Consider the following 71567-nt stretch of genomic DNA (forward strand, 5'->3'; position numbering starts at 1 on the left):
ACTATGTCACCTAGGCTTTTTGAAGCCTTTTATAATTACTGAAACTGCCTGATTATAAAGATTATTGTACACAGTATTTCTGGACAGTTTGTGTGTGGGGGGATTGGGGGCATCCCTGGGCTCCACATTCTAGTTGTGTCTTAGGAACGTAAGCACATATGAACCAGGTGTGTTCATTTTCAAACCTAAGACTCAGGCACTATGGAGTAAAGGCATAAGACATCTCCAGGTTCCTGCTGATCAGGAAAAAGAAAAAGAAGGCTGGGGGAATCCTTAGGGTTGTGGTCTTGGTTAGAGAAAAGTGCCCAAGGACATTTGGGGACCATTTTGCCTTCGTGGGACTGTGAGACCCCAACTTAGAGCATTTCTCCCTGGAAGGTAAAGCCCCTAAATGTTCCCCAAGCTTGTTTTCCCTGGTCTTTAAAAATACAGCTAGAAAGAAGCTCTTTGTTCTCTATAGCCAGCAAAAGACCTTTTTGTTTCTATACTGTACAACCAGAGATGCCTGCCTTCCTGTGCCAAGGACATGGAGATAGACCCTGGAGAGGAGGCTGCAGCTCACTCCCCTCCTCACCAGAAAGGAGCTGTAGCCAACTCTCCTCCCAACTCCTCCCAATTCCTCAGCTAGCTGTTAAAAGCCCCCTACTGTTACCACTCGGGGGTCGAACTCCCCTGCCCTTGTCCTTAGCTAGCTGATAATAAAACCTCTTGCAGTTTGCATCAGGTGTGGTTTTCTCTCGGGACACTGGGGTGCTGGTCAGCTCATCCCGGGACTTGAGCAGAGAGGCCCAGCTTCGGGGGTCTTACAGGACCTTATTTAGATAACCTGCTATTTATGAGGAAATACGCTTGAAAAGCTTAGTTCCAAAGTCACCAAACTCAGACTTGTCAGTGGCTAGTAAAGTGGGCCACACAGACTGCTCAACAAAGAACAGAAAGCACGAAACTGCAAAGGACTAGTTTGATGGCAAGGAATGACAGTCAAAGGCATTAAGGGAAAAAAGATACCAGGCAAATCAAAGTCCCAAGGGTAGGTCTCAGTTCAGAGCTGCCTACAACATCCAGGCTATGTCCTCAAACATTTACTTGATGACATTGCAGTTCAGTGTCCTTACTAAAGAGGGTAGATTCTCTGAAGTGACCGAGGTTTTAATGTAGTATGTGCTGTTTTATACAACAGACAAGATTTGGTCATTGATACAATAGTGGTATGAAGGTTGCCAGGGTAACCAACTGATTTTTTTTTTTTTTTGGATTGGATTTGAGGCCTGCCTTACAGGAGGGGGAATTAACACTTGGTCAAAAGTCTGTGGTTTGGGATACCAAAAGACTCCAGTGGGAAATCTAGCAAACTGTCACCGTGCTAAATGGTCACATTGTGAAACTGCCTTCTGGGCAAGGGTGCTGTGAAATGCTGTCCTTTGGATATGATATGGCCCCTGCACTCATGAGCTCACTGCGTAAGACCAGTACAAGATGAAGCCGTCAGGATCATTGCATCCCATCAGGAAACACTAACTAGACTCAATGGATTTCAAAAGGAAGAAGAGGATGGGCAGGAAGCAAAGGGGATGTCTTGGTGTATGAGAGGGGATATGATTAAGATGCATCGTTTACATGTGTGAAACTATCATAGGATAAATAAAAGACAGCCTATTAAAATATAGTATTTATCAGCTTCATGTGGTGGAGCATGCCTTTAATCCCAGCACTTAGGAGGCAGACGATCTCTGTGAGTTTGAGACCACCCTGGTTTATAGAGTGAGTTCTAGGACAATCAGAACTATGTAGAGAGACCCAGCACTTGGGAGACAGAGGCAGGCAGATTTCTGAGTTGAGGCCAGCCTGGTCTACAAAGTGAGTTCCAGGACAGCCAGGACTACACAGAGAAACCCTGTCTCGAAAAACCAAAAACCAAACCAAACCAAAACACACACACAAACCAAAACAAAATCCAAAACCAAACCAAAACCCAAACAAAATAAAAACAACAAAACCAAAACAAACAAACAAACAAAAACCCCAGCCAACCAGCCAACCAAACACCTCCAAAATATATTATATATTATTTGATGCCAAAAATGTATAGTCAGGTTAAAGTTAGAATGTAGTTTTTCCTCTTTTGAGAAGGAAAACTGAAGTCTCTTTCATTCACTGTAGGGGACTGACATCATCTTCAGTCCAAAAGTAAAGGTCTGTGCCAACTTTTCTCTGTGGTTGCAGCCTTTACAGCCTTGTGTCTGCCTCACTAGATGCTGCCAGTGAACTTCTGTTACCCCACAGAGCAAGGACACAGAGAACAAACATAACCTGCAGGTGAGCCGTGCTTAATCATGCTTGCTTTGATAGGAGCTACAAAATGCTATGGTTATCTAAAGGGTAATTTAATGACTGCTAATCTCACTGAGTTGCTGTTGCCAGATGCTTGCCTTCATCTGTGGAGGAATAACAGGAAGAATTAAAATGAATATGATTGTATAACCCGGGTTAGGACTCGACTTTATCTGCCAGTTAAGGATGACTTGTGAGAATCATCATCGTGTTTCTTAAGCTTTCTGTGCCGTGATTTGCCTACCTGAGGAATATCTTCCCTGTGTGTCAAAGTTTTAACAAATGCAGGTCTTAAATGTGAAATTATTTCTGGGCACCTGGCTCAAACATTTGGGTACCTACTCTGGGGCAGGCACTGTTTAACAACCATAATGCACACATAAGCAATACATTGAGACATTTCAGTAGTGCGTACAATGTCTAATGGTAGAAACTTGCATTTCTGGCACATCAAACATCTATTCTTTCTGTTGGAAACATTCAGAATTATTCCTACTGGTTCATTTGAAATCTTCAATTATTTTTTGGCAAGCACTGGCACCTTACTGTGCAAAAGAACTTTAAAGATTGTTCTTTCTATGCATCTATACCCTGTTCCTCTAACTGCCCCACCTCCATCTTTACTCCGTCACTTCTCTACCTGCCCTTTGGAATGGGATATCCCCTACAAGCTCCAATTGGCACTGCTGTCTGGGGAGGTTTAGGAGGCGTGGCCTTGCTGCAGGAAGCAAGGAGTCATTGGAGAAGACTTTGAGAACTTAAAGACTCACATTTCTAGTTTGGTGGCTCACTCTGTGCTTTCAGTTTAAGCCCTGAATGCCTGAATGCCACGTGACTGTTATCCCTCTGGAACCAGAATCTCAAATAAAGCCTTCCTTCTGTCTGCTGCCTTGGTCTTAGTGTCTCATCACAGCAACAGAAAAGTAATTAAGACACTGTAGTATCCACTATTCTACCCTCTGTATTTATGATACCAAGATTTTTGGTGTCTGGTTTAACTGAGAATGTTCAGTGTTTGACTTCCTGTGCTAGATTTATTGTATCTAACATGAGCCTTAGGGGCTCGTTCATGTTGTAAAGGACAGAATTTTGTTTCTTTAATGACCGAATGATAGTCCATCGTGTATGTGGTGGCCCTCAATCCTGGCACTCAGAAAGCTGAGGAAGTGAGATCAGCTTAGGCTACACAGCAAGACTCTTGTCTCAAAAGGCCACATACATATATGTACATATATGTGTATGAGCACACATATTTGTATGCTATATATGTAGGCACATGAATTACAGTGTATATGTATATATGCCACCCCCCACCACCACACACAATGAATAAAGCAAGTGAATAAAGCAAGCTTTAACAAGTTCTAACAATTTCATTATACACACACACACACTCACACATTGGGCAGATGGAGCAAAGCTCCAACCACTTTATATACAAACTATAACATGTATTTGGTGGATGGAGCAAGCTTCAACAAGCAGGCTCCAACAACTTTATTTTTTCTCTTAGACTTTTTACACCATCTAATACAAACATTCTCCATGCAAGAAAAAAAGATTACCTTATAGTTATAAGTTACACTCTAAAAAACAATCACCATAAGAACATGTTCTTCAAAAACAGCTTAAAATCATTACACAAAAGGAGCTTACAACAGGATTATTAATGTATTCTTTTGAAACTCATAATTAAACATCTCCCATCTATCTTTCTCTCTATAAGTTCATCATAACCCTAAAGCAGTAATTCTTTTGTCATTGATTAACAAAGTTTAAGCAAGCCAGTCTATAGTAGCAAGTTTTTTCCCTATGTTTAGCTGACGACAATTTGTATTTAGTAAGAAACAGCTCACCATCTATCTTATGTCTTAGTTTTGAAGGCTTGTTCAGCTAAAATGACTAATAATATATTCTCTATTCTTATACTCATTATAGAATGATTTATTCTTTGTTCATAACCCCATATTTTCACGGTGCACACCAAAACCTGTGGCCACATCCTTAGATCACAAGCTCCAGGACTCAGAACCAAGCTGGGAATGGCTGTTTTCTTGGATCATTAGCTGTCGTAAGCCTGAGTTTCCCTTCCTAGTACAATTTCGTGCTTGCAACGCACGGATGCTCCCCGGGCTCCTACTCTTGATTCTAACTTTATTATATCTTCCTGGCAAAACCACCTAAACCCTCTCCTTAAACTTTCTATTACCTACTCTAACTTCCTAAAACTATTTAAATCAAATCAGGGATTCTCTAAAATCATTAGTTTCATCTAAACAATATTATTATTTTATGAAAGTTCATCTTCATACCGATCTGTAGGAAAGTTGCCCAATGGAGAGGCCTGTCTCCCAAGAGGCAACCACACCAGACTATAGGCAGTGAGGGTCTTCCCAGACCCACTCACACAACGTTAGCTATATGAGAAAGACAGCAATGGCAAACAGCAGCTAGAAGCAAGCCAGCGATGAAGCCCCTGGGGCTGTGCCTCTCCACTTACCCACTGCCATCCCTCCAGCATGGTGTCCTCCAATTCTACCTTTTGGCTATTGTTAGAAAATCAGCTGCAGTAAGCATGGAGGTGCAGATAGCTCTCTGAAACAGATACGCAGCAGGGGAACTGCTCCGTCATATTACTGTTCTAGTCCTAGATGTATGAGAAACTCGCCATTTTCACGATTGTGCTAATTGGTGTTCCCACCAATACTGAATGGGGAGTCCCTCTGCCTCCATGCACTTCCGGGACACATGGGGATTCTTGACAGTCTCTGGATCCCGCATCCTGTCTTCTTTCCTTCATGTGACGTTTTCTACCGTGTATGCAGGCTGAATTCCAAAAGCAAGCCTCCTCCATTCCATTTCTCTCTAGGTGACTCCTACTGGCTTGACCTGTTCAGCGTATCCACTCCTCATATCTGCCCTGCATCACGCGGACCATAAACCACCTCCTGCCCAAGCTTTTGTGATGGCCTCTGAACTGTCTCTCTGCTTCCACCCTGCCCTCTATAGATTCATTTCATGTAAGATCCAGAGTAAAACCTTCATGTTATCTCATGCGCAGACCTGGAATTTCCCAGCTACTTATTATTTTTTTCTTCTTAGCTGTGTTTTAAGTGCCAGATTCAATGTATCAGCAGTCTGCTTCCTTTAAAGCTAGATTCTTATCTTTCTCTGGATTACTTTAAATAAGAAGAAAATAGGAATGCTTTTGAATAAGTGGCGAGTGGTTGACTGTATTGCTTTAGCAGATTAGAACCTGGGGAGAAGGAAGTGAGACAGAGAGACCAGGTGCAAAATCACTCTAGAGAAGCCCTTGAAAGTCACACCTTCCTCTCAGGAGTTTGAGGAAGCCTTGCCACTGACAAGCTAGCCTACAGGGTCAGTCCAGCCCCACTATGCCATGCCCATGGCTTTGGTCGGCATCAATCACTTTCTTTCCAATTTTAATTTTATTCCTAGACGGAGGGAAGAAAGCGAGACCCAGTGTGTGTGATAACCCTGTGAGAGTCAATTCTTGCCTCCTACCACGTGGTTCCAGGGATGTAACTTAGGTCTTCAGGCATGAGCAGCAAGCATTTTTATTCTCTGAGTCATCTCAGGGGAGCTACATCAAATGACTAATTAAATCATGCTTAAGGCCAAAATAGCTTAACCTTAAATCGATAATCTTCTCTCATCCATGTTCTCAAAAAAAAAAAAAAAAAACCCAAAAAAACAAAAAAACCAAAAACCAAAAAACAAAAAACCTCTCAAACTTTGCTTCATATAGACAGTTCCTGAAACTGTTTTCTGTACTTAAGTGAAGACAAGAATGCAGTTACAAGTGAGTGGAAAGCACTTCAGGAGAACCAGAGTGCCTCCAGCTACAGCTTTAGCATTGTCTGTCTGGATTGTTAACTGAATTCTATTTCTCCAGTACAGGGGAAATCTGGCACACGATGGCAGTGTTGGTTAAATAACAACTGATACTCAAAACCAACCCTTGGTGAGCATTTCTGGTGACTTGGGGATTCAAGAGTATGGTCAGAAGTGCTGCCAGAGTTTTGATTTTGGGGGGCTCTCAACAAACCAGGTCCAGCCATTTGCCCCTCCCCCCCAATCAAATGGAAAAAACGACTAGTGAAAAAAGGAATGTATTCAATACAGCTCTATTGGAAAACGGGGGCAAGTTTGTTCAGTTCCACTGGTTAAGGGACAGATAACACACCATGTTCTTGTAAGAGCCCACTAGTAGTTCATATTATAAACAAGAAACTTCAAGTACCCACTGAGAACTGTTTTTTGTTTTGAGTTAATCTTTAACTCCAACGAAACTGATCACAGAGGGGTGCGATGACCTTGGTGTATCTGACACCTCCCCTCTTGATCTGGTTGTACCTCAGGTCTGGTTTTGTGTGTTCCTGGGGAGTCTGTATAACGGGACGGGTAAAGTCCCTTCGTCATTAGAGGACTACTTCTGCATAGTGGGGCCAGCCTTGGTCCTTCATAGGACAACGTGGCCATTAGTTATTAGTTATTGTTTTTATCACACATAGATGTTCTGTTTGAATGGCTACTCTTGGGATCTTGAGGGATGGCGGTAAGTTCTCTCACACTTTATTTTTAAGAAAAGGTTTAATGCACCTTAGGCGGGTTTCAAACTTGTGTAGCTGAGGCTGACAGTGAGCTTCCGATTCTCCTGCTGACACCTCCCCAGGGCTAGGATTACAGGTGCTCACCCTCATGCCCCCACCCGAGGCCTTGGTACATTCGAGGCAAGCATTCTGCTAACTGAGCATTGATCTTTATTATTTATTGACACCTTCCTGCTTTGCAGCCCAGGCTAGACTGAACTCACAAATTCTCCTGCCTCAGCCTCTCCAGTGCTGAGATTACAGGAATGTACCACCAGGGTCTTTTCTTTGAATGTATCTTGTCACTACACATTTTAAGAGATAAAGTTAATCTTATTTTGGTGTTTTTAGTCATACATGAAGAAAAAGGTTAGATAATATAAGACCTTGTAGTACCAGTTTTTAGGCATGTGCATCGTAACTGAAAACATGGAGAGCTGCTCAGGAATCGGACCCAAAGTTTAAAGGAGACAGATAAGAAATTAAGAGGGGTGAGGGGAGCGTGCCAAGTTTTGAGCCTGCTCTTAGCTACCCAAGCAACCCAAGTTAGGAGACAGAGCTTTTAGCAAAGGCAGCCTCTAGGTCCTAGTCGCAGAAGCACACTTAGACCAGTCTTCCGCACCTGCGCGCTAAGGAAGCGTGGGAAGGCGCGCGAGCTGCGCCCTCTGGCGGAGGCGCGCTGTACTTCGCGCGCGCGGGAGCGAAGGCGCGGGGCCTCTCGGGATGGCGGGCGGCTTGCCGCGCTTCCTGCAGGCGCTGCCGGCCGAACACGGGCCGGAGCCGGTGCGGACGCGGGTGCAGGAACAAGACTTACAGCAGTGGGGCTTAACTGGTGAGCGGGCCGGGGACGCCCGGGGGCGGCCGGGAGCCGGGAAGGCGCGCGGCAGCGCTGGCCTACGCGGGGACAGCGGGGGAGCCAGCAGCTTCCCAGCTGCTCTCGCTCCTCCCAGTCTCCGTTTCCCTGCCGACTGTGCATGCGCACTCACTTGTTGCGGCTCCCTAATGAACTCTCAAAGCTGCGCTGGAAGCTTTGCGCAGCAAAGTTTGTCCTGTCCTGTGCCTCTTGTGCTTTCGTGTTAAGCCCACTTGCCATTACGAGTGCCAAGGGAGGGTATCCCACATGTGTGGATCCCAGGTGTGTAGGCTCCAGATGTGTAGACCTCAGTTTGTAGGTTCCAGATGTAGAGACCGCAGGCGTGCGGACCCCAGTGGACCTGGAGCCACATCATCCTGCGGCGTTCTCTCTGTTCCACAACCCAAGACTCCTTTCCTTATGTGTCTGCTGGGAATGTAGTGCTGGTGTAACGGAAAGTCATAATGACTCACCAGTTGTCACCCCGTGGTCGTTATTTGTTGCTGTCGAGAGAGTAATGTGGGGTATGGGGAGCAGATAAGCAAAATAAATAGCAGCCCTAGGAGCCAGTTTCTTTACTAGCGGATACGAGCTTTTGAAAGTATAAGGAAGCGCTTGACTTATACGTGCCAAGTACCACCAAAAGGTGAGGGTTTGGAAAGGCAACAAAATGTGCCTTTCCGCCAGGCGGTGGCGCACCCTTTAACCCAGCGCTTGGAAGGCAGTGGCAGGTGGATCTCTGAGTTCAAGGTCAGCCTGCTCTATATAGCTAGTTCCATGACAGCCAGGGCTATGTAATAGAGAGACTCTTTCTTTAAAAAAAAAAAAAAAAAAAAAAGTTCCGTTAGCTTAGAGGAGGGGCAGATGATGATGAGGGCGAAGTGAAAGACAAGCAGTTCATATCAATATTTTCCATTTATATTCAACTTTAAAATGTTTATTTTTGAGATTATAGTTACACCTCCTCTTTACTTCTTCCAAACACTCTCATAAACCCTCCCCTTCTCTCCTTCAAATCCATGCCCCCCCCCCACTTAATCGTTATCGTATGCATATACCTATGTACATAAATACTCCTAGATATACTTGTTCAGCGTGTTTAGTGTCACTTGTATGTACGTTTCAGGGCTGACTGGTTGGCACTGGACAGCCAGTCGGTGTGCTCGTCCCTAGAGAGCTCGTCCACTTTTATTGCTCTTAGCTTCTCTTAGTTGCCTGTAGTTCTTTGTGTAGGATTGAGGCCTCAAGGGTTCCTCTCTGTTCATTTTGGCATGCTCACTGGTACTATCCACATGTGTGGGCAGTCATGTTGGTGACAGTGTAAACAAAGTGTCTGGTGTTACTTGGAGACACAATTTGACAGCAAAGTCTCCGACCTTGTTTTCTGTCCCCTCTTCCACAATACCATTAGGTGTGAATGTATCCACTGGGACTGAGTCCTACACTCTGCATTCTAATTGGTTGTGGCCTTCTCTATTGCTCTCCATCTCTGTCAAAGGAAAGTTTCCTTGATGAGGGGTGAGGGCTGCACTTACCTGTGGTTATAAGGACAAGTGTTAGTAGAAGGCAGCATTACAGCTCAGGGTTCTCTGACTCCTGTTTCTCAAGTCCATGGTGTTTCCACAATACGGACTTCACCTTCCACCTCTGGGCATGCAACCTAGGTCAATAGCAATGGACTGTCTATTTTGGGCATCTCCTGGACAGCCCCGACAGCACAGTACAGTTGTCCTTTCTGGTCACTAGAATAAATGCAGTATTCGGAGATGGCAATCCATTGAAAACCTTCTGGCCTTTCTTCCCCGTATGGGCTCATGAAATAATTTATGCCTACAGAAAAAGAAATTTTAGTTTACAGTCCTAACAACTCAAAAGAGGGCTTCTCATGTCTTCTATTTGGGTTTTTATTGGGTGGTCTTTGGCTCTGGGAGGGAGCATTGTCAGCCCAGATGAGAAGAGTTTGTTAAAGCTACGTATGTATATTTATACACAGATTTACATTAATATAGATTTGTCTTGGTTTTAGATAGGTGATAGTATGATTCTTTGTGGCTTTTTTAGATACCCGTACTGTTATTTTACCCTCCTTTTTCCTTCTGAGTAGTTAGCTAGGTTTCCAGTACAGGGCAGACATGTTTTCCCTCTTGTTGAGCCGGTCTTTTCCCTCCCTCCCAGGAGAGTGTCTCCCTCCCCTTTACCATTCTCCCTATCTGTTCCTGATTTAAATCTGGCTTTCTGGACTGGCCTTAGTGTATTAAGCATATCTTGATTGATGTTTGTCTGCCTATATGCTTGCCAGTGCCCTTGGGATTGATACTTTAAAGTATGCAGAAGGACCAGAACTGTATACAGATCAAATCCAGCTGCATGTAATGGTCCAGGAGGAGCCTATATGTGCAGGGGCATTCTTGATAAAAGAAAGTGAGCAGGCAAGAGGGTGCAGGTTTGAATGCATGGGCTAGATATGAAATGTAGATATTATCACAGCCAAATACTTATTACAGTTATGAATTTAATATTTTAGATTTATTATTTTATGTGTGAGTGTTTTGCCTGCCTGCATGTGTATGTATTACATGAGCTCCTGGCTCCTATGGAGGTCAGAAGAGGGTATTGGATTCTCTGGGACTAGAGTTACAGATAGTTATAAGCTTTCACGTGGTACTGGGAGTCTCGTGTCCCCTGCAAGAGTAACAAGTGTTCTTAACCCCTGAGCCAACTCTCCAACCCATAGCTGTGGATTCTTAAATCCTCATCATAGTATATCTAGAATACAGAGTGCAAAATGTATGTTTCTTTACACTGAGCAACACTGGTCATTTCTAATTTGAGAAATTAAAAATAGCTTTTTTTTAATGGTTTACCGACTGTTTATTTGGCTGTTAGTAATGGTGGAAACTTGTTATGTATCTTTGGCTTAGAAAGCACCTTCTGGCTTTTTTGGTTTGTGTGTTTGTTTGCCCTGTCACTTTGGTCCTTTGCCTGAGAGCGAAGCGCTGACCTGGACCCTAGAGGTTAGAAAACAGAATGCATTTCCCTGATCCCCGGGGTTCTGTTATGGCTTTGCTGTAGGAAAGGAAGCATGTTGTTTGGAGCAGGAGAGCCACAGCCAGTCTGGAGTGGAGGTGGATCTGTGCTTCCTGTTTTTCTCTTGGCCTTGTGGCTTTTACCTGTGGGCTTTGGCTAGGATGTGGAGCACCTGTGTTGGCGTGGATTAAGGTGGAAGGTATCAATTTCTAGAGCTGACTGTACAGTGGCCTGTTTGGTTTGTTTGTTTTTTGTTTTTCTGGATTCCTGTCCATGGAGGCGGACATGGTGGCCCAGTTCTGCAGTACTGACACAGGTGCTAACCTTGAGGCCATTCCACCAGTCTTTCCAACAACTTTACAGTGACCTAATTCTCTGTATTAAACTCTTTTTCTGCCTAAACTACTTATATCTCTGCATTTGACTCTTAAATGTTAGTGTTGTTATCTCTACTGATAATTTTTATTCATTTTTGAAAATTACACTTTTAGGGGCTGGGAAGATGGCCTGCAGATAGAGCAGGTACACCTTTGCAGAGGACCCAAGTTCTCCAAGCACAGACATGTAGCTCACCACTGCCTATCATTGCAGCTCCATGACATCTGATGTCCTCTTCTGGCCTCTGTGTGCATCTGCACTCAAGTGCACATAACCAGACACAGCCACACAGCACACATATAATTCAAAATAAATCTTTTTTTTTTTAAATAAGAAAATTAAACTTTTCTAATATAGCAGTCACAGATTCACAGGTAGTTACAGGAAGTAATATAGAGAGCTCTCTGTAGGCTCTATCCAGTTTCTCCCAGTGATACCAACTTGCAAAATAAGATGTCAGTTAGGAGTTGATATCTGTCTACACAGTCAAGATGGAGAACATTTCCAGTGCTGTAAGCCCCTCCCACCGTCGGGTTATTTTACCAGCATGCACCAGGTTGAGTCTTCTCCGCCTGAAGCATCCATCTCCCCATCCATACTCCTGAATTCCTGTTGGCATTCTGGCTTTCTAAATGCCCGGTAGCTTCCAGCTCGCAGGATATTGGGGTGTCTTTAGCCTACAGCTCTAGGTTCTTAACCCCCCCTCTTGCAAACCAGTTCTGTAAACCACATGGACAGATTAATCACAGCAGTGACTCCATTCTTGGTACCAATTTCCAGTGACAAAATATCAGACGAAAGTGATTTAAGGAGGGAAGTATTTATTCAGACGTGTGATGTGAGAAAAAGTCCATTGCAGGATGCTTGGTAGTTGGAGCAGGTTCCAGAGATGGCGGCAGGAGGAGGCAGCATGCGGTATTGTGGCACAGTTGAGCTTGGGTGAAAGGTGGAGCCAGGCTGGAACCCCGAGGTCTGCTCTCTAGGGCCTTTCTCCACTCCCCCCAGCTAAGCCCCACTCCCTAAAGCTTCCACCACCCACCCAAATTGTGTCTCTTGCTGTGGCCCAAGAGTTGATGTAAATGAGCTGGTGGAAGACATTTCACATCAAAGCTCTGTGAAATACTCCTTATGATGAAGTGTGGTCTGTCTGCATCTCTTCCTTAGCATGCACAGCTCGTGTGCTGCTTGCCAGTGAGCTGCTTCAGTAACCCTCGTTTCCAAGACGACCACATCCAGTTGTAGGGATGTGAATCTCTGTAAACTTTCTGTCAGGTGGATTAGGTGACAAAGACATAGGTGCTTTAGGAGTTTGAATGAGTGACAGATGGTAACCAAGTCTGCATACAGAGCATCAGCGAAGTGAGTACTATGGCTGTCCAGATCGGGAGCATGGGAGGTGAGGCCGCCACAGAACCTGAAGTTTGCTGGAATTTCTGTTCTTCAGACCGCTTCTGTTTTTTTATCTCCAGGGATTCGTCTCCGTTCTTACCAACTGGAAGGAGTCAATTGGCTAGTCCAGTGCTTTCATTGCCAGAATGGCTGCATCCTGGGAGATGAGATGGGCTTGGGGAAGACCTGCCAGGTATCTGCTGTGGAATGAGCAAGCTTACCCCCACACAGTGCACTGTTGTCGCTGCGTGCTCACTGCAGCAGTGTGTTTCTTACGAGGGTGTAAAATATGTAAAGTAGCATGTTAAAGGAGTCTCATCTCAGAGCTGTGTTCTCTAGTTTGAGTTTTTAAAATTGTACTATTGCCCTTGTTTGATCTGTTTTTTTTTTTGTTTGTTTGTTTTGAGGGGGCATTGTTTTTGTTTTGTTTTGTTTTGTTTTGTTTTTTAACGTGTTTGGGAGAAGTCACGCCTTAATTAGAGCAGCCAATGACCCTGGTCCAGGAATTTTCTCTATAAAAAATAATTTACCTGTCTTAGCATCAAGTTGATTATGACTTCCTTAGCAGTGTTTCCTGTGGTATTGTTGTAGCTTGTCAAAAGACCCTCCCCCACAAAGAGCACAGAGACCGCCAATGATGCAGAATGCATGAGGTTTTTACTTATCTGAAATGTTGGGAAACCCCGTCTCAGTCTCAGCATGCAGGCCGAAGGAGAGAGACCCAGAACAAAGAAAGAACACACTTTGTTTACCTTTGTAAGGGCCAGATGTAGGCACCAGGGTAGTTTGGCTTATTTTAATTGGTGTAGCCAAATAATCTTTGTAGACATTGGTTGGTTTGTATAGGGTGACTCTTATTTTGTTTGTCCTTGAGGTTTTTAGTGTGAGATGGGGCAGGGGAATTGTTAATCTTGTTTTTGGCTGTTAAAACTATGTTTCTATATTTGTTTAGTCAGCCAGCTTTTTATCTGGCTCTGTACTTGGCCTGCTAGGACAGTTTGGAAAGTCCTTTGGAAGGGGGAAGGTACTGGGTAGTCTTGAATTTATTTTGGATATTACAGTATCTGCTTGCTGGGTCTCTCAGGATAGCTCCGTGTGAATGTAATGCCTTGGGGTTTCTAAATTCACTAGCTAACTAATGGGGTTAAAGGAAGCAGTGTACAGCGTAGAGACCTGGAGAGTCTGGTTGTTAGCGCGATGTTAGGCAGGCAGAGTGCTGATGTAGACACTTCAGCCAGGACGGTGAGCAAAACTGCCTTGGGTTGACATGCCATTTGGGGTTTGGGTTGATAGACAGTCCAGTTACATCATACCACATGAGTTAATCACATGGGAGGGGGGAGGTCCTAATCTATAGAATATTAAAGTCAGGGTAGTCAGGATGCACAAGCAAGTGCCATGGTGATAGCATTTCACAGTCCTGACAGTCAGGGCTCTTCTCAGTCCCTTGAGAAGTGTGTGTATGTATTGGCATGCGTACACGCAAATGCACGTGTTCCAGTGAGAAATGTGATCAGAACTGATTTTCTCTTTTGTTCTAGACTATCGCTCTCCTCATTTACTTGGTGGGGAGACTGAATGATGAAGGGCCGTTTCTGGTTCTCTGTCCCTTGTCTGTTTTGAGCAACTGGAAAGAAGAGATGGAGAGGTACGGAGTGAGTCAGATGAACTTTTATTCTTTGCCTTGCTTAAGATAGCCTGGCTGGTGTAAAAAATATGATAAAATAATAGTGTCTTACACAGTTAAAAAGTTTATTCTAGAAAGATCCGAATTGAAGCAAGGTAGGTAGACACTGGGAATCCAGGATAGGAGGGTCCCGGTCTTATCACTTGTGTTTGGCAACTTAAAGGCCAGTGTTCATTTTTAATGAAGTTTATTGCCCTGAAGAAAGACCATCCTTTTCATACTGATGTAGGGAATGATTAATGTAAAAAAGGTTTCCTTTTAAAAGCCAACACAACGCCCTTAGACCTAACTCTAATGCCTAAACATTACATTAGGGCCTTGCCTGAGGCTTAGCCATGACCCTAGGCATGGTTTGGAGGCCCCAGGACTCTTTCTGGGTACCAGGCCTCTTAGGGTCTGTATGTGGCACTGTCATGAAGTGTGGCTTGCTTGGTAACTGTTCCCTAGGTCACTCTAACCTTTGCCCTGTCCACCTCTTTTCTTTGCTCCAGATTTGCTCCAGGTCTTTCCTGTGTGACATACACAGGTGACAAGGAAGAGAGAGCCCGCCTTCAGCAGGACCTAAGACAGGAGTCAGGTTTTCACGTGCTGCTGACGACCTATGAGGTAGCCCTCTGCTTCTCTACAAGACCTCCTTACCCAGGCCAAAGATGCGCTTAAAAGCACCGTGATTCTGTTTACACAGAGCATACTTTAAGGGGTCTGGAGGGAGGGAAGTGACCCTTCACCACATTTACAAAGAGTCTTTGCGACTGTAGAAGTGAAGGATCGTGGGGCTTTGTATTGGTTAGTTTCCTTCTCTGCCATCCCTGCTGCTTCATAGGGAGTGGTTTCAGAGGCAGCACTTGAGCTGCCTCTTGTCGGATGAACAGAAGTGGCGAGGGAAAGGGGCTCGTGTTTTGTAACTGGAGCTCGGGAGTGGGGGACACTTAGTGTCTAAGTTACAGTTTCCCTTGCTCTGATGACAGCAATACCAAAGGCAACACGGGGAGCCAGTAATATTCCATTACCGAGGGGAGTCAGGTCAGGAGGTCAAGGCTGGAGCTGCTGCAGAGGCCACAGGGCCGTGCTGCTCACTAGGTTCCTTCTTGTGGCTTGCTCAGCTTGCTTTCTTACAGAACCCAGGACCACCAGCCCGGGGGTGGCCCCACCCACAGTGAGCTAGGCACCCCATATCAATCATCCATAAAACACCTCACAGACTTGGCCACAGGCCACTCTGGTGGAGGCACTTTCTCAACTAACGTCCTCTCCTTCCAGTGACTCTGGCTTGGGTGAAGTTGACTCAAAGCTACAAAGCTACTTAGCTACAATCTCACTGTTAGTTCTTGTTAGATGAAGACCTGGGCCCTTGTAAGTGAGATCGTCCCCTTAGCCAGAGTCCTTTTTGTTTGGACTTAGAAAGGACACTCAGAGCTTTGTGTCTCACTAGGCAAGGAAAGGCAGAACTGATGTTATTAGATAGAGTCCCCGAGACAGGAGAGTAGCTTGTCAGCCCAGGAATTTCTCAGCACCAGCCTTTTTTTTTTTTTTTTTTTTAACTTGTCTTCCTTACTTTTTCAGATTTGCTTGAAAGATGCCTCATTTCTAAAATCGTGAGTAGATTACACCACCCCAGGACCTGTCGCATGAGCCATGAAAGTCACATGTTCCCTCCACACTCTGGAATTCTGCCCTCTCCCGCGTTTGTCTGATTTTGAAGTCTTGATGCCTAACATAGATTTTCTGGCTTCTGTTTAACGGTATCTTTTATTTAAGTGAGCATAGTATCTTTTCCATGAGAGGATTGTATGCTTTGCTCTGTTTTCCCTTTGTGTCTATTTTAATAGAGTTTTACTTGGAGGAGGGAGTCCTAGAGATTGAGGCCAGGGATTCCCCATGCTAGGCAAGAGTGCTGCTTGTGTGTCCTCAGCATCCCACCTCTTCTTTGTTTTCCAAGTGGTCCCTCTGCCTGCTCGCCTGCCCTCCCCTACCATGTGTGTCTGGGTCTGTGTGCTTGCCTGTGTGTGTGAGCTGATTCTCTGTCTTCCACTGTTTTGTGGCAGGGTCTCTTCTTTCTGCCACTGTGCAGCACACTCCAGACTAGCTGTCCCTTGAGTTTCTGTCTGATTCTCGTCTCTCTGTGTCCCATTTTGCTGTAGGTGTGTTGGGACCCCAGATGCACTACCACATCCATCTTTTTTACTTGGGTTGCACAGACCTACCTTAGCCACCAGGCTTGCACGTGAAGAACTTTTACCTGCTGAGCCAGCTCCCTGACCCCTTTAATGGTCTCTCACTGGAAAGGAGCTATAAGAATGCTCAGCAGTGCCAGGAAACTTAGTCTGAGAGCAAACCTACAAAGACAGAGTCCTGTTAGGAGTGAGAAATGTACGGAGGGACTAAAGAGGTGGCTCAGTGGTAAGCGCGCTTGCTGCCCTTTCAGCAGACCTGAATGAGCACTGCAACCCACACCACTGGCTGTCCACTAGCTCACAGCTGCCTGTAACTTAACTCTAGGTGCAGGGGAATCTGATGCTCTGGGCCTCTGCAGGCCCCTGTACTCATATGCACTTACATGTAATTAAAAAACAGGCAATAATGTGAAATCTTAAATCTTAGTAAAGTAGGCCATAAATGTTGACTATTAGATCTTCATAGGTGTACCGTGGTGTGCATTTGCTTGCATATAGTCTTTCTCTGTCTCTGTCTCTGTCTCTCTGTCTCTCTGTCTCTCTCTCACATACACACACACACACACACACACACACACACACACACGAGTCTATGGGGGCCATACCTATTCTCAGACACATACATCTCTCTCCCATCCCCCATCTTAGTGTTTCTATTGCTGTGAACAGACACCATGGCCATGGCAACTCTTATAAAAGAAAACATTTAACTGGGACTAGTGTATAGTTTCAGAGGTTCAATCCATTATCAGCATGACAGGAAACAGGGCAGTGTGCAGGGAGATTTGGTGCTGGAGGAGCTGAGAGTTCTACATCTTGATCTAAAGGCAGCAGGGGGAGACTGTATTCCACACTAAGTGGAACTTGAGTAAATGTATAACCTCACTTTCTCCAAGGCCACACCTACTCAAAAAAGGCCACACCTCCAAACACATAATATGGGAGCCATACCCATTCAAACTACCCCTTGCTTGTGAGCACACATGTGTGCATACACGCACACACACACACTACAAATTTAAGAACTCATAAAACCCCTCTCAGGCAGGTTCTTCTACATTACAGATGAAAAAGATGAAGCGTAGATAACCCACAGAAGCTAAGGTCCTAGTTTGGTTTCTGTTGCTGTGATAAGCACGTGACCAAGGCGACCTGGAGAGGGAAGGGCTTACTTCTTATCTTACAGTTTACAGCTCATCATAGAGGGAAAACAAGGCATGAGCTTGAAGCAGAGATACTGAAGGAACTGTGCTTACAGCCTGTTCTTCTTGGCTTCCTCAGTTAGCTTTTTTATATAGCAGGCCTAGGGTTGGCACCACCCACAGTGGACTGGGCCTTTCTATATCAACTAGCAATTAAGAAATGCATCACAGATGTGGTTACAGGCAAATCTGATGGGAGCAATGGCTCAGTTGAGGTTCTCTCTTCTTGAATGTGCCAAGTCAACAACCAAGATTAGCTGTTTTTACAGCTAATGTTAATAAATGTCAAAGCAGGACTTCAACGACAGCGCTCTGCGTCAACCCTCCTTTTATGTATGTAGCTGCACCAAGTGTTGCATTTCTCAGGAGAAGCGCTGTCTTTCTGTCTCAGATCATCTGCTCTGAGCACATTGATAGGAGGGTTTCAGAACATAATGAATGAGGGCCATTTATAATTGACTCCCACAGCATAGATGTGTTCTTTCAATGTTAGCTAAGGTTACTTTTCCTGTTGCTGTGTTGTTCATACTGGAAATGGCAGGGAACTGTATAATGCCTGTACTACAGAGATGCATTGTGGACATTAGTGATGTGCATGGTAGCAGCAGCATTAGTTGCTTGGAATCTTTCGGATTATAGACTTACACAGTCTTTGAATCAAGAGAATTAGACTTTACTGTACTGGGTGCTGGGATTCCCTGTACACTCTCATGAGAGCGTCCTTTAATGGTCATTTGACTGTCTCTCTCTTAATATGTCCACCTTCACCACCCTGTAGCCTTGTTTCATTTAATAAGCATTTTTGGATATTTGCATGCATAAGAAGGGAACTGGGCCACTCGTTTGTAGTGACACTGTTCTGTGGGCAGTGGCACAGCTTCTCTCATGGCCACTGTGCAACTGTGGCAACGCTCACACTTTATTGACCTTGAGTGCACCCTGGTCCTGGGCTCCTGGGCTCTTGTTCGCTCCCCGGGTCCCTAGTCCTTCCTCCATCTGCAGAAGATGAATGAGACGAAGGACACGGGCCCCTGCGCCCCTTCTCCATCTGTTGTTGCAGAATTTACCTTCCATCCCCATGCCTGTCTGTTTTTGGTATAGACTTGTCCTGTGTGGGCCAAACCTGAGGATCTGAGCTCTGCCCCAGAACCCACATGGGAAAGAAAAGAATCACCTCCTGCAAATTGTCCTCTGACCACACACACCATGACCCCTAGACAAATACGTCTAAAAATATAAAATACAATGTGATATTCTGTGATGCTTCAAAGCAAAATTAACAGTCTTAATATGTTTTACATTTTGCCTTATGTTTGATTTATTTTTTTGCAATTTGCAAGGACGTACAATATTCATGTCTTGTTTGGTTGTTTTTTAATTTTTTTGTTTGGAGACTGTTTTACATGTAGCCCTGGCTGGCCTTACTGTGTAGCTAAGGTTAGCCTCACAGTTGTGGTATCCTTGCACACCTACCTCCTAAGTGCTAGGGTTATAGATGTGTCCCACCACACCCAGCTAACATTTGTATTACAGTGACCATATATGCCTTTTCATATAGCCGTATGCTTTATCACCTATTAATACATATTTATTTTCAACTATGGCAATTTTAACTAATATACTCTTGAACATACTCATGAATATGTTTAACATATTTGGGGAAGACTGCAACAGATTTCCAGAAGTATTTGTCAAAATGTGCTTTTATAGCCAAAGTGTAGTAGTGATCTATGCCTGTGATCTCAGCATTTGGGAGGCTGAGGCAGGAGGATTGCAAACTTGAGGCCTGTTGGAGCTACATAGTAAGACACACTCAGTATAGAAATATCCACATGCATGTTGTCTATGTATGTGCTTTGTCTGGATCTTACTGATATATTGTTCTAGCTATGTACATGCAGCAAATAACACCTTGCACTAGTCACTGGGGACCTCAGGGTCAACGGAGGGGGGTACTACACGGCCATCTCTGAAGTGCCTGGTCCTGTTCAGGACTTATTTAAATCCTGCTTTTTTGTCTTCTGTTGCACAGCCGTCTGTTTAATGTTTTAATGGGTTTGACTCTAAGTTCCGAGCCTGACCAAATTGCCTAACCTTTCTAAGCCTTCATCTCCCTATTGGCCCTGTCCTGTCTGCTCATTGTGTTCTTTTGTACTAGACACACAGAGTTCCAAGTTCAGTACTTGGTTATAAATGTCTCTTCTCTCTCTCTCTCTCTCTCTCTCTCTCTCTCTCTCTCTCTCTCTCTCTCTCTCTGGCCTTGGCTCCTTCCTTCCCGCCATCTTTTCTGTCTTGGGGGGAAGCTCCTCGCCTGCACCCCCTCGTGCAGCAGCTGTCGTCCAGTCGGTAGGGAGGTGATTCCGACGTGTTTCCAGGGCCAGGCTTGTGGTAGTCTTTCTAACAGTGGGTGCAGTTCTGTAGCAGTTGTGAGATGGGTCTGAGTTGCACACGGCTGAAAGCGGATTCTCTCTCACAGCTTCTCTTGGAGCGTTCTTGCTGTGGATGAAGCTCACAGATTGAAAAACCAGAGCTCCCTGCTGCACAGGACACTTTCAGAGGTAAATTCACAGGGTGGCCTGCTGCTGTTTAAGATAATCTTTTAAAGAGTGGTTTGGTTTTCGTTTCACAACAAAGTTGAGCAGCAGATGCAGAGATGCCCTCCACCCCGTCCATTCATATCTTCCCTCATTACCCACATCCCCGGTCAGGGCGGTGACTCTGTTGCAGATGCTGCAACAGTTTTGAGATTATCACTCAGAATCTGTAGCTCATAGACTCACTTTTGATATTGTAGATGCTGCTTGGTTGGGAGAAATATATAATGATGTCTACCCACCATTGCGGGATCACGCATGGTGATTTCACTGCCCCGACAGTACTCTGGGGCCCTGCTTCCTCAGCCCTCCCTTAATGAACGTTACCCAGGTGCATGCCTGTAATGGTGTAATGGCTCAGGAGGGTGATGGAGGAGGGCTGCGAAGTCAGGCCTTTGTAAAAAATAGTTAGACCTGAACAGTGGAGACTTAATTGAAACTTTTTCTTTCAGTCAGATTATGGCAGGGCTAAGTGATCATTTTGGGGTGAGCAAGGCAGACAGAATATGTAATGCCTTTCCTTTTATCTTTTGTAAGGCAATGTTTGCTAAAATCCGGTTATCAAACATGACCCTAGGCCAGGAAAGTGCATTGTACTTTTGGAAGCATTTCACCTCTCTTTGATCATCTTGGCTTCTTTGCAGAAAAGACCTCACTATAAATCTGTTTACTTAGCAGATACAGTGGGCTTGTCGTGGCTCTTTCCCACTGTACCTGTTCCAAGAATCTAGTAGCTCACAGGAAGACCAGTTCCATACCGTTGAGTATCACCTTCGTCCTCTGCTGTCTTTGTTATAAAGTATGATGCATTGCTCTCATCGTCTCTCGGCCTCTCATGCCATTCTGGAAACACGGGGATGATTGGCCTGGGAAAGGTGAACTGTCTTTCTCTTAGTTGAAAGCCTTGCTCGTTTATGAGACTCCACGTTTTGGTGGTGATGAAGTTTGGTCGCATCCCATAATAAATCCTGTCCAGAGAGATGTTTGAAAGAAAACCTTTGACCATCGTCCTGCAGTTCCTGGCCTAGAAGTTGCAGTTTCGAATGTTCAAAAGCAGATACATTCTGTGAGGATTGCTGCGCCTCTTGGACGTCTTCTTGCTCTCTGCTACCATTGCCTTCGTTTTAGGGACCCTTACCAGTGTCTCTTTCCCAAGAGGTTTCCACGTCAGTCCATTTGTGCTGCTTCAACACAGTACCACAGGCCGGGTCAGAACGAACAGACGTTTATTTATCTTACAGTTCTGAAGGCTGGGAAGTCAGATCCAGATATAAGGTGTCGGGGACTTTGTGCTGCGTTCTCATAAGGCTGAAGGGCAAGAGAGAGAAGAGAAAGCTAGTTTAATGATTCTTTTAAAAGGGCTTTGATCCCATTCAAAAGGAGCTGCTATGGCCTCATTACCTCTTGGAGGGACACCTCCTAATACTGCCTGCCTCGTAGTGACATGAGCCCAGTGAGCCCAATGAGTGATAGTGTCATATTCTAGGTCTCTATCCTTGTAAGAGAATGTATTATAAACTCCTGTGCCAGTTTGCTGACGTAAGGTGAGAGGAGACAGGACTGTAAGGGACCCGGGGCCTGTGGATTTGACATGGGGGGATCAGTCTTGCTGTGGCTTCAGAGCCTGCACTTGGTATTCATCAGGAAATTAAGGCTCAGAGGATGGAGTGAGAAAAGCAGGCTGGGATGTGTTAGGTTCTTTTAGGTGAGATTTGGATTGCAGACCATTGGATGGTTGAAAAGAAAATACAGATAATTTAGGTGGCACATGATGGCACTTGGGAGGAAGGGCGAGCAGATCTCTTAGTTTGGGGCCAGCCTGGTCTACAGAGTGAGTTCCAGGACAGTCAGGGCTACATAGTCAGACCCTGTCTTAAAAAAAAAAAAAAAAAAGCAAAATGCTAAACAAACGAAACCATTTATTTGTTGGACTGAGAGGTGGGAAAGGGGATTCTGTCTGTTTTCATATCTGTCTACTTTAATACTGTTTTCAGTTTGTTTACGAAAGTCAGAAGTGATCTAAATGTGAAGACAGAGTCAGTGCCAGCGTTTATATGTCATGCTTACAGTGCATTACCAACCAGAGTGGCCATTATGTGGAGAAATACTTAATATTTGATAAGGAACGTACTTGCATACTACCTTATACACAGACCTTGTAAAGTACTATAAAGGCAGGTTGTTTCTGATTTTTATTTCCCAGCTGTAAGTTTTGGTGCAAAAAAAAAGGGTTCTACTTTAAATCAAAATTTTCACTCATGTCCTAGGAAAAGCTAAATATCGTGACTAGAGTGACCGGTATGAGCCTGCGGTTTTTGAACTTCTCAACTCTTTACCGAAATACACCTTGTGACTTCTGGTTACTGTTCTTAAACAAAGAAACCTCAGTCCAGAGAGTCGAAGTACTTTAAAAACACTGTCCACCAAGCAGACGGGGGTGGGGTGGGGGATGGGTAAGATAGTGAATGGGCATTTCAGAAAGAGGAAAAGGAGGTTGCCAAGACTTCTGTAGTAAGTTTAAATTGGTCAAGTCACGTCATCTTTTCTTACTGCAAAAACAGCTTGTCCTCTTACAATCTCCCCCTCACCCGCCTCCGAGCCAAAATCTAGAAAGATAAGGAGAGGGTAAGATGCCACGACCCACTCCCACATTAACACTTCGGTATATCTTGTATGTGCATGTGTGTACGTGTGAATATCTGTATAGTATAGTACCCACTGTATCTTGACATTTAAAATAACAGACATATGGTGCATGGCTTGTCTATCTTGTTACATTAATTTTGATAGCTCCTGTTATATCAGCTCAGGGGTTTTTCTCTCTCTTTTTGAGCAAAGCGAACTGATCTACTGAGGGACGGTGAAAAAGAGCTCCCAGGAGTGGGAGGTGTCCCAGGGGAGGGCCACTGCTGGTACTGTTTCTCTTGAATTTTAAGTTCATCCCTAATTACTAGTATTTAATTAGTGATAAGGATTTTTTTTTTTTCTCGTTTGTTCCTGACTGTTGGGGCATGTCATGTAGCAGAGCGTCTGGAAGCATGCAGAAGTCTTGATATGTCATTAAGGATTACAAAAGGCATTGTTTTAGTATTGATCTTGCTTCTTGCCCATGGTGAAGGGCCCGATGTGTTACCTTTTTGCTTCTTCATCTCTATGTGCACATACATACACGTCTCACTTGTCTCAGTAAGCTCCCCCAAGTAGGGTGCACCCCATAATTTAACTCTCTTAAGACTGAGTGATATCAGTGTATCCCATACTCTGTAACATTTGAGCAGGAAGTGGTGTAAACCTGCATCCTTGCAACGCTGTTTCCTTTTAGGACTATTTCCTTCTTCTAGTTGAAACTGGAGTCACTTCCTTTGTCAAGTAAAACATGCAGCCTGACCCCGAGCCTGCCTGTGTCGTGTACCTTGGTCATTCCCACTAAGACGTGCTGCTCTTTGCTGGGTATCCCGGTCTTTCCTCCAGTGTGGGTTTTAATCTCGCTGCTTTGTGTGTTTGAGTTCTCAGCGGTCTTCCGTCTCCTGCTCACCGGAACGCCCATCCAGAACAGCCTCCGGGAGCTCTACTCCCTCCTCTGTGTCGTGGAGCCTGATGTCTTCTGCAGAGAACAGGTGGAAGATTTCGTTCAGCGTTACCAGGACATGGAGAAAGAGTCCAAATCAGGCAGGTCTCTCTCTTCCTAATCGTCCTCAAGAGGGTTTGGCGCAGAAGCCGCCGTCAAGTCTAATAGTTAGAAAAGAAGGGAGACAGCCAGAAGACCGGGGAGGCAAGGAGCCACAAACAGAAGGCCAGTGCTACATGCCTCGCTGTCTTCATTTGTCGCTTATGCTTGACTCTCTGGGGCTTGTTTAGTTCATTTTTGGAAGAGGTCGGAGGGTGCCTACCACAGGCCATATCATATTCATATCATATTCAGTGTCCTGTAGCGCTGGCGTTTCTTTTTAACCATGCAGCAAAATGATGAGTTTAAGAGAGATGGGAGTATGTGTTTGTGTGTGTTGGGATTGGGGCATGCTTCATCCTTCATGCAGGTGGCAGCTTTCTCTTGTACCTTTGTCCCTCTGTCCCATGGAATTATCTGAATGTCCCTGTGATATTACCCTAGGGTGCTTGTATGGGATAATGATTTTGTTTGTATTGGTTAAGTATGAGTTGGAGGGGCTTTTGCCAGCAGAAATCCCAGACTACAGGCTGGAGATTTCTCCTACGTAATTCCCATGCTTAGAGTTGCCACATAAGTTTTAGACATCCAGTCGAATACTACACGGGCATACTGTATTACAGTGTCGCTTATTGTTCTGTGAGATTCCAGTTCAGCTGGTTACTTATCCTACCTGTCCTCCATTCTGACTTAGGATGGCTTTTGAAGTTCAAGATACCCAGTGAGGGAACAAAGGATTTGATGCCAAAAGAAACAGCTTTGAATGCTGATGACATTGGCAGTCAGCTCTGTGGCCTTGAGTAACGGTCTTGGCCCTTGGAGCCGTACCGTACCTGACTCTGATATTAAAACGGGCCCAGCTGCTTGCCACCTTTCTAAGCTATAATGCTGACCAATAGGATTAGATGCAGAACACCCTCCAACTAGAAGAGCCTCCCCAACCCAGGCCCGTTAGTAAGAATAGAGTGCTTATGTGTTCCCAGCTCCTGGGTTAAGAGCTAATGACAGTTCAAGAGGCTAAGAGCTGGAGGAGCAGGTAGGACAGACAGTCCTCCCCGTGTGGTGAGGCATGGGGTTTTTATGTTGTGGGACAGTGCACACTCAATGGAGAATGTATGCAAATTGTGACTGGCTGTTGACACCAGCATTCGTACGGATTTATGCGGCACAGTGTAGTGTGCTGATTCACGGATACGTTGGGTAGCCATCAGCCCAGGTAGCTGGCGTATCATCATCCCTTTATGATGAATGGTTTTAAATGCTGTCTCCTGCCAGAGTACATTGTATATGTACATGAAATTGTCAAAGAAGATGACCAGTAAAGGTTTATATAAAAATGCTTTCTTCTTACTACTTTGAGCTATATAATATATACATACATTATTGTTAGATGTATTTAAGTGCTCAGTGTCAGTAGTTGTTAGGGAAATGTAAATCAAAGCCACAGTGAGGGCTGGAGAATGGGCCCAGTGGTTAACATCACTGGCTGCTTTTCCAGAGGACCCAGGTTGGCTTCCCAGCACCCACAGGAAGGCGCACAACATCTGTAACTCCAGTTCCAAGGGATCTGACACCCTCATCTGACCTTTGTAGGTACTAAACAACATCTGGTGCCTTTACATACATGTAGGCAAAATGTTAATACACACAAAATTCAAATAAATATTAAAATACAGAAAAAACACACAATAAAGTACCGTTTACCCCCTCCCCCACAAAAAAAAAAATCACAAATGCCAGTAAGGGCATGGAGAGTAATGGGGAAAATAGGAGTCAGGGTAAACAGTACAGTCCTGGGGTGCCAAAGAGAGCTCAAAACGCAACTACCATCATAGAACAATCCACAACCTGTCCAAAGGAAAGGAAACTATGTCCACACACAACCTACTCCTCAGAATAGGCAAGCTAGAACTAAGCCAAGCGCCCACCACAGGTGACTAGATACAGTCACAGGCCCAAATACACACCAGGATATTGCTTAGCCGAAAAAACCATCAAAGATTCTGTCTTTTCCTGGGGAAGTGACATAAGATTTTCTCCGGTCAGTCTGGGCAGGTGTCAGCACTCACAGCTTCCCAGTCAGCCTTGAGAGTGAGGCTTCATGGTGCATCCGCAGAACTGCTGGAGTAGAGCTGACAGTGAATTATGAAATGCTTAACTTTTAAAATTATATCTTTACATTTATCCTCTCTCTCTCTCTCTCTCTCTCTCTCTGTGTGTGTGTGTTGTGTATGTGTGTGTGTGTGTACAGTGTAGCACACATGTGGAGATCAGAGGACAACTTGTGGAAGTCAGTGTTTTCTTCCTACCATGTGGATTCTGGGATCAAGCTGTGGTCATCACACTTGACAGCAAACACCTTCACCCATTGGCTGTCTTGCTGACTTGACAGCAAACACCTTCACCCATTGGCTGTCTTGCTGACTTGACAGCAAACACCTTTACCCATTGGCTGTCTTGCTGGCTCTCAGCACCATATTTATTAATTTTATTTTGCCTAACTGAAGACTTTTTAAAGCATTTTGAAGGTAGACTAGGATAAACCACAATGTTTGGTAGATTCCGAATATTAAATGCATTTTCAACTTAGGGTATTTCAAACTTGGAATGGATTTATTGGGTCATAACTTCATTGTAAGTCCAGGAGCGCATGCAGTATGAAAAATGACCGCCCGACTCGGACTGTTTTCCATCGTGGAACGCCTCGATTCTCCACTCTTACGTATTTATCTTTCCTTACGCAGCAAGCGAGCTGCACAGGCTCTTGCAGCCATTTCTCCTGAGGCGTGTGAAAGCTCAGGTAGCCACAGAGCTTCCCAAGAAGACAGAGGTGGTGGTGTACCACGGCATGTCCGCACTGCAGAAAAAGTACTACAAGGCCATCCTGATGAAAGACCTGGGTACGCGGCTGTGGCTGTCAGAAGCTGAGAGAGTGTAGCTATCATGGAGGAGTGATCAGTGATCAGGCTCTCTCCCTGTGTACGAGAAGTACAAGAAGGGGCCAGAGTCGTAGACTGTGAGGGGTTCTCAGGTGGGCTGGGCTTGCAGTGAGTGTGGCTGTGGCCCTTAAGAGCAGCTCAGACTTGGTTGTTAGAGTTTGTTCTTTCCTTTAGCCCTATCTCCCTTACTGCCTTGAAGCAAGCACTTGTGAGCGCCCTCTGTCTTTCTAGCCCATTGGATACTTAACGAGCTGCAAAATGCTGTTGACTCAAACCCACCGGGAGGCTTGGGAGTGAGAGGGGGAGAGGCAGAAGTGGAGCATCTCTTGATTTCCCTGACTCCCGAGCAGTTCTAGTGGGAAGTGTAAAGGTTGGAAAAGGGATAGCCAAGGTATCCAGTTCATCTCAAATGAGAGGGATGCCAGCGTCACATGCGTGTTCAGTCCAGTGGGAGGGTACACAGAGCTGAGGCACGTGTGATCAGATATGTCTCCATGTCCTTATGATTTCAGATGCATTTGAGAACGAGACAGCAAAGAAAGTCAAACTCCAGAACATCCTAACGCAGCTTCGGAAGTGTGTGGACCACCCGTATCTGTTCGATGGTGAGTGGGGTAGTGCGCTCCGTCCTCACCATTCTGTTAACAGTCTGTCGCTAAAACCACAGCAAGGTGTGCCCTTGACCGAAGTGTGCCCCTCAGCGAGGTGTGCCATTCATGTCTTTGGCTGCAGTGAGGGTGGCAAGTTTATGCTCAGTTTGTTGTATCAGTATTACCTGGCACATTATGCAGGTTTCCCTCCATTCTTCCTAATATCCTCTTAGATTATGCTTTTCTTTTTCTTTTTAACTCCAAGATCCAGTCATAGATCCTACACTGTGTTTGTTCTGTCTATTCTCTGAGAAGGTAGACATGCTCTTAAGCTTGTTTTCCTGCCGACTTCTCTGTATCTTTCTGTCTCTGTCTCTCCCTGTCTCTCTGTCTCTGTCTCTCTCTCTGTCTCTCTCTCTCTGTCTCTCTCTCTGTCTCTCTCTCTCTCTGTCTCTCTCTCTGTCTCTCTCTCTCATAGCATTGATATTGGAGAATCGAAACCAGTGGTTCTCCAGAGCTGTGCTTTGGGTTTACCAGGGTGTTTGCCCTCGGTCCACTTCTCCTTGTCAGGGAGTCTGCTCCTGGCCAGGTACATTACTAGAAATGTGTTCTTTCTTTCCTAGGTGTGGAACCAGAGCCCTTTGAAGTTGGAGAGCACCTGATTGAGGCCAGTGGGAAGCTTCACCTGCTGGACAGGCTGCTGGCGTTTCTGTATTCAGGGTAGGCGGTGGGTTTACCCTGGATAGGCTGCTGGCGTTTCTGTATTCTGGGTAGGCGGTGGGTTTACCCTGGATAGGCTGCTGGCATTTCTGTATTCTGGGTAGGCGGTGGGTTTACCCTGGATAGGCTGCTGGCATTTCTGTATTCAGGGTAGGCGGTGGGTTTACCCTGGATAGGCTGCTGGCGTTTCTGTATTCAGGGTAGGCGGTGGGTTTACCCTGGATAGGCTGCTGGCGTTTCTGGGTTTATGCTTATTACTTTGAGCTAGTAACTATTAAAACCTAACTGGTGAAAAGCCATTTCTTGAGATTGGTCCAGGTTTCCTTTCTTCAGGGTCTTGGTTAGGTGTCAGCCTTCCCTGACTGCTGCTGACCCTGCCATCCCATTCCTCCTTACCCTTGCTCAGTCATCCTCTGGTTAGGATTCCTAGAACCATTAGGGTCCTAATTCAGCACTGGCAATGTCCTGATGTCTGTCTGACTTACCAGTGTGTGGTGTCTGTATCACTGTGACCTTGCTGTCCCACCTGGACAGAGGCAGCACTCATCTTTTCTTCTACGATCGCCTGTTGGCAGCTTATGTTGAATCAGTATAAATCACAGGGGCTCAGTTAATATTCCTTCCAGGTACTCGGGGTCTTGGCTGGGATGCTGTGCTGGGGTGCTGTGCATGCCACCACTCCCAACAGTTTTTATATGGGTTCTGGAGCGCAAGCTCAGCCCTGGTACTTGTGAGGTAGGCACTTTACTGACTGAACCATCCCTCCTACCCCCGACCCACCCCTAGCCTGTGACTTCATCCTCCTTATTTATTTATTTATTTTTAAAGACCTATTTATTTTATGCCTGCATGTATGTTACAGTTGTCAGTGTACCATGCATGTGCGGTGGCCATACACAGGTCAAAAGAGGGTGTTGAACCCCTGGAATTGGAGTTGCTGCGGTTGTCAGCTGCTTTCTGGGTTCTTGGACTCAAACCCAGGTCCTCTTGAACAGGGCAGATAGCGCTCTTCACTGCTGAGCCATCTCTCCAGCCCCTGACTTCATTCCTAATCAACTCTTTACCTTTTTTCTTCTTTTGTCATGTATCTTGGGAGATGAGATGTCATTTGCCCATTTCTAAAGGAATCATCTCTGAATTTTTTTCTTTCTTTCTTTTTATTTGATATTTTCTTTATTTGCATTTCAAATGTTTTCTCCTTTCCAGGTCTCCCCTTCGGAAACCCCTCGTCCCCCCCCCCCCCCCCCGCCCCTGCCTCCATGAGGCTCGTCTCTGAGTGACTTTCTCCCCAAGTTAGATTAGTGATAGGTGGCTGGCCATGGTTTTCGAGGTCTTAGAGTGTGTGTATGGGTTTGGATTTTACACTTTGCTCCCTATAAATAATGTGTTTAATCTTGCTTTTGACACGAAAGCTTGTATTTCTTTGGGCTGAACGAGTTGACATTCCGGTGAGGTCCCTGGTTCATCTGGGGCTTCCCGTAGCCTGTGATGCATCGACAGATGCCCCTGGGGATTTCTCCATTGTAGTTTAAGAGTGGCCACTTTTCAGGGGACAGTGCCAGGTTTACTTATATTCTTTACATAAAGAGTAGAGAGCTTCTGAAGAAGGCTTTAAATCGTGCTTCTACCTTAGTATTCCATTTATTTATTAACTTGGATTCTTTCATACCAAAGCATTTTGCTTGAGGGAAATGTACCTTGAATATTACTAGAGTTGTCACCTTTTTTTTTTCCTTCTTGCCAGGGGCCATCGGGTTTTACTTTTCTCCCAGATGACACACATGCTGGATATTCTGCAGGACTATATGGACTACAGAGGTGACTCCCCCTGCCCACTGCAGTAACTGAACGTAACATTGTGTTTGCAACAGTCATACTGGGCATGGGAGCTACAGAGAGAACATGGCGACCCACATTACTCAGAATCAAAAGCAGAGGAGACGTGTGGAGTAAACCCTGCGGCCTGTGGAGATGTGTGGTCGGAAATCAGCACTGGTTGTGTGGTTTGCGGTGATGGGCGCTGGGGCGAATGCTGGGGAAGTGTTCCATGTATAATAGACAAGTTTCAGTGGCAGTAACTCAGGGTCATGAAACATTCATTTCAGCAGCTGAGCACTTACTCAGAACCAGTAGACAGATGTAAATACAGACATCCCACAAATCAACAGGGGAGAGGCCGCGCCAGTTCCTCCTATTTAACACTGAGGGATGGGGTTATTGCCTGAGTATTCGGCTTAGTGTATAATAAACGAATGTGAGGTCATGGGAAACAGCTGTGACTTTGACCTCAAGCCCCCTGGTGAAGAAGGGTCAGCTCCAGGCCTTGCAGTTTGAGTTGAACTACAGTTAAGTCCTCTGATGCTCTAGGGCCGTGGGGCACCTAGGGCAGGGCACTCTTAGGGATCCCGGAGTATAAGCAGAGCTCATGTTCCGAGTGCTCTCGGGGTGTGGAGCGTGATGACAGGAGGAGACCCCTGCTCCAGCTCCAGAGGAAGGCAAACACTGAGCCGCCAGTCACATCCCCTCACCTGCTCCCCATACTTCTGCTTATCAAGCACAGACTGCCTGGGGCGGCCGTTCAGGATTACTTGGGAGTGGTCAGAACTACACATGAACGCCACTTCAACTGCGTTTAAAAGAACACGAATGTGTTATGATGCGTTCTCTTATAAGAAGATAGTATTGTCTCCCTAAATGTAGCCTCCCCCCCTTGGGAATGATTAGAATTAGGGCTCTGTCTATGGAAAGGGTAAACTGCTCTCTGCTTTGGGATGGGCTGATTGTTTGTTTCCCAGAGTCCTTGAAGAAGTAATAGATTAATTTTCTCCTCTTTGTCAAGGCTACAGCTACGAGCGTGTGGACGGCTCCGTGAGAGGAGAGGAGAGACACCTGGCCATTAAGAACTTTGGAAACCAGCCCATTTTTGTTTTTCTCCTGAGCACCCGGGCAGGTAGGTCACACAGGTCTTGATGAGAGCAGGCAGCTGATCTGGTAGGGCACCTTTGTATCCCAACCATTAGTACACTTCCCGGCGTCTCGGAAAGGTGAGGCCATTACTAAGGGGTAAAAAGAAGAGAATTGAGGCCGTTGCCACGGTTGATGGAGGGGCTGGACTTCTAGCATGGGACCTTATACGCAAGCTGTGGCCCCATCAAAGAGTGGGACTGAAGCCTGAGTCCATAGAAGTCATTCTAGCCTGCTTTGACTCCTGCCCTGGGAGTGTCCAGAGAGATTTCTGTGGGAAGTTTTATCCACAGGCATGGATGCGGATCTTCTTCCCAGCTGTGACTGGGGGGTGAGGGCCTCTCTGCTAGTTCTTTTCCTCTAACAGCAGAAGCTTAAAATGCAGTTACAGCAAAATTGCTAGCTACTTAGAATTATGACAATGTTGATATATATATATATATATATATACATATATATACACACATATATTTACATATATACACATATCTGTATATATGTATATATACACACATACATGTATATACACATATATAACTTCAGTCATAAATATTATTTATCATATTTGTGGTATGTTATCAAGAAGAGGGTGCATTCTCTGTTATTAAGTAATTTGGCATTAGCTTTTGGAAGTGATTTTTTTTCACACTTTGGTTCGTCTTTAAATAACTTTAACTCATAGTCTTAGTTTTATTATTTTATTTCTTTAAGAAAACTTTTTACTTATGTGTATATGCCTGCCTGTTTCTGTGTGCATCATCTACATCAGGTGCAGATTGGAGGGGAGAAGAGGGTGTCAGGTCCCCGGGACTGGAGTTACAGATACGTGCATGAGCAAGAGCATGTTCTCTGCAAGAGCAGTGTGCACTCCTACCCACCTCTCCAGCCCCTCATTACCTTATTTCTGATAAATTGAAATCCCCCTGGAATAGCCGTGGTGAATACAGAGATGCGTGTCCCTCTATTAGAGACCAGCATCTCAGTGAAAAGCTTCAGTCTTATTAGGAAGCATTCACCGAGTGATTAGCGTAATAAGGGCATGTAGAAGAAGCACTAGATAGAATCCATGGAGAAGAGATTATTTTGCCAGAGTATGCCTTATCTGTCTAATAAAGAGAATAATGCATGATGTAATCAGATCCTCCCGGCCGCCCTTTCCCCCAAGGCCACAGCCTGCATCTCAGTCCTTCGTCTCTATCATAGTCTGTCTCTAGTAGTCTGAGGAGAAACCTAAAGCGTTAGTCAGGTCAACCATAGTGGGGGACACAGTTCTGTTTGTGATAGTTAAACATTTCATCATCCCCCTGTTCAGAGAACAGCTTTTTGTTTGAGATGTCTGAGGTTACGAAGGACGAGCTGGACGCGTTGTAGTTGATTTCCTTGGAGGCCCCTGAGCAGATGCAGTGGGACAGAAGCACTGGGCATTCCTTTTGCAGAAGCAGACCGTGGGACTCGCTGACATGGTTTAGCTACAGGTCTGCAGCATTTTTTTTTTTTTTTTTTTTTTTTTGCCTACCGGTTCACCTTCCAGTGTACAAGTGTCTCTGTGAGTGAGTCATATGGCCACCAGGGGGCAGTGATAGCTCATGAATATGTCTCACACAATTATGAGCAGACTTACTAAAAAGCTATCACTCATGGGCTTGAGTGTAGCGTGCATGCTTGTGTGGCGGGTACAGAGCCCTAGGCAACTTCCTGGCACTGCAGAGGAAGGGGAACTCACCCTTTGTGGAGGAGAGCTGCATTTAATAGCCTTAACCCAGGAAAGATAGCGCACACCTTAGTATCCAGTCACCAAACCACTGGTGGTGATGTCGCACATTTCTAAATGAGACGAGTACCTGGGAGGTGTTCAAGGTGTTCAGAGAACAAGAACTGGCTCTGTAGCTAGCGTGGTGGGAGAGCCTGCTGCCCTGGGTGCTCAGGAAGCTTAGAGTTAAGGACTGCCTCAGCCAGAAGCTAGAGGTAACCCTGGTCTCACAAAAGAAAAGAAAAGAAAAGAAAAGAAAAGAAAAGAAAAGAAAAGAAAAGAAAAGGAAAGAAGCAAAAAGGAAAGAAAGAAAAGGAAAAACTCCAATGACAACCACAAAAGCCCAGAAGATGGTTCAAGAGCCACCCTTGGAAGACTCACTCAGTCTTAGCTCTTTTATCTTCTAGCTGTGCAACTTTGAATAAGTGTTCTGACTTCCCTGTGCTCCCACCTCCATATCAACAAAAGGTGATGATGAAAGGCCAGAGCCCATAGGTTGTTGTGTGGGGTATAAGAGAGGGTCTGGCACATTGCTCAAAAGTAGCAAATGATGTCTATTGTACTAGCCTTGCTAGGTAACCTGGCACGGCTCAGTAATCAGTCATTATCGGCCCTTTATTCCAGGTTTCGTTTTATATGAAAGCTTAATTAAAGTATTCCTGCCCGGCTTGTCCTGAGCCCCAGCTGGGAGTCGGTAGTCCTTCTGAGAAGCAACCTTTAATTCATGCTCTCGGAATAAGCCCCATCAGGCTCCCTTGTTTCAGCTGTGATCTCTAATGACCCTGACAAGAGCCGGTCCATTTTGTATTAGTTTTCACATTAATCAAAGAGAAAAGGCTGTAATGTGCTTTCACGGTCCTTTTAATTCCCGGAACCCATGGTCGCTCCTCACCCCTTTCCCTGCAGCACCAAAGAAAACCCAGAAAGTGACCGTCGTTCTGTCACACTGCGTCTGGTCAGAGTGGACATGGTTAAAGAATGCCTGTCGAAGGTTTTCTGTAGCTAGTGGGGGACACGACCCAGGATGTGGGGGGACTGGACACTGTACACAGTCTCTCGTTCTGCCCAGGAACAGCGGCACCCCTCCTCATCAGCACATCAGAGATCCTGCTACCTAGCCTGGCTTGTGAGTGTGGGTTAAGGGCTCCCCTTACGAACGCCCACACAGGTTGGCCCGGGCTCACAGCTCCTTTCTGAAGGAGCAAATGTCTATTTCTCTGCAGACTGTCCTAGGCAAAATGCAGCCAAGGGTCTGAAATGGGGGAGTGGCCGATATAAAACTGCTTCACTCTCCTGACTTGAGCATCTTCCTTTGTTGCTTGTCAATATTCCTCCTCCATTCTGCTGTGTGTGACGATTCAGTCCTCCCAAATCAGGCCGTAGGAGGTTAGGGGAGCAAGTGAGACCATGCCAGGCTCTGGAACTGAGGGTGAGCATCTGTCTGACTGATCTCCATTCATCAGTGAGAGCCTCTCTGGACCATCTTATTCTCCCGTCCTTGTCTGTCTTGGGTGACACTTTCCCTACCCTGTTCCAGGTGGAGTGGGCATGAACTTAACAGCGGCAGACACCGTCATTTTTGTCGACAGCGACTTCAACCCTCAGAATGACTTGCAGGCGGCCGCCAGAGCTCACCGAATTGGCCAGAACAAGTGAGTGAGTTGGGCATCAGTGGTTTTCCACTTGCTCGGTCTGTTAGACACTCTCTGGCTGGGAAGGAGGGAGACGCACAGTCCTTGGTGACAGCACCAAATGGGGAATGGAGAGACCCCAGTGTGAGCCTAGTGTCGCTGCTGACTCCTGCAACCGCATCAGCTGGGTCACACCGTAGTTCAGACTCATTTTGTTGAACAAAAAGTCAGATTATGAAAGGATTATAAGGAATCTTTAGAAGTTATTTATTCAGCGAGCTAAGAACCACCTCACAAGAAAGAAAGAAAGAAAAAAAGAAAGAAAGAAAGAAAGAAGAAAAGAAAGAGAAAGACCAACCAAGGTCAACACAAAATGAACTCAATAGCGTTTTCATAGATTTGTCTCATATTGCTTAATTTGGGCATTTTTCATCTTATTGGTCTTTTGCTTATATGTTACGGTTTCCAATATTGAGTTTTTATGGGTTTTATTTGTGTGTGTATATGTGTATGTGTGTATGTGTGTGCATGTGCATATACGTTCATGTTTCTTGTGGATTTTTTTCTGGTTTGTTCTTGGGGTTTTTTTTTCCCCCTCTCTTTTTTATTAAGAGAGAAAGTTGGCCTGGAGTTGGACGGGTGGGGAGGAGCTGGGAGGAGGTAGGACCTTGGCTCCAAGGATGATAACGCACCTGAAAGGTTTTCCTTGGCCACAGATGGCGTACCTTCCTTCCTACCTCCATCCTTGCCTGCACTATTTGGAAAAGTTCAGAGGTAACTGAAGGCCAGCTGTGTCTTTCAAGTCCTCAGGGCCCGATCAAAGCATCCTTGTAGAAATGCTCTGTATACAGTGCTTGCTTTTGCTTCCTTTCAGGTGTCTTTTCCTGACTGTGTAAATGCTTATCACACTGCTGTTGTTTGACTCGCTCACAGGTCTGTTAAAGTCATCCGGCTGATCGGCCGCGACACTGTGGAAGAAATCGTATATAGGAAGGCGGCCTCCAAACTGCAGCTTACCAACATGGTCATAGAAGGAGGTCATTTCACGCCAGGAGCCCAGAAACCTTCAGCCGAGGCCGACTTCCAGGTTAGGATCTCTTCTTCTCCGAAGGCTCATCAGGACAAGGCGCCTGCCATGGTGCCTGTTGTGTGCAGGGAGTTGTGGGGGTAAAAAATGAGCATGATACACGTGTGTGTGTGTGTGTGTGTGTGCGTGCGTGCGTGCGTGCGTGCGCGTGTGCGCGTGTGTGTGTGTGTGTGTGTGTGTGTGTGTACACACACACAGGGAGTGCAGGGGAGAGTTGTGTGCCGGGCTGTCTAACCTGGATTTAAACCCACGCCTCATCAGTCGTTGATTGCCTGGCTTGAAGCAGACACCATAACCTCAGGGATCTACTTTCTTTGCTTTTCTCAAAGTGAGGGTTCTATTAGTTATGTCTGAGGACACTGAAAACTGGAGGATTACAAACAAAACCCAAGGTAATCACAGCAGTCAAGTCTGTACCTCTGTCTTAGTTTCTTTTCTTCTTGCTTTGACAAAACACCAGGCAAAAAAGCAACTTAACAGGTTTATTTTAGCTCACATTTCAAACTCAGCATGGCAGGAAAGTCAAATCCTCAGGAGCCCAAAGCAGCTGGTGCCATCATAGCCACAGCAAAAAGGCGGGAGCCATGATGTGTGTGCATAACCCCTTTCTGTAAGGTCCAGCATACAAACACAGGAAGTGCCGTGCCCACTCCTGGTGCAGCTCCTCCCACCTCAGTGAACCTAACCACCATGAGCTCTTCAGTGCGGCTGGACGGCGTGAGTGCAGACTCTTTCCTCCGAGTCCTATCACAAGTAGTTGGCTTTCTTTGGGTTTTAGTGCCAAATGCAAAGCCAGTTGTATTGGTTATGTATAGCAATATTAAATATAAATATATCCAGATGTTGGTGCATCAACGAACTGTCTAAGGCATTTACAAGCTATTATAGTATACCTTAAAGGTTTCCAAGTTACAGATACAGTGAGTAGAGATAAACCATCCAGTCATAAAGGCAAGATGCAAGTGAGCCCAAGTTACTGTTTGAGAATATGCAGAGTTGGGAGCTAGGATATCTGAGCCTTGTGTGGTGTCACAGCGAGTGGATGAGGGGACTCAAGGAACAGTGAAGGAAGGAAGCAGAAGAGAGTCTCTGACCAGGCATTGGAATCGGCCTTTGCCACAGTGGTGTCCGCGGCACCCTGGGGTAGGAAAGCAGGTCGCCAGAGGACTCAGCGGATGATGAGATCTGGAGGGTTAGTGGGGAGAGTCCAGCCAAGTCACACTTCTCTTGAGCTCTCTAGGAAATGTTCAGATGACCATTACCCTTCCACAGGGCATCGGAAGCTTATTCTAAGTATATCATTATGGAGGCTGAGAAAGTCAGTCACTCTGATAATCCCGTATCACCCAGCCGTTAAAGTCTGCTGGCGTGTTTCACCTGTGACGGACAGGAAATGCTGGCTGTCCATCAGAGTCACCGGCATCCCCACAGCTCTTTCTTTCTTTCTTTTTTTTTTTTTTTTTTTTTTGGTTTTTCGAGACAGGGTTTCTCTGCATAGCAGAATTAACTAGATTTTTTTTGTCTTCTCTGTCCAAGTTAAGTGAGATTCTCAAATTCGGCTTGGATAAACTGCTGTCCTCTGAGGGGAGCTCCATAGAAGATATAGACCTGAAGTCCATCCTGGGAGAAACCAAAGATGGCCAGTGGACCCCTGATGCTCTGCCTGCAGCAGCAGCAGCAGCAGCAGGAGGAAGCCTAGAACCAGAGGAAGGAAGTGAGTTGGAATCCAGGTCTTATGGTGTGCGATCCATTCTGCGTTGACTTGTGTGCGGGGGTGGGAGGTGTGGGTCTCTCAGGCCTCTCATGGCACTCTGGTCTTCCCGGCAGTCCGTTAAGGAGGGGTCTTTCTCAGAGTGTCCTTTTGTCCTTCGTAGAGATAGAGCCCACTGGGGAAACCCCCACTCAATTCCCAATCTGGCGTGCACCCAAAGAATCACGAAAAGGCCTTGATGTAATTACACGAGGTCGTTTAATGACGGAGCTCCGGACCGACATGCATCCCACACCGGAGATAACAGATGTCTGTCGGCCACGAGGCTCGAAAGCTAGGGGTTTTTATGGGGTAAGGGGCTTAGGGGTGTGGAATTCAGCATAGCGACACACCATTGGCTTATTCAAACATCAGCAGAAAAATCACATGTACGTGCAGGGTGTCAGAGTTCTGTGAGTTGCCCTGTTATGTCCTCACATTCCCCCTTATCTTATGGTCAAGATGTTCCCAGGAATGTTTTAACTACAGGGCATACCCAGGTTTGTTTTTCTTTTTTCTCAGCCCCAGGCAGCCTCTAGGCTCACAAACAACCAGCAATTTCTGAGTACTTTATATGACTTACAGGTCTTGAAATTTCATCTTTCTTTCAGTTAGCTGTCCCGGCTGAGTTCTGGGCCCTCGGCTGTGGTCTGTGCCGTGCTGTGTGTGTAACTGTGGCTCTGCCGTAAGATTTGAATTGGTGTATCCTGACACCTTTAGCATTCTTTCTGCTAAGAAAGCATTCTTCAGGCCTTTGGGGTTTGTATGCTTTCCTATAAACTTTAGGAATTTTTTGCTAGTTCTGGGAGAAATGTTGTTGAAATACTGGTAGGGATTGAAGGGAATATGTTGATTACCAATGTTTTTACAATATTAATTTCACCAGTCTACGAGCATGAGAGGTCTCCATTTTCTGGTGTTTCTTGAATTTCACTCTTTAATGTCTGTACATTTCCAGAATTCTATCACCTCCTTTACTAGATTTGTTCTGTTCATTATTTCTATGAATGTGTATCGTTTATTTTTCTAGCTTTTGAGTTCTAGTTTTCTCAAACTATGATCTCATAAGATGCAAGACATAACTATTCTTTTTTTTCATTTTGTAAGATGTAAAAGATTAAATAGGTGGTAGTACACACACTGCTAATCCCAGCACTTGGGAGGCAGAGGCAGGTGGATCTCTGAGTTAGAGGTCAGCTTGGGCTACATAGCAAGACCATGTCTCAAAACCAACCACAAACAAGCAGGGGGATTTGATTTGTGGCCTAGGATGGATGAGTTTTAGAGACCGTCCTGTGGGCTGCAGAGGCTGTATCCTGCTCCTGTTGGAGGAACTCTTCCGTTTGTTCCGTGCAACAGTTTATCTCTGAGGTCACTTTGCTGTTTCTTAGTTTGGTCGACCTCTCTGGACATGAGAGTGGGTTACTGAAATCTCTACTATTATCATATCAGGTCCTGCCTGACTTTGTATGTCTGATACTGTTTGCTTTTATTAAATTGGGAGCCCCAGTGTTGGTGTCCATATTTAGATCGTCTTACCTGTCTAATAAACAGCTCTCCTCAGTGTACAGTCGGCCTCTTTCCTGACTTTCTCTTTGCTTCCCTGACAGATGTCTTCCACACTCCACCCGCAGTTGTGGTATCTCAGCCTGGTGTATTTCTTGGAGACAATGGATAGATAAGATTTATTTTATTTTAATTAATTAATTTTTTTTTTTTGCCAGCTAGCTCATCTGTGACTCTTTGAGTTCATTTGCATTTCAGTTGTTATTGAGATCACTACCATACTGTAATTTTGTTGACTCTTTGATCTTTGTAATTTTCCTGTCTTCTGTTAGTATTAGGGTTTGCTTGTGTACTGTGGGTATGAGGGATTTCTTCCCTGCTCTCCCTTATTCTTCTTCTCAGGGCTTTTATTCTTTCCTGTGTGTTCATGACAGACTCTCTTCCTCCCCCTCTGTATAGAGTATTCTTGTAAGTACCTTCTGCACTGCTGGCTTGGTGGTCATGAACTACCTTTGTTTGTGCTTGCCTTGAAATGTCCTAGTCCTTCCATGTTCCTCCCCCACCCCTCTGTGTGTGTGTGTGTGTGTGGTCTCTGTGTGTGTGTGGTCTGTATGTGTGTGTGTGTGGTCTCTGTGTGTGTATGTGTGTGTGTGTGTATGGTGTGGTCAGTGTGTGTGTGTATGGTGTGGTTTTATGTGTGTGTGTGTGTGTGGTCTCTGTATGTGCGCGCGCGTGTGTGTGTGTGTGTGTGTGTGTGTATGGGTGTGTGAGTGTGTGAGTGTGTGGTACAGGTGCATGTTTGTATATGGATGCGTGGATGCACATGTGGATACTAGAAGAGGGTGTTGTGTGTCTTCCTGACTCACCCTCAGCCTTATTCCTTCAAGGCAGGGTCTCCCTGAACTTGGAGCTCACTTTTCTGTCTAGGCTGGCAGCCAGCAAGTCCCAGCAATTCTCTTCTCTCTGTTCCCAACAGTGTGAGGGTGACAGGTGTGCAGGGGAACATGCCCAGCTTGTCTATAATCACGAGGATCAAACTCAGCTCTCCGTGCTTGAATGTAGTTTATATATATATATATATATATATATATATATATATATATATATATGATTTACTTATTTTTATTTTATGTGTTTGGGTTTCTGTGTACCACATGCCCGAGGAGGCCAGAAAAGGGTATAGGATCTCCTGGGATTGGAGTTACAGATGGCTGTGAGCTGTCATGTCAGTGCTGGGGATCAAACCTAGGTTTGCTGGAAGAACAGCAGCTGCTTTTACCCCCTGGGCCATCTCCCCAAACCCTGGATGTTGTGTTTGTTGAGCCTGGCTGCCATCTTTAAGATTCTTCCTCCTTGGTTAGCATTTTGGTGAATCCTCTGTTTCATTATTTGATTCATTGAATTTCTCATTTTCAACATTCCTCTTTCTTTTCTTTTCTTTTCTTTTCTTTTCTTTTCTTTTCTTTTCTTTTCTTTCTTGTTCAAAATCTCTTTTCTCAGTTTTATTCCTTTCCTCCCCATTGGTACTTTTGTCATCCGTTTTGAAACCCTCCTCTGTGTTTCTGATTCTTCTCCGGCCCTGGATTCATCTATTTGAATGTAGCCTCGGCTCACTGATCAGGTGCAGTCTTTCTCTGGCATTGTCCTTAGTTTAGTGTCTTTGAGTTCAGTAGCTGAGTTGTGATTGTTGGGAGATCCGTGCTGCCTTGCTTGTTCTGTTTCTTGTTTCTGTGTTCCGATGTCTTGGGCCACAGTGTAGTAGGTAGCTTGAGAGTTTGATCTGCTAGCTGGCCCCAGAGCTGTCAATCTGAGGTAAGCTCAGTTGATGAGATCTGTCCTGCCACCAGGGCAGGGCTGTCTCTCCCTGTGCATTTCTTAGATTGGACCAGCCTTCTGCCACCTGCATGCATCTGCTTATCAGTGGCTGGCCCTCCTGCTTATCATAGCTGCCTCCCAGGACCTTCCCTAACCTGGGTTAGGGCAAGCCAACTTGAAGCTCCCCACCTGTGCATGCCCCTTCATCTCAGACCCATGGAGTAGGTTTTTGGTTTTGTTTGTTTGTTTGTTTGTTTGTTTGTTTATCAGTAGAGTCTCAAGATGGCATTCAGGTTGCTGCCTTCCAAGTGTGATATAGTGGTTTCTCTCTGAGGCTGACCTGTGGTTAGAGGAGTTAACATCTCACCAAAGCCTGCAGCTGAGATTTCAAGAGCTGCAGGCTTGTCTGGAGGGTCAGCTCGCTTACCTCTGTGCCAAGGTTTCTGCCCTTCCTACTTCCCTCCACCCCTCACCTGCTGGGGGCTTTGCTTTTCTTCCATGCAGCTGTCTTCTCTCGGTGGCTCTTTGCTGGAAGGCTTTCTCCTCCTTCCTGAATTTCCAAAGCTCCTCCTCTAGTTCTGTCTTTGGGATAAAGTCTTTTTCTATGACTGTTGTCACACAGAGACAGCCTTTAGTCTGCCATCTTACCCCAAACTGAATGGGGTAAACTGAACCCCAATACTTTTTTAGTTTATTTTAAAGATTTATTTTTATTTTATGTGTGTGAGTGTCCTGCCTGCATGTGTGTCTGTGCACCTCATGTGTGCACCGCCTGAGGAGGTCACAAGGTCCTCTGGGACGGGAGTTATGGACAGTAGTTAGCTGCCATGTGAATGTTGGGGCTGAAGCAGGCCCTCTGCAAGAACAGCAGGCATTCTTAAGTGCCAGGCCATCTCTCAGTCCTGAATAGTAAATCCAACTTCGGCTCATGAGCCATGCAGACTGTGTCGTGCATAAGACTCATGTGTATGACACACGTGATTCTCTCTGCACCCCCAACTGTGGTTAGTGTTCCAAATTTTTGGATTTGAAGTGTTTGTCTATTCATTTGTTGGGGTCTTAATGTATCCCAGGCTGGCCTCAAACCACTACTGGATCTTTAGGTTTGAAATTCTGCTGCTCCGACACCCACCTCCGTGCTGGGATGACAGGCACGTCCCACCATGCAGGTTGTTGGGGTGCTAGGGCTTGTATGCAGAGCTTTGTGCATGCTGGGTAAGTACTCTGCCACCTGAGCTACATTGCTAGCCCACTGGAGTGTGTCTGTGTGAAGAATGCTCCCCGATGTCTCGTGGCTGTTGTCAGTGACTGCTCTCCTGTACCAGCAGTGACTGGAAGTAAATGTTTCTAACTCAGGCCGCCTTCTGCCTGAGAACTGGGCCCTTATAACCTGGGGCGACAGGTAGGCCGGGCACTCCCTTGCCTTCTCTCTCCCTTTGCAGCAGCACGGTGAGAAGGGGACAGTCACCCCCACAGCTCCAGTACACACAGAGCACGGTGCTTTCCAAACTTTCTGCCTGCATTTACTTCCTAGTATCTTAACTTTCCTTGGTGGCTATTGCTCTGGTGCCGGGTCTCAGCCTGTCCGCACTACCTCTCGTGCTACTGGAGCCCCTCTGCTCGCTCGCCTGTTCAGTGTGCCTGGCTCTGGACCTGTTGGCACCTGATTGGGTGCCCATCTCTCTGTTCGCTTGCAAATGCAAGTCTATAGGACTTTCTGACTTTCATAGCAGGCGTGGACTGGGGGGAGGGGGGGTTCTTATGGGATGCCAGGCAGCTGGTCACTTGAGGGGGCACTGCTCTTTGACCTTTGTCATGTTTGATCTTTAAAATTTGCACGATAGCATCCCATTTGTATTCTTTGAGAGGCTTTCTTGTCCTCTGATTTAATTGTATCCTGCTGTCAGCTCAAGGCTGTGATGCTGCCTGAGGCTTCCTTGAGAACTGTTGTTGCAGGATTAGAATGTGGATTACCAGAAGGGCATTGGTTGTACTTTGAAAAAGATCTTCTGCCCACTTGTCCATGGCTTGCTTCATTTTCTTCGTGTTGTCTGTCTGTCTCTTTCTCTATTTTGTTTTGGAATCTTTTCATTCTTGCTCAGTCTCCTAGAACATGCCTGGTGTCCACTGGTGGTCTAGCCGGGGTGCTGGTATGGGGACAGGAGGCTAACAGGCAGCCCTGCCATGAGCGCATAGATACTGCCACGGCCCCGCTCCAACATGAATGAGCAGATTTTGCACAGAGGGAGCCGTCCTACACGTTCATATTTGAAGTGTTTAATGCCAGTGTAGAGACAAATTCTCTAATATTATCCATGCAGAGTGAGGGTTGACATAAGCTCTTTGGTTTAAGCTGAAAAGGAGGGTATATCCGTGGCTGAGCGTGTCTGTGTTTGGGGCATGCAGATATTCCCTTCAGGCCCCACCTGTGATACTCTGCACTTGTGAACTCTAGGCTTTTGGAGGGTGGAGAGGGTCTGTCCTCATGGTTAACCTCGGCTGAGCACTGCCCCTCTGCTCCCGTGGCTCATGTTGATCTGTTGTTCCCTTCAGCCACTGCACGTCCTCCAGAGAGTGCTGAGCGTTCCCATTTACCATCGCCTCATATGTCTCTCTTAAAACCCCGTTACTGTCGTTTAGAGGTCTCAGGTGAAGGGAGAAATAGATGCAGGTGGCCGTATTTTTAAGTTACATTTGATTACCTTAAATGCCAAAGCTTACATCCATTTCTTCACCCACTTAGATTAATTTCAGCTTATTCTTCTAACATTTGCCAGAACAAAATAAAATTGCCATGTTTTCAGAAAGATCATTACACTTTTAAGTCAATCTGATTGCTAAAAAATTATATATTTTTAGGCAGGCCAACTGCTAAGGAAAAAAAAAAAAAAACCCCATAGAATTAACATTTGGAAGCTTATCTTTGATGAACGGGTCTAGTCTCCCTGTGTGGTAGGTGGCTGAACTGACAGAGTATATATGAGGGTCTAGGAGAGGTTTTCACCTTTCCTAACGCTGTGACCCCTTAATACAGTTCCTCCTGTTGTGATGACCACCAACCGTACAGTTATTTTTGTTGCTACTTCATGACTTTAACTTTTGCTGTTATGAATTGTAACATGCATATCTGATGGTAAGGATATCTGATAGGCAACCCCTGTGAAAGGTTCGATCAACCCCCAGAAGGGTTGAGACCCAGGTTGAGGACCGATGGTCTGGGGTGTGGTTTCAGCCTCTCTTGGCTGCAGTCTGAGGGTGCAGGATTTAAAACAGCATCAGTGGCTATGAAAGACTAGTCAATAAAGCAGCCCCAGCAGAAAAATCCCAAATATGATTGGTTTATTGTGAGCTCCAGGGTTTTTCAAAGGCACATTTACGTTAGAAGTTAGCATTTCATGGTGTCTGTGGCTACGTATGTTGACTGTTTTGACACTTCTCAGGGCTTTATTTTCTCCTCTTCCGCTTGCTGATGGAGCATCTCACTGAAAGCCCCCTGCTGATTTAATTAGCAAATGCCAATTAGAATTATAGCTGGTTAGAGTTTGGTACAAGTGTGAAGCAATTGATCTCCTGGGAGTGAAAATGTTTTGCTTTTGTACCCTCCAGGGAAAACACACTTATAGCTGACTTCCCAGCGCTCTGAAAATACATGGCTCGGCAACATGAGCTGTTAAGTGGGCCTTGGTCTCTAGTCCTCACCTGTGGATGGGTGCTGATCACGGATGATGCTCTCTTGATTCCTGGTCTTCACTGTTCACCCCTCCTCACCAAGCCTCCGTCTGTCTGTAAAACAGCCTTACAAATGCGTGCTTTGTCCTTTTACACAGTTACAAACTAGACGTTAAGAGCACTCGATGCTCGTCTGGGTCATTTTCTGCTCCCCGTGCTGGGTAACTGACCGCTGCCTGCAGCCCCGGCTCTGGGGGATCTGAAACCCTCTTCTAGCTCCCACAGGCACAGTACTCATGTGTACAAACCCACACATGTTTGGATGCACACAATTAAAAATAAAACAGAGACCTCACAGAACGAATGCCGCTCAGGAATGTCTTCTCTGTATAATTGTCTAGCACTCAGGCCTCAGAATCAGCATGTCCCTCCTTCAGTATTCAGCCGTGGGAACTGAGGGAGCCCTCCATCCCTGGGCAAGCCTGTGTTAGCCAGGGCACAGATGCAAGGCAGGAAGGTGCAGTGTGGGAGCTTCAGAGCTCAAACTGCAGGGGTCATTTCTGCAGTGCTTCATCTTCTCCATGATATGCTGTTTGCTCTTTCAATAGTATTGGGAGTAGGCAGGCAGAGTATTAAATGTGTGCTTGACATTAAGGATGGGGATTCACCAGGGAACGAACCTTCCTGTCAGTGAGATTCATGCTGAGGAGCAGAATGGTGTATTCACCCCACTCTGGATGGAGGCTTGGCGGGGTGAAGGGATTCCCCAGTCCTTGGTCATCAAGGATGGACCAATGGGGCCAGGAACTGTGTTCTGTCCTGTGAAAAGAGAACACATAGGATTCCCATGCAGGACCCAAAGGTGTTCGTGACAGGAAGGGAAGCGGTGTGGTCATAAGCTGGTCTTGTCTCATTTTTAGAATATGGTCCATTTCCTTGTTCTCCCGCGTAGCTGCTTTGAATACTATTAATCCGTTTTCCTCCGCCTAACATCCATTTCTTTGGTTTTGTGTTCTTAGAAAACCATATGTACTTGTTTGAAGGTAAAGACTATTCTAAGGAGCCCAGTATGGAAGACAGAAAGTCATTTGAACAGCTGGTGAATCTTCAGAAAACTCTTCTAGAGAAGACAAGTCACGGGGGCCGGACCCTCCGGAACAAAGGCAGCGTAAGAGCCATTACTTTTCTATAACACCATAGATTCTTGCAGTCTGTTACCTAAGAAAGCAAAGGGTGCTGCTGGGGTCAGTTTGTTCTCTTAGGATGGGTTGATAAGGAACAAGCCTGTGTTGACTGGATGTAATAAATGAACTGCACTCTGGGATAATTACTATAAAATGTTCTAAAAGCATTGGTCAGGCAGGGGAGGGTTGGAGAGATGGCACACTGGCTAGGAGCCATTACTGTTCTCAGGAAGGCCCAGATTCCCAGCATCCATGGCAGCTCCCATTCCTGTAACTACAGTTCTAGGGGGTCCTCCACAGGCTCCTGCACACACATGGCTCACACACATAGATGCAAGGGAAGCACTCATACACATAGAATATAAAGTAAATCAATCTTTAAGAGACATTAAGAACTGGCAGGATGGTTCAGCAGTCAGAGCACTTGCTATGCTAGCCTGACTCTCTGAGTGGGACTTCCAGAACCACGGAAGAAGAGAGACCCGACTCCCAAAGGGTGTCCTCTGACCTCCACACTTGTACCATATACACACGCACATACACACACACATAAACACTCTTTCTCACACATATATACATAAGTAACAACATAAGAATTTATTTTAAAAAAGAGTAAAGAAATTGAACATTGTGGTGCATGCCCGTAATCCCAGCATTTGGGAACTGGAGACAAGAGGATCAGGAGTTCAAGGATAGCCTGGGCTACATGAGACCCTGTCTCAGAATAGGCATTAGGATGGTGCGTATATTTTATGACTTCATGCAAGTAAAAGCAGCTCTTGGTCCTCTAAGCCACCCCTTAGGCACCACATTGTTACAAGAAGATGCCATGCCTGCTGTTGGCCTTTGTGACCCTAAGTCATCATTCATTCATTCACTCACTCATTCATAGGATGACAGTCGTAACGACATGTGATATTCCAGTGTCTGGCACTTTATGTTTGTTCTGTAGAACAGTCAGTCATTAAGTAAGGAGGCTGCTGAAATGACCTGGTTCAAAAGGAATCATATAATGATTTGTAGAAAGTTGCACTAAAATTGTTTAAGCTAGGGCTGGCATCCTGTAAGTCGTGCTTTCAGTTGAGAAGGAGGAGTTACTTGGACGTGCTTTGTTCCCCATGAAGTGACTGTGACTGCCACCTCAGTGCTTTGGCAGAGTTTGGTGCCCAGTGGCCACGGTGCCTGTGAGATGTCATGTTTAGCACAGTGACCCACGGTCAGCGCCCACCGCACAGGCAGTGTGGAGATGCAGGCAGTGTGGAGATGCACTGTTCCCATTGCTCCCATGCAGGATGAGTGCTTTAGATGGAGCTTGCAGAGGAGCAGCAGGCCTTGAGCTTCCTGACCGTAGGTCTTCGTCTCTCAGGTTCTTATCCCAGGCCTTGCAGAAGGGCCCATCAAAAGGAAGAAGATCCTTAGCCCAGAGGAGCTGGAGGACAGACGGAAGAAAAGACAGGAAGCAGCGGCTAAAAGGAAGAGACTGATGGAGGAGAAGAGGAAGGAGAAGGAGGAGGCTGAACACAGGAAGAAGTTTGTCTGCCTTAGATCAGGATGGGGGGGGTCACTGTCGCTGAGGGGAGGGTCTTGTGTAGTGAGCCCACAGCTGACATGGCTTTAAGGCCGGGACATCTTGATCGCTCTGCAGCTCTTACTGGAGTCAGAGTACAGTTTTAAAGATTAGACCTTTACGTTTAGTCCTCAGTGCCGAGGTGAAGATGCATTCTGTCCAACAAGTTTATCTGTCTGTCTGTCCATCTATCTATGTGCCGATTTATCTATTTATAGTGTGTGTGTGTGTGTATGTGTGTGTGTGCATGCATGTTCATGAGCCACAGCACACAGGAGAGATGAGAGGACAACTTGCAGGCAGTTCTCCTTTCCCTTCCCCTATTGGTTCCTGGGATTGAGCTCAGGTTATCTACTCGTGGGTAGAACACTTCAGTCAGGGGGAGTTCACTTGTCACCTCCTGTGAGGAGATAACCCGAGGGATCATTAATCCCCCTCTCTCTCTGGTCTGGTGAAGGATGGCCTGGTGGGAATCCAACGGTTACCAGTCCTTCTGCCTGTCCTCGGAGGACAGCGAGCTTGAGGACCTGGAGGACGGAGATGAGTCTTCTGCCGAGCTAGCTTATGAAGATCTAGACTCAACCTCCATTAACTATGTTAGTGGCGACGTCACCCACCCCCAGGCTGGCGAAGAAGATGCTGTCATTGTGCACTGTGTAGGTAAGAGTAGTGGGCGGGGACCCTGAGGATACCTTGTCTTTGTGATGCCAAGAAGTTGGAAGGGTAAGGTCAAATGCGACCTAAAAGTGATCATCCCAGGGCAGCATTGTATGGTCAAGGGGCGTGGCTTTTAGCGGTGAGAGTTGACTTTTTACTGGGTTGAGCTATCCAACCTCCTTGGGCCCCAGCCGCCTAATACATGTAGGCTATTGGTATCAGCTTTATCCTGGTGATTAAGACGGTGGAATGAGGTGACACTTGGGAAGTAAATCCATCCTGTGAGGAACAGCAAAACTCCAAGTGTGTTCCCCCTGCGGCCGGCCGGCACACTTTAACTCCCTCCACCCGGAATCCTCTTTCACTGAGCATGTGCAAGCGACTGCTTCCCTGGCCCTGTAAGTGGAGAGGCCTCCATCATTGCCTTCTGTCGTATTCTGTCCTGTTCTCTGTCATGCATTTAGTCACCTGACGCCGTAACATCCATTGGTTTATTTGACTGTCTCGGTGCATTAGAAAGTGAGCATTGTGGAGCCAGGACTTCCACTGTTGTTGTTCACTGGTATGAGAGCCTGGTGCTTAGAACAGTTCTTGACATGGCGGATCTATGAGCCAATGTGTGTAGAGTAAATGAGTATAAATACAAGGGCTAGCCAGCTAGACTGAGTCCTTCTACTTTTCTTCCTCCTTACTACATGGGCAGGTGTGCACTGCGGGCTTATCGGTGTCTACTCCATTCTGCCTGTCTGCTCTGTTGTCTGCATCCCGCCTCTTACCTCCCACAGTCATAGGCGCCAGAGCCTCTCTTTCACAACACTTCATTTCCGACATTCCTGTTTTGACAATTCTTGGCACAATATATTCTGGTACCTCCTAGAATATTCCTAGGAGATTAGATATATTTCCTTTTCTAAATAGTCATTCTCCCACAAGCCTATTGTGTGTGCCTTTGGTTTTCCAAGTCACGCACTAGCCTTGCCTCCTGTAGATGGACATTTTCTCTCTCCTGTCAGATGATTCTGGCCGCTGGGGCAGAGGCGGCTTATTCACAGCTCTGGAAGTACGATCAGCTGAACCAAGAAAAATATACGAGCTGGCTGGGGAAATGGAAGGTAAGAAGCGGAGAAGAGGAGGAGAGGCTCAAGGGCAGAGAGGACACTTAAAGCGGCGCATCGGGTGGCTTAGGGTGCACTGCAAAATGAGAAGTGCCAGCATTTGGTTGCCCATCATGTGTGACTTTGAGGCAGATCCCCCTTAAGTTTATTTTTTCATAATTTCTGTCTGACACTGTCTCCACCTTCCCTGGGGCTGTAATAAGGATAGGAGATACACGTGCTCGAAGACCAGATCCCTGCTCACCATCCTGACTATGTCCCTAGAAGAACATCAGACCTAGTAGAGAGAAATCGGCCACACTTTTAAACTGTTCACGACAGCTCAGGCTCGGTGCTGTGGGGATGGAGGGCTATCACACTCCCTGAAGGCAGAAGTGAGGGTGTGTCAGGACTGGGGGCCTTGATGGGCAGTGTCAGCCTTTGGTACCAGAGCCGGGAAAAGGCACCTGCTTTGATGTGCAGCAGTTGCAGTGTGGAGGCAAGGATGAAGGCTTCCTTGTTCTTTCCTGAGGTGACTGCGGTGGCAGTAAGAGCCCTGGTAGGAGGAACACCTGCCAGAGTTTGCTAGAGATTGCGTTTATCATGCTTCTGCCCTGTCTGGAGGGGTAAACAGTCGGAGTGAATACTGGCTCTAGTGGCAGATTGTTGAGAGAAGTCATTGCAGATGTGGATTCTGACCTGCCATCTAGAAAACCAGAGAGAGAGGAACTCGAGGTGTGGATGGAGGAGACCCTGTGTAAAGTCCTGAATTATAGTCATGAGAGAGAAATGAGATCACAGATAACAGAGCCTGGGAAATGTAGCCACCTAGTCACTGAGGCAGGAAGAGGAAAGGGATTGTTAGAGAAAAGAGGGACCTTGCGACTGTAGCGTTTGGAGGTAAGGTTGAGTAGCCCTCATCCAAAATGCTTGGGACCACAAATGTTTCAAATTGCAGATTTAAAAAGAAAAATCAGAATATTTGTGTGTACAGTATGAGTCTGTGGTGTTGGGATCCAAGTCTAAGTACAAAATTTACATATGTTTCATATCTAATAAGCAACGTGAAGGTAATTTCGCACAGCAGTATTTTTAATGTACCCGCCACAGGCAGTCAAGTGGGCTACTTCCTATTCTGATGCCATGTGAGAATCTGAATTCAAAACTCCGTATTGGCACACATTGAATTTGGATTTCTAGATTAGAAATACCTGCTTTGCACAATTAAAGAGAGGGTGATGAAGGCAAAGAGACAGAAGTGGAATCGGAATGGCCGCTGGATTTCGCCCTGTTGGTGGCCGTACTTCCTTGGAACACTGGGAGGAGTTTGGAGTCTGAAATGTGCTACACAGACTTAAAGAGTAGTGGTCAGTGTAACTAGAGAGGAGCCGTGCATCGTTTCTGAGGAGGGATTAAAGTGGGCAGCAGAGCAGAGGAGCTCCGCTGCAGTGACCAGAGAAGGCTGAGTGCGCTGCCTTGGGTCTGAGAAGATGAGGAGAGTCCGCATTGCCGGAGAGAGGTGACGGGAGCATTTCTATCGCTGTCTCATTCTTTTGTATCTTCCCCAGACTTAGCATCCCCAGTACCCGATGAAGGAGGATCTAGGCAGGGACAGCCCCAGGCAGCCCAGGGTAGAGCCACTATCCAAGGGGGAGGGACGCTTAGCCACATCATACCATTCACAGGTGCTTATCTGGGAAATCTGCTCGGAAGAATGACTTAAAAGAGCAGGGTTTTTTGTTGGTTATTTATCATTTTTGTTTGAACAGAAAATCCACACTAGGTTTGTAAAGCTGAGATCTAATTGGCCCATTTGCCTGGAATATCTGCTTGATTTAATTTGGAGAGAGGGAAATGAACAGGTGGGACGGTAGAGTGTAGTGTGGGGGTGATTTAAGACAGACAGGGACTCAGGCACCCTCATCCTTCCTCTCTGAATCACTGTGGTGGCCACAGGGGCACCAGGCTGGTAATGTGTGAGGACCAGAGTTTGGAGGGAAACAGCTGGCTACCTGCTGAAGATGATGACAAGTCGGGGGAAAGGCTGTAAAGAATTCAGAGGGAGGTGAAGTGCCACACCTAATCGGAGCAAGCCATGCTGGCCCATGCCTATAGTCCTAGAACCCTGGAAGTCAAGGCAGGAGGATTGCTGTAAGTTCAAGGATAGCCTGAGCTACAGAGGGAGATCATATTTCAGAAAGCAAGAAAATAACAAGAAATGTGATTGGAGTTAGAAAATGAACTCTTCAGGAACTTAATGTTCTTTTTACTCTCTCTTAAAACCTCAGACCTGAGTTTGGGCGATGTCCTTCTATTTCCTATCGACGATAAAGAGTCACGAGACAAGGGGCAAGATCTGGTAAGTAGAAAGCCTGTCACATGCCAGGACTAAAGCTTGGCTAGTGACAGCTCCTCTTGACACCTCTGCTGTCCAGCCTGTGCATGCTCACTGCCCAGCCTCTGCAGGAGCACAGTAGCTTGTTAGGTCTGCACATCTATGCCACCTACTGGGTGGCTTCAGCCTTAGAAACATATTGCGAGTGTGGCTGGAGACAATGTGACCACATGGGGTAGCAGTCTGTTCTGTTTTTATTCACTTTACACCTGGATCACAGCCCCCCCTTCTCGCACTCTCACCCTTACAATTCCCTTCCTGCATTGCCCCCTCCCGAAGGGGAACACCCCTTGGTACCACCTCTCCCTGGGACATCTAGTCCTAGCAGGACTGGGCACATCCTCTTCCACTGAGGCTCAACCATGCAGTCCAGGAAGGGGAAGGGCATCCAGTGACAGAGAACAGAGACCGAGACAGCCTGGTTCCACTTGTTAGGGGTCTCACATGAAGATCAAGCTGCACATTTGCTACAAATGTGTAGGGGTCTAGGTCTAGCCCCTGCTGCTCCCTAGTTGGTGGCCCTGTCTCTGAACTCCCATGGGCCCACAGTTGACTCTGTAGGAGGTCTTCTTGTGGTGTCCTTGACCCCTCTGGTTTGCTCAATTCTATCCCTACTCTTCCACAAGACTTCCTGAACTCTGCCTGATGTTTGTCTGTGGGTCTTTGCAACTGCCTCCATCTGCTGCTGGGTAAAGCCTCTCAGGAGACAGTTATGCTAGGCTCCTGTCTCCAAGCATACAAGATGTGCAAGGATAAAGATGGAGCAGAGACTTTGGGAACAGCCAACCAATGACTGTCCCAACTTGAGTCCCATCCCATGCGAGAGACACTACTAATGCTCCTCTGCTATGCTTGCAGACAGCAGCCTAGGGGCCAATAGCATTCCATGACCGCTACCTTCTCACCGTGCCCTCCCAGGCTAGCTTCTATGTGTGCACGTATTTGATGCCTTTCTGCATGTTCTGATTTCCGTGTGTGTGTGTGTGTGTGTGTGTGTGTGTGTGTGCACGCAAGGATACATGTGTGCACGTGGAAGCCAGATACCAGCCTCACTTGTCAGTTTTCAGGCCACCCACTTTGTTGTTGTGAGATTGGATCTCTATCCTGGAGCTTATGGCAAGCCCTGGGATCCGCCTGTCTCCAGCTCCCCAGCTTGGGATTACAAGCGCCCTACTTATTATGTGGGTTCAGGGGATGAACTCAGGAGGCAAGCACTCTACTGCCCAAGCCAGTTTCCCTCGCCTTTCAAGTTTTCCCCCAGCCTCCTAAAAGTACATACATGAGCTTGAATTAAGATTCAACCTTATTTAATTTATCTCATAAAGACTTTGTCCATATGTAGTCACAGTTTAGGTCCCAAGGGCTTGGATCCCCAACATAGCAACTGGGGAAGTGACTCGATCCATGCATAACAGGCAGGTGGGCCTGGCCACTGCACATCTTTTTCTGTGCCTCAGGGCTCCCTCCCATTACAGTCCCTGGAACAGCTCCTTGCTCCTTCCCTGGCCCAAACATCAGGCCCTTCATTCATATATGGGGATCCTTATTTTCTCTGAATCATTTGTGTAAATTTATTACATTTTTATTTATTTTGTGCCTTGTGTGTGTATGTGTACTTGCCTGTGCACATGCCTGTTGGTCTTGAGGACAACTTGCATTTGTCCATTCTCTTTCCACCAGGAGGGTCTTTGGGATCACGCTCGGGCCATAGGCTTCGCAGCCAGCCCTTTCTGTTCTTTTTATCGTTAGTACTCCACAGAGTGTTGGCTCATAAAATATGCCCCAAAGCATTTCCTGAGTAGAATAAGAAAGTGTGATGTAAAATTCTCAGGCTTCCTCCCTTTTGTTTATACACAAATTCCTGTGAAGGATTATGCTTTCTAGCCGGCAGAAGACAGGAGGCAACCCACGCCTCCTCGGCTGTGCATCGCAAGTGTCTCCTCCTTGCTCGTCGGCTGGAGTATCTGTAGTGAGTTTTATCTTTTAGCACATCCACCTGACTCTGTCTGAGGGCCAAACCCATGAAGTTTGAGGCAGATCATGGCTGATTTAGAAAAAGAGGTAGAAACTGAGGCCAGGAGACACTCGCACTCGAAGACCTGCGTGGCTAACAGCAAGGTGTTTTCTTTCTCTTCACTCAGTCATTTCTACAGCACTGCATGAAGTGAGCAGAAAGGGGACCACAGTGTCTGCGAATAAGAAACAGAGTCCAGGGCTGGAGAGATGGCTTAGTGGTTAAGAGCACTGACTGCTTTTCCAGAGGTCCTGAGTTCAATCCCCACCAACCTTATGGGAGTCACAACCATCTGTAATGGGATCCGATGCCCTCTTCTGGTGTGTCTGAAGATAGCGACAGTGTACTCATAGGCATAAAATAAATAAATCTAGAAAAGAAAGAGAGAGAGAGAGAGAGAGAGAGAGAGAGAGAGAGAGAGAGAGAGAGAGAGAGAGGGAGGGAGGGAGGGAGGGAGGGAGGGAGGGAGGAAGAAGGAAGGAAGGAAGGAAGGAAGGAAGGAGGAAGGAAGGAAGGAAGGAAGGAGGAAAGAAAGAAAGAAAGAAAGAAAGAAAGAAAGAAAGAAAGAAAGAAAGAAAGAAAGAAAGAATCCACTGTCTCAGGCTGGTGGCTGTGAATGTATTGGTGGTCACGTGCTTGCCTAGCCCGGATTTTGTCTGACCCAGCACTGCATAAGGAAGGGTGCAGTGTACAGCCGCATATCTGGGTGGACTGCATTGGCCTCAGCAGTTTCTCCGGGGGTTCTCTGGGGCGGTGGGGTGGGGTGGGGGGTTTGGCACTGTCTTCACAGCGGTTGTTCAAGTGGAGATGGGATGACTCTTGTACTGGGGCTGTGGAGCTGACGGGCACCAGTTAGAGGGCTGAAATACAGAACTCTGACAGAATATCAGCCGAGATTCTACAGCTTCTCGTCCCTGGAGAGTAGTTAGGAAAGTCTGTGTTTTGGACTCTGGCTTGACCCTATCTTGAAACAAGAAAGAAAAGCCTACATAAGTTACCATGACATAAGAAGGGCCAGTCATGCCATACGTTTTAGGATGCTGCTGTCTAGGCCAGTCATGCCATACATTGTAGGATTCTGCTGTCCAGACAGCAGGCAGCATCCAGATGGGGTAGGGCTGAGCCTGGTCCTCCGTAACAGCCTGTGCTCCTTGGTGGCCGCTCACTTGCTGGTAGCATGACTGCCTTGCCTTACTCCTGCAGTTGGCCTTGGTTGTGGCTCAGCACCGTGATCGCACCAATGTCCTGTCTGGCATTAAGATGGCAGCCCTAGAAGAGGGCCTGAAGAAGATATTTTTAGCAGCAAAGAAAAAGAAAGGTAAGCCGTCCCTCTGTGCTAAGCTTGAGAGGAACTTCCGTCCAGACATATGCTGTGACTTTGGAAGGGAGGCACGAAATGTCAAGACTCCCCTTGATGTGCTTGGTAAAATCAAACCAGGGGTCGCACCCACGTCATTTTGTTCCTACATAGCCCTTCCCTTTGTGGGCTGTGTCTGTCCGCTGGGCATTGTTGTCATGGTTACAAAGCAGTCCTTCGCTTCCTCACCTGTCGGTCCAAGCCCAGTGTGTCTCAGTGTTTGTGGAATTCCTTGACTTTTGGGAGCATTTACCCATCAGTCAGAATCTGTGCCCATCCCATCCGTTTACTTCGAGAACCTGTGGGTTCTTGTGTTCAACAGAAAATCTTTCCCCGTCTTCCATGTCGATGTTAGGGCTGGTTCTTCTTCCCGGCCCCAGGCTCCCAGAAGGCTCCGCCACATGGCTGGTCACCTGTGCTCAGGTACCACATGTCTGTCTCCTCACGTCTTCCCAGCTAATCTTTCCACCTGGCTCTGTCTCAGAATTCTCTCTCCCGTGTCCTGTCCAAGCCATCGGCCACCAGATGTATTATTGGCAGGCGCCATATCCTCACAGACATCAGATACTCTCTCTACACTTCTGTTTCCTACACAGAATAGTTTTGACATTGTAATTGTATGCTTTGCATGAAACCATCAATAATTATTTTCTCCTGTATATATTTTGATTTTATCATGATATCTCTTCATAATTATCATATGATTATCATAATCTTTTCTTTTCAATAGCAAGCGTTCATCTTCCACGAATTGGACATGCTACAAAGGGTTTTAACTGGTATGGTACCGAAAGACTTATCCGGAAACATTTGGCTACACGAGGCATCCCAACTTACATGTATCCTTTTGTGGTCTGATTATACATATTTCAAAGAACGAGGAAAGTCGTGCTGCTTTTCCCAGTATTGCTATTTAATCCAAGGCTGTCTTCTGTCACGTCCTTCACTCTGTCCCTCTTCAATGAGACATAACTAAGAGACACTTTCTAGCTTTTATGATCCAGAGTACACACTCAACACCCAAGAAAATAAATACACCCAAGCATTTCTGGGTGCATAGAAACAGATTAAGACAAGGCTCAGCAACATGCTTGCTTCAGAGCTTGATGGCCTAAGCTCTGTCCCCAGCTGCATGGTAGAAGGAAGGAGAGAGCTGACTCCTGTAAGTTGTCTTCTGACCTCCACACATGCACCACACACACACACACACACACACATATACAAACACATACATAAATATATTTAATAAGTTGGGGTTTTTTTTCTCAGTAAAATAAGATATATGGAAGCTGGGTATGGTGGCATTTGTCTTTAATTCCAGCGCTCAGGAGGCAGAGATAGGCAGCTCTGAGTTTGGGGACAGCCAGTGGTACACAGAGAAAGTCTGTCTTGAAAAATAAATAAATTAATAATAATAATAATAATATAATACCAGGGGAGAGTCAATAGTACATTTGATAACATCTTGTCATTTCCCTCGAGGCCCTTCAGGTCTATAGTAGAGGCCTAATTCTAAGCACCTAATTAATTCTGTTCACTGAAGTTAACTTAAACAAGTCAGCTCTTTTGTTTTAGAGCCTTTCTGATATACTATTCTTTGTGTTTTGTTTTAATTACAGTGCTAGAATTGAACCCAGAGTCTTACACGTGCCAGGAAAGCACACTCCCACTGAGCTACACCACCACCCTTTCTGATGGACTCTTTTTTTTTTTTTTTTTCTCGAGACAGGGTTTCTCTGTATAGCCCTGGCTGTCCTGGAACTCAGTCTGTAGACCATGCTGGCCTCAAACTCAGAAATCCACCTGCCTCTGCCTCCCAAGTGCTGGGATTAAAGGCGTTCGCCATCACCGCCTGGCTCTGATGGACTCTTAAGAGGCATGTGAAATCCATTGTGAGCATTAAGTCTCCATCTACATTCACTACAACACAATTTTTTTTCTCAAGACCTGGCTCTGTAGGCCAGCATTTTAAAACTGTAAGCTGTGTCCAAAAAAAAAAAAAAAAAAAAAAAAAAAAATAGCTAGAAACAACAGGATTAACCTCTAGATTCTATATACAGAAAGTCTATCTTTTTACCTAGATCCTTACTGTGCATTCCCTGTGGTCCCTAAAGGATTTATGTCCCTATAAAGCCTTAATATAAAAGTCACATTTTATGTGCTTGTGCAGTGTCAGAAATTTACACCACATAACCATGACAGTCACGCGTTCTGACAATAGTAGAAGAGTTTCTGATCTGAAGAGAAGGCATGAAGCGTTTTGCAGTGATTATCCAAGCACCGGTAGTTTGGGTAAAGTTGAGTTACAGTGAGATGTGTTTTCCTTAACCATCTCTGCAGATACTACTTTCCCAGAAGTAAGGCCCGCCATTCACAGCCTGCATCCTCCACCTCAGCACCACTGGTTCCTTAGCAACCAGCCCAGCGTTGGGTCCAGTTTCCAGCAGCCAGTTAGATTCTTGCTCCCAGACTGACTGTTAGTTTTCAGGAAACAAGGCTATCTTTGGTCATACTCTCTGCTCTGGAATTTCTGGGCTAGTCTTTTCTGAATTCTAATTCTGTTCCTCTGGAAGTGTTAACTGTGATCCAGTACCTGTAATACAGGAACACACAATGTATATGGGGAAGCCCTTTGGCTTCAGATTGCCTACATTTGAATAATTATAAATTGCCTATTGTTAATGGTTATGTTGCTTTTTTTCTTACCCTCCACTAGAGTCTTGTACAGAATGCAGGACTGGCTGTGTGATTAGGGAGAGCTGAGGAAAGACAGGGCAGGGAGGCCTTGGGGGAAAGAAGCTACTTCAGCCAACTCATGCCTTCAAATTGAGCCCAGGGCAGAGGCTGGGCACAGGTTTTCCATGCATCCGCTCCAGTGGGGACCCCTGCCCGTCTTTATACTGCTCATGGGATCTTGCAGAAAGCTGATTGGCCTAGAGGCCTGCCAAGTGTGACTTTAGAAAACTCTGAGAATATCCTTTCCTCCACCTAGAAATCTAGTTTAGTTTCAGTATGTAGCTCCTAGCTGACATAGCATGACCTGTGAGCGGTACTGGAGAAGGCCTGGGACAGAGAACCGCTGGAAAAGGAAACCTTGGAGAGAAGGCCGTATAAGCTGTGGTTCATCACGTCTTGTATATGAAGCCTTGGCTTTCAACAGCTATCTTCAAGCTAAGAGTGGGTTCACATTAGGTGTCCATAAGTGGATGGGTGAAGAAAAGAAAGTGCAGTATATTACAGGAATACAACATTATTCAGCCATAGGGAAGAATGAAATTTTATCATTTTCAGCCAAGTGGAAGGGACTGGAGGTTTACTTAATAAAGTAAACAGTACACAAGAAGGTGAGTACATTATTCTCTGTCTGTCAGGGGCAGAAGCTACGGAATACCATCCTAAAAGTGGAATCATGATTACCGACATGAGGGGATATGCAGCTGAATCTGATCAGTGCACCCTATCTACATGTATGTAAACGGCACATGAGCTCCAGTTAGCATGCCAGCTAATGTGTGCTGCGGTAAAAAATAAATAGCTCTGTTAATCCCACAGATGTAAGGAGAAAGACCACCAACCCAAATTATGTCCAAATCAGGTCAAGCTTTATTTGTGTCCGTGGGAGCTAGCTGGCAGCTGTCTTTCCCTAGGGTGGGGCTCAAGAGATCAACGCTGGGTGGCTCAATCCTAAGCCACCTTTGTAGGGCAAAACTTCAGGGTCAGGGGTTTTGCATGCAAGCGCCTTCTGGGAACATATAACCCCAGGGAGTGGATTTACAGATAAACTGCCAGGTCAAAGTCGGAATCAGAAACTTAAGTTTTATAGTAAAGAGAAACCTAACTGAGCTAGTGTATCCAAATGTCTCCTGATTACAAAATGGAGATAGGCTGGTTCCTCATATGCCTTATAGGTATCTATTAGCATATTGGTCTATCTGTAAGTTCCCTAGGAACCAAGGACTTTGAGAAAGATCATTCCTTACTCCTTTTCCACATCATATGAAACAATTTGGGGCACACAAGTGCTAGTTGAAATGCAAACTTTATATGCCCCAGTACAGGGGAACACCAGGGCCAAAAAAATGGGAATGGGTGGGTAGGGAAGTAGGGGGGAGGGTATGGAGGACTTTTGGAATAGCATTGGAAATGTAATTGAGGAAAAGGTGTAATAAAAAAAAAAAAGAAAATCATAAAGGAATACAACTGTAATGTTAACAGAATAAGTATTTATTTTTCTTCTCTTATAATATCTGTGAATTAAACATATTTAAATACAAAAAAAAAAGGAAATGGTATGGAAATGACTAGCCCCTAATTTGAGAAAAGCCTTAGGCCTCTGCCATCACTAATAAACTGGAAATGGATTACATACTTAAGAATAAAATCTGAAAATAGAGAAACTTGATCCCTTGACTAGCAATCGCCACTTAAAACTTCTCCCTGTATTTCATTAACATATCAATGTCATTAAGTACAGATTCATAATCATGCTAAGAATAGATGGCCAGACAACCCAGTAGAAGTCACACCAGGTAATAGTGCTAGTTACAAGGTAGAGCTTAGCTGAAATCTCATTCCAGGAAGAAATGGTGGTTAAAGTGAAGGACATTCACCAGCCAGAAAGTGAGCTGCCATCGCTTTATTTCTAAAGGTCTATACTCACAAGTTGTCTTTTTCATTAAAACTTTAATTACAAAATTAAAAGAATTTAATTTCTCATTTTCTTTCCAGTAATACCTCAATATATGTGTTTCTATATTTAGTTTTCATTTCACACACACAAAGACATACATACATATTCATAGACACACACTCCCACATGGATGCCTGCACACACTCTAGCACACACATGCATAAACACGTTGACCTGCACCCACACACGTACACTCTTACACACACATGCACCCACACATGTGCACTCTTACACATGTGCACCCACACACGTGCACTCTTACACACACGTTCACCCGCACACATGTACTCTTACACGTGCACCCATACATGTGCACTCTTACACGTGCACCCACACACGTACACTCTTACACACACATGCACTCTTACACACACGTGCACCCACACACGTGCACTCTTACACACACACATGCACTCTTACACACATGTGCACTCACGCACTCCTCATGCATGAAGGTTTTACTTTTGCTTCCCCGACAGGATACCAGTGACTTCTGAGTCACGAAATCCAGAGAGTGTTAATTTTTGAGTTTCACCATGACCTCCCAGCAGAGTTCATTTCTGTGACTATTTCTTAACCTGTTGAACCACTCCTGTTTTAGCTTCTATGATAAGATACTTTTCTGTGACAAAATAGTCTCAGTTTTTTACCATGCTTACTTTTTTTTTTTTAAATGTCACACTTTTTCCTCCAGTATATTAGCTTCCAGGAGATCCTGTGATCAAATGTCACAGGTTAGATGGTTTAAACAACGGTCAGTCACAAGTCCAAGATCAAGGTATTGTCAGATTTGGCTACTGAGTGACATTTGTCACACCGTAAGTGTTTCTGGTGTCCCTGTTCAATAAAATTATATCTGAGGATTTCTCAAACCTAAAGATATCCAAACAGGACGAATCCAAATAGACATGACCAGATAGGAACCTCTACATGGCATGTTACAGTCAATATATAAAAAATAAGCAAATAAAAACTACAGGGGCTATCAGAGGACAACGTCAACTCATGCATAAGCAAACGTCAGAGTAACAACCCTAAAAACCAGGAAAGCATGAGTTGGCATATTACAAACACTAAAAGTAAATAACTAACTTAATGAAGTTATCTTTTTTAATTGGTGGAGAAATAAAAATTAAAATATATTAAAATAAGCATTTGGGGCTTAAGTGTTGGTTTGGAGGTTAAGAGCACTGCTCTAGTCTTCTGGACTAGAATTTATTTCTCAGGACCTACATGATGGCTTGCATTTGTAACTCCAGTTCCAGAGAATCCAGTGTCCTTTTCTGGCCTCAGGCACCAAGCACATGTGAGGTGCATACAGACATGTATTCAGGCAAAACAGCATACACATACAATAATAATTATATAAGTTAAGGCAATTACTAAAGAAGTACTGTGTACAGAAGAAAAAGACAATTTCATTGATAGGAACGCAGAAAGGGAACATACATTACATGAGAAGAATGGACAGAGGATAGATGGGAAAGAAGCCCCTTCAACACAGCAAGTGAGAAACCCCCAATGCCAGAAGAAGAACCACTAATAAACCAGCCAGCTAGGACAAGCCACATGATCACCAGTAATGCAAATCTTTTTCAATAGTAACCTTGAATGCAAACACCCGTAACTCACAAAAGACACAGGTAGACTCAAAACACTAAATCCCATAGCATCATCGTCGATACTAAACTTGGGAAATGCACAAATACTTGGAGACTGAACAGTCTGCTTTTGAATGAACAGTGGGTCCTTGAAGAAGTCAAGAGAGAATTTTAAAAACTCCTAAAATCAAATGAAACACAGTCTACCAGATGCAACCAAGTCAGTCTCAAGAGAGAAGTTTATAGCTATAGGGTGATCAGAGAGATGTCAAATAAACTAGTGATACACCTCAGGCTGTAGTAAAGATTACGGCAGAAATGAATGAAACAGGGAATAAATGCATAGAATTAATCAAAGAGCTATTTGAGAAGATAAATGAGTGACAACCTGAGCTAAACTAACCAAAAGAGAGAGAAGATCCAAATGATTACATTTAGAAGTGAAAGGGCACTCGTAGGCTGCCTCCGGGACTCAGTGAGTGCTTGTTCTGTAAGTGGGAGAACTTAGATCCTCATCGCCCATGTAGAATGGCACCCAGATGTATGCTGGCAACACCATTGGGCTGTAGAGACAAGCAGGTCCAGAGAGTTCATTGGTCAGCCAGTCTAGCTTAAACCATTAACCATAGGATCATTGAGAAACCCTGTCTCAAGCCAATGAAGTAGGGAGCAATAGGGGAAGCTACCCAGTATTTGCTGTGTCCTTTGTGTGTGCATGGTCATCCATACCTTTATACCCCTCACATATTTTACTGAGATGTCTTCCCAGGGTGATGCAAACAATGTCTCACCTTCCTCCTAAGGTTCCAATGACAAACAGGTACAATTACACTAAGAAGCCAATGAATTTATTGGGCTTACAGAGCACAGTGAGGGGTTACTTACTGTGGGTGCCCACCATGCCACACCAGGCAGTCTTAATCTAGGAGGAATAATGGCTTCTCCATAGCCACATAGATAGAGCCCTTCTCCCCTAGTCATCTTCAGCCTGTATACTCTAGCGACATGTAATTAGAGCAGAGTTATGTACAACAGGTAGAAGGGGGCAACTAGACACTCATTTGAGGTTCTGGTGACCTCCCCTGCCCTTCTATGAGGGGAGTCAACAGTCACCAAGCCCAGTGGGGATAATCCTTTGCAAGTTAGCACAGCTGAAGTCCACATGATGGCAGCTGTTTGTCTTGTAGAACAACTGTACAACATACACTATATGAGAGAAGGGGTTGGGGAGAAAGAAAGGAAGAAGAAAGAAAAGGGAATATGGTTATAAACTAAGATTCCAAAGAGCTAGAAAAACCTAGGAACATAAAATTTTAAACACATGACCAATGGTTTGAGTTTGTTTTCTATTGCCATAGCAAAGACCATGACCAAAAACAACTTATGAAAGAAAGAGATTATTTGGGCTTACAGTTCCAGAAAGGTAAGAGTCCACTGTGGTTGGGAATCGGGGCAACAGGAAACAGAGAGCTGAGAGCTCATGTCTCAGACTGCAAACAGTAAGTCAAGAGCAAACGGAATGGTGCATAGCTGTTAAAACTTCAAAGCCTATGCCCAGTGCCATTCTTCCTCCAGCAAGCCTACACCTGAATCTAGCCAAACAGCATCACCAGGGGGATCCAAGCATTTAAACATCAAGGCCTGGGTGGGACATTCATGTTCAAACCACCACACCATCCAGAGCTAAAGCCAGAAAATTGAGACAGACTCCTAACTAGCAATGTGATTGGAGTAGTAGTTAAAAATCTCCCTAGAAAAAGAACTCAGGGGTGAATGTGGGCCTGGATACCAGTGGTTTTCCATGAATATCTCTGTCCAGGCCGGGTGCAAGGGTTCCAGCAAAGAGAGTGCAGGCAGGAAGACAAAGTCTCTGCCACGCCTTCCAGGTCTCTTGGTAACTCCCGGCAGCTCTGAACTGAGCGGACTATCCAGTGAGGAGTGTGGCAGAACCTCAGTGGCTCTTCGGGAGAGAAGATCTCTTCCCAAGTGTTACATACAGCTCTTGGAACAAAAGACTCAGACGAAGGAATAGCTCTTGAGTACTTTTAATTTCCTGAATGGATTTATATACAGTTCTGAGGGTGATTCAGGGTTCGACAGCAGGTACCTCACATTGGCTTGGACTGAGAGTTTGGGGGAAACCTCAAATTTGCATGTGGGAAGGCTTGCTGCTGTTCCTATATGACTGAAAGCCGCCTGCCTCTCCTGTGGGGGTTGTGGAAGTGGTAACTTTGACAGGAGCCAGGGGTCCAGGAGACATGAGGGAATGCCTTCCATCCCATGTAGGTGGAAATTACCACCCATTGGGTCCCACCGGGGTTCAAGTGGAGACCAGGCTGTCAGTGCATAGCCTGTTGCCCCACGGGTGAAGAGATTACTTGCTGAATTTTAGGAAAATATAAAACACTTCTTGAAATGGTCTACAAAACAGAAACAAGAATGAACACCTCCACATTCATTCTATAAAGTCAGCATTGCCCTGACATCAAAACCAGGTATCACAACATAACAACAACAACAACAACCCTACAGACCAATCTGATGAACACCTGAAAAAAATGCCAACAGAATGCTTGAAAACTGAGCTCAAGAACACATCGAGATCATACATCATGCCATGCTGACTCAATATATGCAAGGTAATAAATGTAATACAGCATGCTAATAGACCTACAGACAAAACTCTTATGATCATCTTGATGGATGCAGTAAATGCATTTGATAAAGTTCAGGAGAGCCTTCATGATATAAGTCATTGAAGAAAGTTGAAATTGATGGAGCGTACCACAACATAATAAAGGCTATATACAACAGGCATAGCCAATGTTATACTAAAGAAAACATCTTTTTTTTTTTTCTAAAAATCTAGAATGAGACAAAGGTACCCATTCTTTCTATTCTTACACAAAATATATTCAAACTCTGGCCAAAGCAATAAAACAAGAGAAATAGATAAAACAGATTTTAAAAAATGGAAAAGAAGTAAAAATATTCCTATTTGCAAATGACATAATTGTATACTTAAAAGACCTCACAGAGTCCAACAGAAGACTATTAGACTTCTTCCAGTGACGTTTTAGGATGTAAAAATCAACATCATTTTTATGTATATATATTAATTTGGCTACACACACATTTGCTGAGAAACCAGGGCAAATATCCCATTCACAATAGCTTCAAAAATATCAAGGAATATACCTAACCAGGGAGGTGGAAGACCCTACAATGAAAACATGAACACACTGGAAAAAAATTGATAAGACACTAGACTATGTCAAAAACTTCCTGGAGTGGCAGACTTAATATTATGAACATGGCTCTACTACCAAAGTCTATTACATTATGGATTTATTAAATCTATAGATTTAATGTAATCCCTATCAAAAATCTAGTGACATTCTTCATAAAGTCAGAGAAAACAATTCTAAAGTTCAAATGGAAGTACAGCCATAGGGATTTTAGGACTAGAAAGAGCAGTGCCAGAAGGCTCATAATACCTGATGTCAAATTGTACTTAGCAGGTTGTTGTGGTGCTTGGGAGGCAGAGGCAGACAATCTGAGTTTGAGGCCAACTTGGTCTACATAACAAGTTCCAGGCCAACCAGGGCTGCACGGTAAGACCATGTCTCCAAAACCAAACACAACTTACAGAGCCATAGTGACAAAGATAGTATATTAATGGAATAGAAATTAATATAGACATAATAGAGAAAATAAATACCCAGAAATAAACCCACATGACTGTGGCCACCTAATTTTTGACGAAGTTGCCAAAATGTGCTTGAAATAAGATAACCTATTAAATAAATGGTGCTTGCGACTCGCCAGCTACCCACAACACCCGCCACAGGATCTTAAGACTTCTGGTGAGTGGAACACAGCTTCTGCTCCAATCCAATTGCGCGCGGGACCTGAGACTGCATTAGTTAGGGAAGCAGAAAACCGGCCTGAGTAGGGCCACAGGCCTCTTCCGGCCGGACCAGCACCGGGGTAGCTAGAGCGCAGGGTCTGCTGACACCCGCCAGCTACCCATGACCCCCGCCACAGGATTTTGAGACTGCTGGTGAGTGGAACACAGCTTCTGCTCCAGTCCAATCACGCGGGACCTGAGACTGCTTTGGTTGGGGAGGCAGAAATCCGGCCTGAGTAGGGCCACAAGCCTCTTCCGGTCAGAAAAGCACCGGGGTAGCTAGGGCGCATGGTCGGCTGACACTCGCCAGCTACCCACAACACCCGCCACAGGATCTTAAGACTTCTGGTGAGTGGAACACAGCTTCTGCTCCAATCCAATTGTGCGAGGGACCTGAGACTGCATTAATTAGGGAAACAGAAAACTGGCCTGAGTAAGGACACAGGCCTCTTCCGGCCTGAACAGCACTGGGGTAGCTAGAGCGCAGGGTCGGCTGACACCCGCCAGCTACCCACGACCCCCGCCACAGGATTTTGAGACTTCTGGTGAGTGGAACACAGCTTCTGCTCCAATCTTTAAACAGTGACAACGACAACAACTAACCCCAGAGATTACCAGATGGCGAAAGGTAAACGTAATAATCTTACTAACAGAAACCAAGACCACTCACCATCATCAGAACCCAGCACTTCGCCCAGTCCAGGGCACCCCAACACACCGGAAAAGCTAGACACGGATCTAAAAGCATATCTCATGGTGATGGTAGAGGACTTCAAGAAGGACTTTAATAACACACTTAAAGAAATACAAAGGAACACTGGTAAACAGGTAGAAGACATTAAAGAGGAAGCACAAAAATCCCTTAAAGAATTGCAGGAGAACACTGCTAAAGAGTTACAAATCCTTAAAGAAAAACAGGATAACATAATCAAACAGGTAGAAGTCCTTAAAGAAAAACAGGAAAACACATCCAAACAGATGATGGAAATGAACAAAACCATACTAGACCTAAAAAGGGAAGTAGACACAATAAAGAAAACCCAAAATGAGGCAACACTGGAGATAGAAACCCTAGGAAAGTATTGCCCGCGCTTTTGTGTGTCCCCCTGGTAAGAACACGCTCAGGGCAACCGGAATCTTCTGCAGCACAAGCTTTATTGCTTACCCCATCAGGAGCCAGTGGAGAAGAGAGCCAGAGAGAGAGAGAGATGGCGGAGCCCCCTCCCTTTTATGGAGGACTGTCCTCCGCCTCGGACGTGTCACTCCCTGATTGGCTGCAGCCCATCAGCCGGAGTTGTCGTCACAGGAAAGGCAGAGCACATGGTGTGGAAAGCTACCCCGGCACATGCGCAGCTTGCTTGTTTACTACTTAGAACACGGGTGTCAGTGCCATCAGCGCCATCTTGTAATGGCGAATGTGAAGGCGGCTCCTTACATCTCCCCCTTTTCTTTTATATAAGAGCAATAGGCCACCCATATTAATGAGAGTGGAGATAGAGGTCAAATCCCCAGTGTGTAAAATAGGGGCTTTACACAAAACCTCCTCCCAGGCTCATCACCCAAAGGGGTCTTGGTCCGCTCCCGTGTCGTTTTACCTGGGGGAAGGACACTTGGACACTCAACCTTCTTGAAAGATGACATGTCTCCCTAGAATAGGCTCATATATGCCACAGAGCCCTTCTACTGCAGTGCTTAGCCATGCAACTCTCTCGGGCTGCTGAAGCACACTCACTCTATCCCGTGCAATGAGACTAGCCTCGTGGGGTGCAAGAGCTGAGTGGCCAGCGACCTATTGCTTAAGCATAGATAACCATATATCAGGGGAAGCACCATGTTCTAGTGCTGCAAGCGCCTGGGAAGTAACCACTTTGTCTCTTCTAGTTTGGGCCTTAAGCTTACAGACCAATCAGAGAAGCAACACTAATCCACAGCAAAGAACAGCTCCAAATAATTCCACCCCCACCCCTTCTTTAAAGAAGGAAAATGTTGAAAAGATAGTCCTTAGGTCAGGGACAGGTCCAAGTGCGTGGGGCAAGTCTCAATTTTCAAAGGGTCTGTTCAAATTTAGCCGTCCAATTCTGTATCTCCCAACGCTGCTCTCCCTTTGTTGTTATCGCACTGGACATCACCAAGACGAGGGACATCAGTATTCCCTTGGTCAGTCTGGATTTTTCGGGTGAGTCTTTCTGGTATCCAAAATGGGTTGTCTTCATTCTGTGGAAAAACACAAACAGCTCCCCTGGATCTTATCAAAATAGGATCCGGGCCTTTCCATTTGTTATTTAAAACATCTTTCCATTTAACCATCTCTTTGGGCCTATCTGGCTCTGAACAATGTCGTTCAGCCGCGGTATGGCCATGAGAATCAAGATTTAAAAAATTGAGTGTAAAGAGTGCCATAGACACAGACACTCTTGGTACTCGGGGTAGAGCCTCCTTGACTCCCCCTTTCTGTTTTATTAGATGGAAGTCCAGTCAGGTGGGTCACGTCCATCTGACGGCAGAACTGTTGGAATTTTTGAGATGTATAAGCTGGTCCATTATCAGTCTTAAGGAGTTTGGGTTTCCCCCAAGCACTCCATGCCTCAAGGCAATGTTGAATCACATGTGAGGCCTTTTCTCCAGTTAAAGGAGAGGCAAACAAAACTAATTGTATCTACTGAAAAATATTGGCAACTTTACTGGAAGGCTTAATCACTCCAGCCACTTCTAAAAAATTGAGGGGTTCTAAAAAGGTTTTTAAAACTTCTAAAACCACTAAACATTCTACCACTTGAGGTGAATTTTCATTATATTGTTTGGATACTACTTCACCATTAGCCACATAGACACCTATGCCAGTTTTTGATCCATCAGTATATACCACAATCCCATTTTTAAGTGGGTTTCTTACTGTTATTTGTGGAAACACAACAGATTGATTTTGGGCAAACTGTAAAATTGGATGTTTTGGATAATGGTTATCTATTTGTCCTGAAAAGGAGGTAACTAAAACTGTCCAATCATTAGATGTGGCTGCCAAGGTTTGAACCTGTCAAAAGTCCAATCTCTCTGCTCTGGAGTCAAAGCAGCAGCGTTTGCTCGGGCCTGCGTTTGTGCAGCCTCTTGCCATAGAGCTCTCCATTCCGTATATTTGCCCATATTGGGGAGAGCGGCTTTTGCAATCATTTGCCAGTCGGCAGGAGTTAGTGCCATGCCGGCAAGCCTGTCTAACTGCACCAAAGTAAAATTAGCATTGGCTCCATATTTACGGACCAATTCAGCAAGCTCTTTCATCTGTATATACTCTACTGGAGCGTGGACACGCCCACCCTCGGCTCCTTCAAAGACCGGAAATGCCTGTTGCATCTTCCTTTGTTCCTCTCTTGGAATGAACGAGTCTGCGCACTGTCTCTCTGCGCAGGGCTGATGTACTACACAGGGCGGGGGCTCCACATAGGGCGGAGGTGCACTATGACCTTGAAGCCAACTGCCCTGAGGCCAAGCAGCAAGCTGGCCTTTGCCAGCCGCTTTTGGCTTTTTTCTTGACCTATAAGCTCGCATTTCTCTCTCATAACGAGCTGCTCCCTCCTCCAAGTCTGTTTCTTCAGAAGGGCTAATTTCTTTATCTGATTTACAGCTACTAAGAACTGGCTCTTTAAACTCATCTCTTTTTCCTCTTTCCTTCCAATCTCTCCCCAGGTATTCTTCCCTGACATTAACTTTTCTTTTTTCCTTTGTTTTTTCTCCTCTTTCCTTCTAGTCTCTCCCCAGGTATTTTTCCCTGACATTAACTTTTCCTTGGGTTCAAGACCCGTGGAAAGGCCTGTATACTTATTTGGCGCGCCATGCTTTCTCTTTTTTCCTGCTCTCTCTCCCCGCTTTACTTCTGATAGACTGTCTTGAATTTTGTCCAGAATTCTCCACCCTGCCTTAACCACTTGTTGACATGTGAAAAGAAATAAAAGGGCTTTTAACATTAGAGAAAGTTCAAGACCAGACATACCTTGTAAAGCTGTAACGAACGCCCATCCGTTCCCCAGCTGAAGAGTTCTGAACCCACACCGGATCCTTCTCAACAGTCTGTTTCCGGGAACACTTCATTAACCGCTCCTTCTCCGTGATGTAGTAGCTCCCGGGTTTCGGCACCATTTATTGCCCGCGCTTTTGTGTGTCCCCCTGGTAAGAACACGCTCAGGGCAACCGGAATCTTCTGCAGCACAAGCTTTATTGCTTACCCCATCAGGAGCCAGTGGAGAAGAGAGCCAGAGAGAGAGAGAGATGGCGGAGCCCCCTCCCTTTTATGGAGGACTGTCCTCCGCCTTGGACGTGTCACTCCCTGATTGGCTGCAGCCCATCAGCCGGAGTTGTCGTCACGGGAAAGGCAGAGCACATGGCGTGGAAAGCTACCCCGGCACATGCGCAGCTTGCTTGTTTACTACTTAGAACACGGGTGTCAGTGCCATCAGCGCCATCTTGTAATGGTGAATGTGAAGGCGGCTCCTTACAGGAAAGAAATATGGAACCATAGATACGAGCATCAGCAACAGAATACAAGAGATGGAAGAGAGAATCTCAGGTGCAGAAGATTCCATAGAGAACATCGGCACAACAATCAAGGAAAATGTAAAACGCAAAAAGATCCTAACTCAAAACATCCAAGAAATACAGGACACAATGAGAAGACCAAACCTATGGATAATAGGAGTGGATGAAAATGAAGATTTTCAACTCAAAGGACCAGCAAACATCTTCAACAAAATTATAGAAGAAAACTTCCCAAATCTAAAGAAAGAGATGCCCATGAACATACAAGAAGCCTACAGAACTCCAAATAGACTGGACCAGAAAAGAAATACCTCCCGACACATAATAATCAGAACAACAAATGCTCTAAATAAAGATAGAATACTAAAAGCAGTAAGAGAAAAAAGCCAAGTAACATATAAAGGCAAGCCTATCAGAATTACACCAGATTTTTTACCAGAGACTATGAAAGCCAGAAGATCCTGGACAGATGTTATACAGACACTAAAAGAACACAAATTCCAGCCCAGGCTACTATACCTAGCCAAACTCTCAATTAACATAGATAGAGAAACCAAAGAATTCCACCACATCTCCACGAATCCAGCCCTTCAAAGGATAATAACAGAAAAAAACCAATACAAGGACAGGAACCACGCCCTAGAAACAACAAGAAGATAATCCCTTAACAAACCTAAAAGAAGACAGCCACAAGAACAGAATGCCAACTTTAACAACAAAAATAACAGGAAACAACAATTACTTTTCCTTAATATCTCTTAATATCAATGGACTCAACTACCCGATAAAAAGACATAGACTAACAAACTGGCTACACAAACAAGACGCAACATTTTGCTGCTTACAGGAAACCCATCTCAGAGAAAAAGATAGACACTACCTCAGAATGAAAGGCTGGAAAATAATTTTCCAAGCAAATGGTATGAAGAAACAAGCTGGAGTAGCCATTCTAATATCTGATAAGATTGACTTTCAACCCAAAGTCATTAAAAAAGACAAGGAGGGACACTTCATACTCATCAAAGGTAAAATCCTCCAAGAGGAACTATCAATCCTGAATATCTATGCTCCAAATACAAAGGCAGCCACATTCATTAAAGAAACTTTAGTAAATCTCAAAGCACACATTGCACCTCATACAATAATAGTGGGAGACTTCAACACACCACTTTCACCAATGGACAGATCATGGAAACAGAAACTAAACAGGGACACAGAGAAACTAAGAGAAATTATGAATCAAATGGATCTGGCAGATATCTACAGAACATTCTATCCTAAAACAAAATGATATACCTTCTTCTCAGCACCTCATGGTACCTTCTCCAAAACTGACCACATAATTGGTCACAAAACAGGCCTCAACAGATACAAAAATATTGAAATTGTCCCATGCATCCTATCAGATCACCATGGACTAAGGCTGATCTTCAATAACAAAATAAATAATAGAAAGCCAACCTTCACGTGGAAACTGAACAACACTCTTCTCAATGATACCTTGGTCAAGGAAGGAATAAAGAAAGAAATTAAGGACTTTTTAGAGTTCAATGAAAATGAAGCCACAACATACCCAAACTTATGGGACGCAATGAAAGCATTTCTAAGAGGAAAACTCATAGCTCTGAGTGCCTCCAAAAGGAAACTAGAGAGAGCACACATTATCAGCTTGACAACATACCTAAAAGCACTAGAACAAAAGGAAGCAAATTCACCCAAGAAGAGTAGACGGCAGGAAATAATCAAACTCAGGGGCGAAATCAACCAAGTGGAAACAAGAAAAACTATTCAAAGAATCAACCAATCAAGGAGCTGGTTCTTTGAGAAAATCAACAAGATAGATAAACCCTTAGCCAGACTCACTAGAGGGCATAGGGAAAGCATCCTAATTAACAAAATCAGAAATGAAAAAGGAGACATAACAACAGATCCTGAAGACATCCAAAACACCATCAGATCCTTCTACCAAAGGCTATACTCCACAAAACTGGAGAACCTGGATGAAATGGAGAAGTTCCTAGACAGATACCAGGTACCAAAGTTGAATCAAGATCAGGTTAATGATCTAAACAGCCCTATATCCCCCAAAGAAATAGAAGCAGTCATTAATAGTCTCCCAACTAAAAAAAGCCCAGGACCAGATGGGTTTAGTGCAGAGTTCTATCAGACCTTCAAAGAAGATCTAATCCCAGTTCTTCACAAACTATTCCACAAAATAGAAACAGAAGGTGCTCT

The 71567-nt window shown here is 45.3% G+C and overlaps 1 protein-coding gene across 3 annotated transcripts; it reads left to right on the forward strand.

Moving 5' to 3' along the window:
* Positions 1-6711: 6711 nt before the first annotated feature.
* Positions 6712-57286, forward strand: Chd1l (chromodomain helicase DNA binding protein 1 like). 3 transcript variants are annotated; one of them, XM_085835638.1, is made up of 24 exons: positions 6712-6910; positions 12672-12784; positions 14133-14239; positions 14770-14884; positions 15842-15873; positions 20131-20212; positions 23755-23921; positions 26664-26815; positions 27367-27459; positions 28068-28164; positions 29909-29982; positions 31004-31114; positions 34416-34530; positions 35443-35596; positions 37133-37310; positions 45356-45504; positions 46887-47050; positions 47545-47747; positions 48758-48856; positions 51127-51197; positions 54451-54565; positions 54960-55027; positions 55335-55443; positions 56945-57286. In XM_085835638.1, the coding sequence occupies exons 1-24, from the start codon at positions 6880-6882 to the stop codon at positions 57076-57078; spliced, it is 2733 nt and encodes a 910-aa protein (XP_085691764.1). In that variant the 5' UTR covers positions 6712-6879; the 3' UTR covers positions 57079-57286. The 3 variants fall into 3 exon arrangements, with proteins under 3 accessions (XP_085691764.1, XP_085691763.1, XP_085691765.1); XM_085835637.1 differs by lacking the exon at positions 6712-6910 and adding an exon at positions 7621-7776; XM_085835639.1 differs by lacking the exons at positions 6712-6910; positions 54960-55027 and adding an exon at positions 7621-7776.
* The last annotated feature ends 14281 nt before the right edge of the window (positions 57287-71567 follow it).

The sequence above is a fragment of the Mus caroli genome, unplaced genomic scaffold (genome assembly GCF_978045245.1).
Source record: "Mus caroli unplaced genomic scaffold, Mus_caroli_1 scaffold_3, whole genome shotgun sequence".
NCBI lineage: Eukaryota > Metazoa > Chordata > Mammalia > Rodentia > Muridae > Mus > Mus caroli.

What these genes read in the sequence shown, in the direction of transcription:
- Chd1l (XM_085835637.1), top strand. Translation starts at nt 7,668, where the DNA reads ATGGCGGGCGGCTTGCCGCGCTTCCTGCAGGCGCTGCCGGCCGAACAC. An exon ending in ACAGCAGTGGGGCTTAACTG is followed by an intron (nt 7,777 to 12,671) that starts GTGAGCGGGCCG and finishes TTTTATCTCCAG; the next exon opens with GGATTCGTCTCCGTTCTTAC. An exon ending in AAAGAGTCCAAATCAGGCAG is followed by an intron (nt 23,922 to 26,663) that starts GTCTCTCTCTTC and finishes TTACGCAGCAAG; the next exon opens with CGAGCTGCACAGGCTCTTGC.